At 39.1% G+C, this 60,948-nt stretch overlaps 3 protein-coding genes, 1 long non-coding RNA gene and 1 pseudogene across 4 annotated transcripts; 2 read left to right on the top strand and 3 right to left on the bottom strand.

The window, feature by feature from the left end:
• Window positions 1-275: 275 nt before the first annotated feature.
• On the bottom strand, window positions 276-1,857 carry LOC120631638 (chorion class B protein B.L1-like). Its single transcript, XM_039901294.1, has 2 exons — window positions 1,679-1,857; window positions 276-668 (listed from the first exon to the last, which is right to left on the bottom strand). The coding sequence occupies exons 1-2, from the start codon at window positions 1,688-1,690 to the stop codon at window positions 276-278; spliced, it is 405 nt and encodes a 134-aa protein (XP_039757228.1). The 5' UTR covers window positions 1,691-1,857.
• Window positions 1,858-10,313: 8,456 nt separating this feature from the next.
• On the bottom strand, window positions 10,314-14,020 carry LOC120631802 (annotated as a pseudogene).
• Window positions 14,021-16,499: 2,479 nt separating this feature from the next.
• LOC120631800 (zinc finger protein 572-like) lies at window positions 16,500-21,876 on the top strand (the record flags this gene model as incomplete). Its single annotated transcript, XM_039901480.1, has 5 exons — window positions 16,500-17,013; window positions 17,583-17,913; window positions 19,702-19,850; window positions 20,854-20,937; window positions 21,773-21,876. Coding segments are annotated over exons 1-5 (939 nt in total), but the record flags the coding sequence as incomplete, so codon positions are not given.
• A 65-nt stretch (window positions 21,877-21,941) lies between these two features.
• LOC120631556 lies at window positions 21,942-24,924 on the top strand. Its single transcript, XR_005659061.1, has 2 exons — window positions 21,942-22,026; window positions 24,449-24,924. It is a non-coding gene; the product is annotated as an uncharacterized LOC120631556 (long non-coding RNA).
• Window positions 24,925-29,574: 4,650 nt separating this feature from the next.
• On the bottom strand, window positions 29,575-31,788 carry LOC120631799 (splicing factor, arginine/serine-rich 19-like). Its single transcript, XM_039901479.1, has 2 exons — window positions 30,292-31,788; window positions 29,575-30,198 (listed from the first exon to the last, which is right to left on the bottom strand). The coding sequence occupies exons 1-2, from the start codon at window positions 31,786-31,788 to the stop codon at window positions 29,575-29,577; spliced, it is 2,121 nt and encodes a 706-aa protein (XP_039757413.1).
• Window positions 31,789-60,948: the final 29,160 nt, after the last annotated feature.

Genomic DNA, 60,948 nt, shown 5'->3' with positions numbered 1-60,948 from the left:
GTAATAGTTCTCAGCTATCCTTTATCAGAGGGATATTATACTCTTGAATATGAAATACAACGTAAGTAGCTATGCTATAATGCAAACAATTCGGGGTAAATTTTTTTAGAATTTATTGACCTTAAAGTAACAATACATAACCACCAGCGAGAATACTATTAATTTGGCACTGAAGGACCCACGCCGCAGGCGCGGGTGACGTACTGCATGGAAGGATTCTCCAACTATATATACAGACTCATTATAGACTATAGAACATTGTGTTGCGTGCAAACTCAATGCCAGCCGTGGCCGAGCCCCAGCAGGGGAGCCCCCACCAGGCCGTGGCCGCCGATGAGGCCGTGGCCACCGATGAGCCCGTGCCCGCCGATGAGGCCGTGGTCGAGTATGGGCGCGGCTGCGATGCTATGGCTGATGACGGGCGCGGGGATAGCCACGCTATGGCTGACGATGGGCGCCGCGGCCACGCCGAGTCCGTGTCCGCCGTACAGGCCGAGCCCATGCCCGCCGTACAGCCCGTGGCCGAGTCCGCCGGACCAGCCCAGGCCGCCGTAGCCTAGCCCGCCGTAGCCCAGCCCACCGTAGCCCAGCCCCAACAGGCCGCGCTTCTCGTTCTTTTTCTCTTCGGCGCCGTAGACTGCGGCCGCGGCCAGGAGGAATACGCACAGCTGGAAATCATTGCCAAAAATAAGATACTAAAGAAATAAAAGGAAACAGGAATAAACCCAAGGAGGTTTGATGTCCGACAGGACGTTGGACGTAAAAAATATGCTAACCCAAACAACAAGCTAGCCTTTAACTTTGAAGAAGACACGTAGTGCCGACCACTGTAGGAATACAACGTGGGATACCTGTGTATAATAATGCGATTGTACGCTGTGAAATACGAATATGTACCAACGAATTCTAATTGCACGCTTCACACTTTTAAGTCATATCGTGAGAATTAGTTTGCTGTAAGTATATACAGTAATTGTATATTATATAACGTATCTACGTTCTATCTTTATATGTGTTAGAGGAGGAGGTCTTACGCTATTGATTATATTTACCGATATAACTTGTTGAATATAATCACTTGTAGGTATACTTTTGCTACTCGTATGCAAAAATTAACAAATAATTAATTATTATAATTCACTATTATTCAATAAGTTGTTAAATCTGTCATAATCCATTTATCACTTCACATCTAAATGTAACAGCGCTTACTGTTACTAATGAATAAATATACTCGGAGCCTCTATTCTGATTAATTCATTGTTCATGCAAAAACTTTGTTTTTTGATTAAATTTGCCATTCATCAAATAATATATTTTTTAAAGCTCTGTTGTTATTAATGAATCAAGAATTCATTGTTCTTCTTTTATCTATGCTATTTAATTAGTAACTGTTTTCCTCTAATTGACGCAAAGCCTATTTTAAAAGTATTGAAAAAAATCAGTAAAGGTATTCCCTTTAAGATGTTGAGATGCGTTGAAAAGGATCGAATCCATCCCAGAAACTCCTCAAGCATCAGCTAGTATAAATATCGCAATAAATCAGTTCACCTGGTTAAGACTACGGCGCCACATACAGACACACACAGCAACCAAACTTATAATACCCTTTTTTTAACGTCGGGGGTTAACCGAGTTGCAGATATTTGATATATTTTAAATTAGTATAAATACTTACAATAGCCTTCATTTTATCAAGTTGTGCGTTGGGGGTTCCTGTTAGACTTAGGCAGTGATAGGGCTTTAGTGCTTATATACGTGCCCTACGCGCCCCTCTAGCGCGCGGGGCCCAAGTACTTGCCTGCCAAATGCACTGCCAATTGCTCTGTGAGTCAGCAGGTCGTAGGAAATTGAGGAAATACCATTTCCTGTGGCCTATTGGCTCATATTATTTATTCACGATAGCTATTGTAACATTAAACTAACAGTTTATATATATACTTATTAATTTAGTTATTAGAAAACAATAAAACATGCAGCCGTTTTATCGCTGCTTTTTATGACGCAGTTAAGCTGTGCAATGTCTAATATGCATTGGTAAAAAATAATAAGCGTAAAAAAATATTCAGGAAATTAAATTAATGTTTTAGTGAATAAGAAGCATCCTATATCAAGCGTTACCGGCACGGTGCGATGGCCTTATCAATTAAATCAATTGCGGTCGCTTTATGCCGCAGTAAAACAATATTCGAATGATGGGCTGCTTTCTTTCTAAATGTAGATTTTTATACCTAGAATGTTTTAATTGTTTAATTAAATAAACTTCAATTATCTAAAATACAACTTACAGTTACTGTAGAGCGGATAGATTGTGTGTTTAGTTCTCAAATCAGCATTGGAACAGCGTTTGAGTCAAAGTTCAGTATCTACCTATCCCATGAATGAGAATATTATTAACGTTAATATTTGATAAAGGACAATATAAAGGTTAAAGCTAACTTATTGTTATCTCAGAAGCTATCTCATACAGCGAACAATGGACAAAGCTATGCATGATAAAATTACAGACTTTATAGAAGACACAAAGTAACCGTGAAAGCTGAATGTGTGTGGGTTTCAAGGTCGAAGTAGCGACCCCGAATGGGAAGGCGTATCGTTGGTATACCCCCACTAGCCTGACAAACGACATATTCCTAATCCCGCTGTGGACGTCCATAGGTTAGAATAATGATAATGCTATTTTATCTATGAGTCAGTTTTGTAAAGTTCTCAGTACCAATATTCAGTAGATATAATAGTCGGAAAAGAATAATAGGAGCTTATTTCTTATCACAAAATGAGATAGACTTACTATTACAAAATAAAACTGTGAGTAGCAACGAACGAAGCAATTCGGCTATCTGGTTGCTGATCTTTTAGTGATCTGTGAGCATAGCTTTATCATCAAACCTAAAGGAAGCGAGTCTTTTTAAGCCTAGAGTTATCACTGGCGAATCGCATTCTTGGTATGCAGATTTCTTAATTTTTAAAAGTGCTTTTACAATAGACCTACGACAAATGAATGTTTTTTTTAAATTAAGAATTTAATCATCATTATCATAAATTCAACCGATTGACGCCCATTGCTGGACAAAGGTCTTTGGTGGGAAGTTCCACAATCCTCTGTACTGGAGCGCTTATTTCCAGCGGCTCCCGGAGACTTGCATGGTGTCTTTCCATTTCGTTGCAGGCCGATCTACGCTGCGTTTAACGGTGCGAAGTCGCCATTCAAGCACCAAATTCAAGGACCCCAACGTCCATCGGTTCTCCGAGCTATGTGCTCCGCGCATTGTGACTTCAGCTTCGTGAGTCGCTGAGCTATGTCGTTAACTCTAGTTTTTCTACGGATCTCCTCATTTCTGATTAAATCACGCAGGGGAGTTTATCCTCTCTCTCCAGCGACCGCTGGGTGACTCTGAGCCTTGTTATGAGGCCCATTAAGTACTTAATCGACTTAAACCGTGCCGCAATAACGTCACACTATCCTCAATATCTCTCTCTCGCAAATTTGATTAAAATCTAATTTGTAGATCACATGATGCAGAAAGGTTAAAATTAAGATAACTGGCCGGCCGTGTAGTAAGTACTACGGTTTCCTAAATTCCGTGGAGGTCATATGTTTGGGATAAAGTTAGCCTATGTTACTTTACGTCCTTTCAACTAACTTTAAGCCAAAAATCTAGTTAATTGGCTGCTAAGTTAAGGCGGAAAGGATGAACAAACAAACACACTCACAAATTTATAATATTAGCAAGGAAATAAAGATTTTTTAAGATTGACCAAAAAAAGTGCTGTCCATGACCGGGGCTTACCAACCCTAATTTCCTAAGAAAATGTCCGACCAGGAATCATGTTAACTTCTACACGGATTAGGTAACTCTCTGCTAAGGATATGCCAATATACCCAAGTGATTGGTTGGCCTGTCAAGTATATAATAGTTATTATTTCAGTGCTCTGTCCTTAGACACGGTACAGGCCTTCACTTACGGTCGAACACCTGTGACAGGCCAGTTGCCACACAGTCATTATATGATAACGGCTCCTGTCCCCGCGGCCCGCGAATGCAATCATTATGTAACGCGTTTACAGCAGCTATATACGTTAATGTGTTTATTTACATGTTAGCTATTACCTTTGATAATAATAATAATAACGATAGACAAGTTGTATGAGCCGTACGAGTGGCATGTAAACCCACCGGACAAGTGGTTCCGATTCTTACGGACACCAAACCACAGTTCAGGTATATGCAGCGTTGCGGTTAGTATTGATTTCGTGGAGACATTATGATATTGCAAAACAGACAAAATATAATCTATACCTACTTATAATTAAGCTGTAACTGGAAGATTTCTGTACATTTAATATATTTTGAAAATTTTGACCGGGGAATGCTTTATAATCGACACTGAGTCCAAAACAGATTTTTACATAATTTTTATCTGTCTGTCTGTCTGTCTGTCCGGGCATCACGAGAAAACTACTGAACAGATTCAAATAAAATTTGGTATTGTGGCAGCTGATATTCCGGGTCCACATATAAGCTTTCTTTTTCTTTTTATCCCGATAAACAATAAGCTTCTCCCGGGAAATAGATGAAAATTTTTATCAATTTTACTTCATAGCTCCGTTAAATTTGAACTGATTTTAATAATTTGAAAGTGTATACTATCAAGCATGTATTGTGTAATTTTAATGAAGATCGGATAAATATTTTCGGAGATAAAGGACATAACTATTCACAGATAACGAGTCGCAAAGCATATGGGACAGCGATCGAATGCATCCTACTTTTATTATAAATGCGAAAGTTTGTGAGTATGTATGTTTGGATGGTTTGACATGTTTAAAGTAATCATTATTACCTACAAAAAAGTCTGGGAGGCTAAATGCCTAATTGTTAGGACACAAAAACCGCTTTTTGTTATAATTTGTTAATCAAAACACGGGTACAATCTTAAGATGGTGACGTTCCTATCAGATCCAAATAAATAATAATTACTCTTTAAATTATTCAAATTGGACCTATCGTTTAGACGTTACTACGGGTATAGAAATGCCGATAATATTAAACCCGATAATAACCGTTTTGATGCAGTAGAAATTACGCGGGTCAGCTAGTACTAGTATATAATACTAGTTATTAAAACTCTGTGAACGTTTATCATTAGCGTAGTAGTAGAGCATTTTGTGACAGAGCTCGCCTGCGGCGGTACTACCATCATGTTTATTTGTATCCCTAAGCAGCATTGGTCTGATGGTCGTGTTCTTCTTGTAATTAAGTACAGCTAAGCACCTACGCTTCAGGTTTATGGGCACAGGGCGGCACTTTGTATTACGTGTTCCTTGTATGCCCTGCGAAGTGTAGCTCTGTTTATAGGCGATGGATTTCCAGTTACAGTCCGGAGGGTCATCTGCTTGTCCGTCAATTAAAAAAGTTACGTAGGTAAACAATACAATACAATAGGTGTTATTAAATCCTCGAGTGTACCGTTACGTTCGGAGCTTGATTGCAGTTTTTTTAAGTTACACTAAATAATCTTTCTAGACGTTGGGAAGACAAGCTGAAACTAACAGCTGCTAAACTATGGAGGTGCCACAGGGTGCGCTGGCGAGAGCTGGAGAAGGCCTTTGCCGTGAGGCACACAGATACAAGGGACTTGATTGTATAATACAATGAACTGTAAAAACTCATTTAACTCTTCTCTTAAATAAAAGGTTATTTTATTTTATTTTTATTTTAATAATCTTTCGTAGGGAGCTTAGTTTCACAGCTAACATACCTAAAACATAATATTAAAACTTACAGTCTATCAAATTAAGTATGTATTCTACTTGTGATGCCTATTTATTCTTGCGGCGGCCATCTTGGATATTCAATAGGTACACGTAGTAGTATTGACATCAAAACCAAAGTTGTGTATTTAATTTTAGATCTATCGGTCAATAGGATGGGGGTAACATTTCAGTTACTAGATATGACCCACAGACTCCAGGCTGTTATTATGCAAGCTAAATAAAGCCGTTTAGAATTGACAACGAGGGTTGACTGACGTTCCTTCATACTATCGTCGAGAGCAGAGAGTAGAAAGAGATTCAGATGCCAAGAGCCACTTTGGATCTTTTAGTTATCGTAGTTATTTCTAAGAATTCTTATTACATTTCCACCAATGTTCATTAACACAATTCGCCTTTACTTAATATGCAAACCAACTCGTCAGTGTAGCTATTTAGCGGTTTCGTATGTTTTTAACGTGCTAGTTGTGTAATGTAAATATATACAAATAGAAACTCAGCACTAAAATATAATTTAATGTAAATTTAAAATTTGCAACTGCATTGTACAACAATTAAACTGTTAAATTTGCTACAATAACTTAATAGCTACTTCTGACACAACATTTTATTTTCCACATCTTTACATGTATTAAGTCGCCCCAGCTGTTTGTACGCTTAGTTCTTTTGAAGTACGCAACAGATTTTAATACAGTTTTCAGCAAGCAGATAGAGTGATTCAAGAGAAAGGTTTATATGTAGTATACATGCATGCCAAAGAAAAGCCAAGACATTTCGAAAATTTTGTATTTTGATGTCGATATATTTTTGTTCGCTTACATTGCAAAACCTGGCACAACCTTACGAGATAGATCTAATTTACGTACTACAAAATCGTATATAGAAGTATCATAATCGTAATATTATTAATCATTCCAAACTGCATTACTACATTTGTAACATTGCGTACAAACCTAAGCGGTTCGCCAGTTTGTAGAAAACATAATACATACAACTATTCACCGTTCTTCACCCATCCGTGTTCTCGATGATATAGAGCGGTTTGCCGCACTCTTCACAGAGCCACTCGTGTTCTCTCGGTAGTCCCCAGAGCTCCCCCAGTATTATACATTTTTCAGCACAGCTCGGGTGTGGCACAAACTTCGCGAAGCACAGGTCGAGCAGGTTCCTCTCGTGCTCAATATCCTGGAGTATCCTCAGCGCACGGAGCAGCACCTGGGACCGCAGAGAAGACGGGATGCCCGGAGCGCTGAGCACCACGCTCGTGACATGTGCCAGGGCTATGATCAAGCGATCGAGCGGCACAGATGATATCAAACTCATAGCGAAAGTTTCTTCGCTCCGAGAGTATAGACTGTCCATGACGATGAAGATTTCCTTATTCACTCAGAATATCTCCCTCACAAGTAACTCACTGCATATTTCTTTACGTTTACTTTCATTACCAGTCATCTTGTGACTGTTTTTTTTACTACCTCGTACCTTTTAAATAATTATATAAAGATGAAGAATGAATCCTATTAACGACAAAGTTCTCTAATTATCATTTACTTAAAGACTCGTAATACATATTTTTCAAGAACGAATCTAAATTGACCTTTAATATACATAAATCTGGTAACTAGGTAAGTTATTTAACTGATTACCTACTTAACTAGATAAATCTATTAAATCATTACTGAGATATTGTTTCGCAAAGTAATCACGATCCTTATAATATATACCTATCTAGTTTGTTCAATATGAATAGTAGTGGAAGTGTTTGGACTTAACTTATTGCTTTCCTCCCTTTTGCACAACCATCGTGAGTAAACCTTTTTGCCTGTGAGCTCTACATAATGTTCTGAAGGCGTGTGAAGTCTACCAATCCGCACTTCGCCAGCGTGGTGAACTACGGATTGCTTCTCATCCTGAGAGGAGATCCGTGCCCTGGAGTGGGCCTTTAATGGGTTGATAATGATGGACACCATAAAGCCATGTTTAGTAGATTTACGTTTTGCTTACGCATCTTATTTGAATAGCTACGTACTGCATTCGCTTATCTTAAGTAATGCAGACTTCCAAATAAAAATGACTCTACATTAAGGCTAAATAAAAAAAATTGAATTACAAATATCCGCCGGTAACGGTGGGCTCATTTACATTGACGGAGCATATTTGGTGCAGTTTCCCCATACCTACTTGGGTCAGATTAATTGATTTAAATATATCTGTGTGTTTCCCAATGTAGAGTTGCAAATAAAGTCATGATCTGTTCCATATGTAAATTCATGATCAATTCATATTATGCTTACCTAAGTTTATGAGCGTGATGGGTGATCTAAAAAATCAGTAATTTGATGGGTGTACGATTTTAATAAAGGTAATATTGCAGCCAAGAAGAAAAAAAATTAAGAGAGATAGTAAAGTAGGCTTCTACTTATTGCTATAGGAAGACCAAAATGGAATTTTTTGCACATATTAAACCGGAAGGTTGAGGGAGAAAGAGAGAGCCACGCACAGAAAACTAGGCTACCTGAAATAAATTGAATTTATTATCATCTACCCCGTTCGCAACTTCGAAGAAAAGGTATTCCACGTGCTTCTGCCACAAACTGATATATGAAAGCCAAATACAAACCGATTACCGGCAAACTACAGGTGTTCTCTCAGCATTAGAAAGATTACAGCCCTGGTCCACCACGCTGGCACAGGACCTTGGAGACGTTATAAGGTACTCACAGGCATTGTTTTATTTCAGGCAACTAATAGGCCAATATAAAAATACATCAAATACTATACAATATATGAATATAAATACAACCCTATGAATACAAAAATAAAAAATATAAAAATCTATTCGTTCGTCGCGCTTCCTTAAAGCGGCGGTTAACTATTCCCTCAGGCCAAAGGACAAATCTTTGCACCCGCCCGGTACAAAGACTTCTTTTTCCGTGAGTATAAAAATTATAACTGTAAATAACAAACTATTACTTATTAGGCAAGGATTTGGACCATTTGGAACTAGTGTGCACGTGTGGCCCACGCTCCCATATCCGGCCGAATGCCGGAGGTTGCAATTACATATCTCGTAAATTATATATAAATATATGAAGTAGGCATTTGAAATATTACATTGCCGCTCACGAAGGCCTTGGGATACATTTATAAGCTCTTTTCAACCGACTTAAAATAGAGGAGGTTTTGAATTTATTGTGTTAATTTTTAATACTAAAATATCTGCTGCGACGGATCAAACCGGCTTATATAGGACTTTTAATAAAGCCTTTTTATAAAGGATTTTATATTTAACTATGCCTTATTTATTCATGTTTTTTATACAAGAAAGTTACCTGGTTTCACAGAGGCCCCTGATTATTTAGATTTTGTATCATCGTAAAATTTTACGTGGATCTAAAGAAGATCTTTGGAATTAAATCATCGTCATGATAAACGCATTATGGCATTATCCACCAGGATATTATATCGATAGAAAGCTAAAATCAATCAAAATTAATAGGTACACAAAATGTGCTGGCTCTGTAACAGAATTACTTAAATCTATGTTTGAGTCTGAGAGTCCGAGCCTGCTTCATGCTGCTGAGCAAATGAAATCAGTCGATATTTTTAAGTCTCATGAATAATAATCATAAATTTGATCGACTCATGATTGACTTCAATACAGTGTTGTTGTTTTAGGACTAATGAGGACGAAAAAACAAAGTATAAAAAAGTTATGTTTTTATTTAAAATGTGTTTTTACAATAAATAAACTTAGTGCTATGTTAATAATACATGTAAAATATAAAAATTAGGCAATTTGTACATACGAAATAGACAACACATCTTTTGAACATCACTTTCATACACTTACAAAGGCAGAAAACATATTTACAATATTCTTATAGATACCTTCTTAATTCTATCTTTTGTTTTTAAATAAAATAACACTTGGTCTGAAGTCACTTAAACGTTTTTGAAAATATCATTAAATCGTTTTATTTTTTAAAGTGTTCATACAATTTGGTTCCAACGTGCGATAAAACTTTCATGTCAAATAAAAAAGTTAAACGGACTAGGACCTTGTAAAAAGAGTGTAGACTCAAAAATTGTGGTTCTTTTGATAACCTTCTATCACCTAATAACGGTCTGAGGCACCAAATTAGCACGAAATTTGCAAGTTTTTGTTAATCAAAATCAGCTTATTTATATCTTTAGACGAGGTGGCCATTACGCGTAAATGCAAATAAGCTATCGCTGTATATAGGCGCCGACGGCGTTAAGCTGGCGTCGGTAAAATATCTACACGGTAGGTAAGACTTGCAAGTGACTGAAAAACGCATGCAAAAGTTTTTTTAGGTTGGTGCGAAAATGCTTTAGCGTTAATAATTGTGGTGTCAATGACGCAAGTTCTTATAAAAGGGGCACTATAGTAGGTACTTGCGGGTTGATGTATCTACCGGGCACATGCAATACCTTACTATTTAACATACGTTTGCATGGTAAAATAATGACGCTGTCAGCATTAAATTTAGTACCTATAAAGTTCTAGCCACGACTATTGGAAATGATCGAGCGGCCTGTCAATGGGCGGCTGGAGGCCTAGCGGGATGTGGTTGTGATACTGTTGGTCGCTGTCCTCGGAACTTCGCCCTTCGAGTCCCTGTTGCGGCACTCCATACTCTTGGCCCAAGTGCGCTACATTATAATTGTTCTGGTTAAAATCCTGTCCATTATGTGAATAGTCTTGACCACCGTGTTGCGGAAAATCATGCCCGTGTTGAGCGAAGTCCTGTCCGTGTTGGGCAAAGTCTTGAGCTTGCTGTGCGTAGTCATGAGCTTGCTGAGCGAAGTCCTGAGCATTAGAAAAATCTTGCTGATGCTGCCCAAAATCTTGTCCTTGTTGAGAGTATTCGTTGGGCTGTCCGTACTCCTGTCCGAGTTGTTGAGGCACGCCGTACTCCGCGGCGGGCTGCTGCTGCTGGTTGTGTAAGCTTTGCTCGTACTGCGCCTGCTCCAACTGCTGCTGTATCTGGTGCAGCTGATGTTGGTAGTCATGATATTGGTCCTCTGTGTGATGCTCGTAAACTTGGGTACCCTGCTCCTGAGTGAAATGATGCGTTTGCTGCGGATAGTGCGCTTCGTGAGATGAAGCTAAATCGTGGGGTTGCGCCGGAGCCACTGGCGACCAACCGTCGTGCTCTATAGAGACAGAAGGCTGCGTTGGTTGTGCAGGAATTGCCTGGGGCACGACTTGAGTGGGATGTAGATGGAAACCGGGTTGCGCTAATGTTTCCTGCGTTGGATGCAAATGAACATGAGGCTGAGGAGCTAATTGGGTTGTGTGAAAATGAGCCGGTGATTGTTCGACCACAACATTAGGCGTATGCTGTTCGAGCACTCCGTGTGCGGCTGCAGCTTGGGGCACCAGGTGGTACGGGTGTAGATGTGGGCGTTCGACGAGTACTTGTGGATATGCGGGCACAGCTGGTGCGGCAGGTGGGAAGGGTATAAGTGGAGCTTGGTAGCTATTTAGGAATGGATATCGGGGGTAAGTAGCGAAGACGGAAGTTTGTACCGCTCCTCCAGGACGAATGATATAAGGGAAAGGCTGACTTAAGGGCAGAAGGGGAGCTGGTACGACTGGCGCCGGTGGTATAGGCACTGTAGCAGCGGGTAAAAGTGGTTTCAAATGCAGATGGTGCTGGAGTATTGGCACTGGCGGTGCGGGGAGTGGTACAGGTTGTGTAGGAAACACTAGAACGGGGACATGTGGGGGCGGCGCCGGTGCGGCATTCACTACGGCTACTGTTGGTGGAGGAGCTGGTAGGACAGGGGCAGCATGAGCTACATGTGTAGATGCTGGAACGAAGGGCACAATGGGCCTCGGGGCTACGTGATGATGATGATGATGATGATAATAATGATCTGGTTTAACCGCGTACTTATGGTGAGGAAACTTGAGGCCATAATGCGGATGCGGTAGTCCTGGAACTTTGTGACCAACATGTACTGGATAGTGCGGGCCGTGAGGACCTGTTACGGGTATCTTGACAGCCGCAACCGACGCTGTTGGTGGGTATGTCACCACCAAAGGTTTCACGACCGAATGTGTAACATAGGGTATGTCGTGGCCGAGTTTGAACGGCGGGACGGAAGACAAAATGCCGCGCTTGTGGTGTTTTCCCGCTAAGCGGCCAAGGAGTCTCGTCTTCACTCCTTTGATGTGGGCCACGTCTGCAGCTGCTGCCCACACGCACGCACAAACCACGATCACTATCTGAAACACATTACATGGACACATTTAGCTTAAAAGTATTGTTGCATTTTATAAGTAACCTAAAAGAATTATTAAATTGAACTAACTAAACTAAGTTTATGAGAGATTGATCCCCAATCTTAAATTGTAATTTCATTTAAGATACATTGTGAAGTAATTTAGAGAACAGGGAAAATCAAATTGAGAATCTGGATGGGGCATAAGTTGTTGCACTCTACATAAGTGTAATAGCTATTAAAAAGGTCACTCAAAGGTGACCCAATTTATCTTTCAAAAAAAGGTAAAGAATGTACCACTTTAGAAACAATTCTCATCATTTTATGAAACCTGTTTCTCTACATAATTCGATTCACTTTGATCTTCCACTAACGCAAAAACACTGCACAACACATCACTGCAACACATTGTCACTGCATTCCCGTTAATACTCACATCGGAAAACCGCATATCGTCCAGTCGCCCAGTCGGCGCGACACTTGTCCAAAAACCAGTGTCATCTTCCGCCTACACCCATACTTATAACTTAAAAGAACGACAATTAGTATGTAGCTAACGTACAAGTTTCACTTGATAGTTCCGGACGTAACGAGCCTCCCCCTTGCGGCTTTCAATCGTCCTAAACGAACTACCGCCAAAAGGAATTACCGATTGTTTCTACACTGCATTGGTTACTCTATTGCATTGGGCGAAAGGTTATTTTCGGTCCGTGTGATTGTCCAAAACGCTCACGTAGGGCGCTGGCGTCATTCTTGTAACGTGTACGAATGATCGCATACCAATCAATCAAGAAACGTAATCGAGAGAAAATTGTACCAGTCTGTTCAGGGACGGACTTGGGATTACTGTTTCATTGACTCAACTGTTCTAATGGATATTATAAAATTAAGAGGAGCGGAAGAGATGACAATCTCACCTCTCACGTGACGATAGGATAAGTTAATGTAGTCTTTGGTATTTAAATTACTGTTAGGAATCATAATATGGGAAGTGACCGAGTTGCGACACAAACGTTAATTACATGACTGGTATGACCCATTTTCTTTGTGCTTGTGACACATTATTCGGTCCAGACACTAAACACCTCATAATAATCTCTTCCTAAGTGAGCCGACGTTCTATGCCTTTGCTCAACGAACCGCATTGAAACTGCGTGACGAGTTCAATAGTCAATAGGTATAACGAAACGAAACGAGAAAGAAGTTAGTGGGACAAATGTTTTTTTATTCGGTGATTTAAAGACTTTCAGAAAATGGTCAACAGTGATTGGATGGAAATAAGAACAGTTTGTAAACAGGACACAACTAACTACACAGCTTACAGCACCGACGTAATGTTGCCGGCATGCCGGTTTTTTTACAGGATATTCTAAGGCGAGTGTGCTCAGCGAGACGCCGTGAACGGTGGTTGACATACAGACAACACGCAAGAAGCGCTGTTCATCTACGTTTCTGATATACGGACTGCTAAAGTTAGGAACTCTCTTCCGGCTTCGGTGTTTCTCGATACATACCGCATTCACGGCAAGAGTGAACAGGCATTTTCTAGGCAAGCGCGCCCCAATTTAGACCGCGTAAGCGTATCAAGTATAGAAAGAAAAAAAATACTTATGCCAAACAGTAAGTATAGGGATGCGTGTAGGCTGGTGATGAGGATTTTCGCTATGGGGATAAAAGTAGAAAATTATTATTTTTTTAGTAGTAGTCTTTTAGCGACAGAGCTCGTCCGCCATGCTTATTTCTGCCGCAAAGCAGGTTCGTTGCAATACTGTATGGTCCGTCAACTAATAATACTATAAAAATATTAGTGCAGACGAAGTAGCGGGAACTTTGCGTGAATTATATAAATAGATAAACCACATTACGGCCCCGAGGTGCGCGCGCGCAGGACATTGCTACGCACTGCACGCGGCGGTTACCAAATATACATGCATTACTTTCCTTCGTTTTCGCTATCACCGGCCACCGCGCCGCCCGCGCCGAATCCATTATCTGCTTCAGTTGGACGCTATGTCACAACGCTTCTAATCGCAGCATTATGTAATGTGTGGTGAAAATAGGTTTATGGCAGCCTTATGGAGTCGGTACAGGAGGTAAATCAAAATATGGGTATTTCATCTATTTCACCTACTAATGTATTACTGTAACTGATTTTGTAATAATACCGGTTTAATACCTATATTATTAAGTAGGTACCTACATGTTTTGCAATTCGCTACTGTGGAAGTACAGCTTCCGTTCCTGAAGTTCTTCTTCTTCTTAGTCGCAGCAGTCTTGACAGAATGCTTTACAATCCGTCGCCACTCTTTGAAGTTGTAATACCTACGTGGATATTTTGAGGAATTGCAGAATTTGTATTTATGTATGTTTTTCGGTGTCTGGGTGTTTATCTGTATGCTATGGGTATTTATGTGTATTATATTCATGAAAATATTCAACAGCTATCTTAGTACCCATAACAGAGGCTACGCTTGCTTTGGGGCTGGATGGCGATGTGTGTATTGTCGCTGTAAAAAAAAAATATTTGATTACTAGGAATAGATATGGGGAATAGGTATACTTGCTGATTGTGACTACAAAATAGTGCCTAGTAGTAGAACCTTCTCTGCCTGGTCCGGGCAAGTACTACACCATGCTTATTTCTTCTGTTTAGCAGCATTTTCCTTTGATTTTACTACAAGTTAGCCCACAGGCTTAACACCAGGTGAGACTGCAGTCAAGTCTAGTTAGATAGGGAGATAAGAATTCTATCTCCCGATTATATCCCCTGCCAAGGGATATAATTAACGTGTCCCACTGCTAAATCACTGGAACATGGAAAAGGTGAAGTTTAACCCTGTTTATTATTACACATATATTATTTGGATATTATTTCCACTTGTGCGCCAGTGCTCTGGGAGTTGATAAAGCTGTGGGTATCCTTTCCCCGGGGATATAATTGTCTCCTGCCCATGCTAGCCGTGCTGGTGCTAAGTATGATGCAGTCTAAGATGGTAGCGGGCTAACGTGTTAGGGAGTATGGCACGCCACATCGTTCCGGAACACTATATCGCTGAGCGGCACGTCTTGGTCGGCAGGGTGGTGACCAGACCAGACGAGAGAAATTCAGAAAACTATAATTCCCAAATTGCCCCCGCCTGGAAACGAAACCGGAACCTACAACTTGAAACCACAGCTGCTCTCACCACTTCGCGTTCCTGCGTTTCGGGCTCAAGAGAGTTAGATGATGATGATGATGAGGCCTGAGAGGCCAGACATAGCACGCAAGGTTCTGTACCCAACAGAACCCTCGGTGATAAGTCTGACTTTCCGTTTTTTCACATTCAAATATTTTCGGGAATATTATCGGATGTATTGTTGAAGAATTTTAAGATTATAGCACTTCAAGCCTAGCACTTCAAACTTGTGAGTTGAGAGTGACGAGGCGCTCATGTAAAGCACTCGGCGAGTGACGATGCGGCGAGAACGTACTTTCGAAGATCTAGATTGATAAGGAAAAGTCGCAAGTGATATTCCTCATAATATTTTTATTTTTAGCTAAAAAAAAATCCAGTGTGTAGTATAGTTATGGTTATATACAAACCAAAATAATACTTCACGGGCTTCAAATCAAGTGGCTCCTGTCACTTTACTAGGTAAGATTCGCGTAGCCTAGTTACTATGCTCGTGTTGATCTCTTATTTTCGATAGTGTTGTCGTAAGTAAATACTTGGAATGTATTGAATTCGTTTAAGGAAAAAAATATGCTTCTTTTGATTAATATTTTTACAGGGTGATTCCTTATGAAATATACTTATGAATTCTTCAATATTATTTCGGAATTACGTTACGCGTTGTATATCATCTGCTCCCGCAACATACTATAGAAAGGCTTCTTCCTTTTTTTTCATTACACAACTAGTTAACCCTTGTCAGCAATATCTGTGTATCATCACTTATCAGCAGTGAAGATGCAGTCTAAAATGGTAACGGGCTAACCAGTTAGGGGGTATGGCAGTTATATTAAACCCATAACCCTAATGGGTTTCAACGCAACATCGAAATCGCTTGGCAGAACACTAAATCCTTTAGCACAACTATATTACTGTCGGTAGTGTGGTAATTACATACGGCCGTAGCCTCCCCACCACCGTCCACCTAGAAATAGGTGGGTCTCAACCCACCTATTGTTAATAGGTTTCATAACAGTTGCATATCAGACTATGAAACCATTGCCAGGAAGCCAGAGCTTTACGATTAGCGACATATTAAATAAATGATGTCAACCATTATTAAGTACGCGTTCAATAGGATGATATGCCTAATTTTGCTGTCTGGAGGAGGCTGACTGTAAAACAAACAACCTGGAGAATTTCAAAAAGTTTATTTGTAGAAAAGACTACATATATAATAGTACTTTAGACTACAAGTTGAAATAGGCTAGAACCCGCAGCCATAAAGCTTTTTTAAAAAGAGTTTGACTTTGAAGTTTGAAGTTTGATTATTTATTTACTAGTCTGAACTCTGTGCTTTAATGTTGGATTTTTCAGAGACTTTTTCTCATAATATTTTCCAAGTGCAATGATTAATGAATAATCATTGTTCCTAATATCAGATATTTGATTCAGTTTCCTCATAATACTTTTCCCAAATCATTCTCCAATCGTGGGTATAAAACTACAACACCTATTGTAATTGCCACCTATTCGCCTGGTAAAGTGGGTAACCGATTATGATTGAATTTGAATTTGAAAATAGTCAAAGCATTTGTCGAATTTGCTTTGAAATAAAAAGTGATGTTCGTCCATTGTTTTCAAAAAAAGAGGATCGTTTTATTTATGAGGAACTCGTAAAATATGCTCATTTAAATCTTCACATAAACGATGGGGGGCCAGCGACGATCTGCGGCCAATGCTTTGAAGAGTTAAATGTATTCATGGCATTTTTGGACAAATGTAAAAGGGCCAATGAAATTTTTCTTCAACATATGCAGTGCCAAAATGGTTAGTGTTCTAAAATACTTTACTATGTATTTATAATCTAAAATACTTCCTGTGAATTTAAGACTGGTAGTCTGCAGTAGATGGAAGGTACGGACACAATGGACCATTCATACAAGGCCATTTAATAAGACAAATCTGATAAGTCCTAAGGTCTGAAAAGATTGTACAAGAGGCGGCTCTTAATATTGTACTGCATAGCTTGTAATATGAAATCAAAATTAGCTTTTCCTATCTATTTATTAAAATTTAATTCTATGTCCATGATATCCTTGCATATCTGCTTATAAGATTATTACTACCTTATTTTACGACAGTTTAGGGAATATACAGAAATATTGTATCAAAAATTAGGTTTATCTACCTGCTGAGAAAAATCAAAAACTAACTTTATATGAAAAAATAAATTTGATTTTTAACTGATGTGGCAGAATTGTATTTATTAAAAGTAATATTGAGAGCCATGCAGTATATTTTGTCCTTTTGAAATACTAATGGGCAGAATAAGAATATCATTAAAAGACAACGTAAAAAATACCTTTGTTAAGTAGCCAGTAAACTTTTCATTTCAGATACCAGACATAGTGACAGGGGTCAAAACTTACTGCACGGTGCAAGTCATAGTGATAGAAGTAACATCTTGCTACATAGCAAAAGCCAGATTGACAGTGGTACTAATTTGTCACATGCAAACCATATTGACAGCAGTAGTAACTTGCCACATTGTGCAGATGAAAGGGACACAGAGGATGGTTCAAACAAAAACGAAAACTGTGGACAAGACAATTTGACACACAACCTAAACAATCCTATGTTGAAGGTTGCTCAAAGCAAGCCTGCATCCCATAAATGTCAGATATGCTCCAAAGTATTCACTAGGAAGTTTAACTATAAACAACATCTGTAAGTTTTTTTTAAATAGCAGTTTATTCTTTTTAAAAATGCTTTGCAATATTAAAATGTGTACTGTCTAGTTGTTTCTATCAAATTTTGTGTAGTCCCAGAATTTTTGTGTGTAACCCATTCCGGTCGCACTAAAAGGCACATGAGTCTTGAGGTGACTCAAATCCTCCACGCTGGCCAAGTAACAATTGTGACACTTCACACACCTTTCAGATGAACATGGAGAAATCTCAAGCTTACCAATGTTACTCGTACCTCGTGTTGTTTTCCACATTTTGTTTGTAATGTATGCATAAAAAATTGCCATCCATGGGCTTATTCGAATAAAGAAATATTTGGCTTTGATTTTGAGTTCAAGAGGAATAAAAAAGTAATCAGGCTTCTACTGGTTTGGAACAACTTATTTTTTTGATATTTTATAGTAACTTATCCTTAGTTATAAAATAATACCAATGCAGTAAATGTTACCGCAAACATAGATATAGTGCTGCCAATTTATGTGGACTAAATGTAAAGAAACAAACATCAGGTTGTTTGCCTAGAGGGAGTAAAAAACTTGGTCTTCTATAAAAAGTAAAATAAATGTAACTCAAGTTTTAATAATAATACTAAAAATAAAAATAATAATGATTATTTGCGTTAAACTTGGGTTACATAATTAGTGGTGAATAGGTACTCAATAAAATTGGTCCAAACATGTTTTGCCATAAATTTTTTGCAGTTAATTTGGCAATTTATTTTTATTTAATACTAATTTATTTAGTTTTAGTTTCAATAGTTAAATTAGGTAAATAACAACTTCTTAGTGAACTTTAAAATGTCTACTTATATAAGTCAAATCAAGAAATGTCTGTTTATTAGTCAAAGTGCTGTTTTTGTGTAATTTTTCTAAAATACATACAAAACACTCTAAACTAACTAATGCCCGTTTTCACTATCACAAGGCAATGCCTAAATAAGTAGTAAACTCAAGAAGATTCCCAGTTATACATCAAATGTTCACAAAATAGTTATCACTTCAGTGAAACCTTTTATTTCTATTGACATCGTATACATCTTCTTCTTCTTCTTCTTCTGGGCAGTTTCCGCACGTAAGCGCTTCGCTTGTTGTACGTGAAATTTCCCAATGTTGCTCGCTACTCCAGCCATCCAAGCTCGTTCCAGAATCCCAGCATGCCGCCCAGGTTGCTGAGGATTTCTGGGATAGTGGCTGGTGATCCCAGGTAGATCTCGCGTTGCTTTGTCACGCCCGTGCACTCCAGCATCACGTGCGTAGGTGTTTCATTCTTCTCCATGCATGCTCTGCAAAGAGGACTGTCGGTGACACCTATAATGGAAAGATGTCTGTTTAAGGAGCTATGTCCTGTTATGAGTCCCACCACCTTCCTAAGTTTGCTTCTATCCAGGCGGAGTAGTTTGTTAGTTAGGTGTTGGTTTAGGTTAGGGAAAGCTATTTTGGTTTGTTTACAATCTTTTGCATTGGCCCAAAGTAGGGAATGCTCCCTATGTGTTTGTTCATGTAGCCATGTTTTGTACTCACTGAACGGAATCGGTACGTTATCGTATACATTATATATGACAACTTATATATTATATTCTAATTAGGCGATGTGTTTAGTGTAAACGGTCATAAATCTAAAATAACTGTTCCCGCGGGTTCAGACGAGTTGGACTTTTAGTTTTGTATGCCTATTGTTAAGGCGAAACAACGTCAACATCTACTACTCAAATTCTCAAACACTATGTAATATGTTTCTGCAAAATAAAGAATTTGAAACGCGTCCCCAGCGCGAGGCACCGCGGCGAGCGGCAGCGGGCGGGCGCGCGGGGCGGCGGCGCGCGGTGTTGCGGCGCGCGCAAGGCGTGCCCGGCGCCCGGCTGCGGGAAGAGCTTCACCTCCGTCACCAACCTGCGCACGCACATCAGGACACACAGCGGTGAGTTCAGTGCGCCGCTACACGCCACTCACCCGCTGGTTGCTCATGATGCAGCCAAAGATGGTAGCGGGCTAACTTGCACTTCATACATGCACAAAAGCACTGCTTACCCTATAATTGAAATATAGCTCGTCTAGGAGGAAAATTTTTGCCATTTTATGCAATTTTCCTACTGTATGCATACCCTGGTAAGAATCCCAGTGCACGCCACTGTGGGCTAACCTAACGTCCTAACCTACAGATTTTTCTTTGAATTTATTGTGAACTCGTTTTGGGTTTTTTGGTCTTTTTTGTATTGTGCATGTTGTAGTGTTGGTGTCTTTCTCGTAATGGTTGAGTGTAATTCCTAGTAAGGAGATTGTTAACCTTATTTCCACCATGTTAAGTGAGAGAGAATTTGAACTTTTCCTGGGAAACTGTAAAAACAGAAAGATAAAGCTCAAAAATGGCCTATAACAGGGATCCGTGCTGGCTCCAATTCTCTTTAACATTTATATTCACGACTTATCTCCTAAAACAGCGACTAAGTTTTATGCTGATGACATCTCATTGGTAGCCCAAAGTAAAGATTTTAGTTCTGGAGAAAATATTTTGACTAATGATTTGAAGACTTGCGAACTACTTTCAGCGCGAGTAAGACCGAGGTTTGTTGCTTTCACCTCGACAACCAGTTATCTGGTTATAACCAAAATATTTTGTTTGACAGTGAAAGTGACAATGCATTTCCGAAGTACCTCGAAGTCACTCTTGACAAAACGTTATCATACAAAGAACACTTGAAGAAACTATCCATGAAGGTCGGGTCGAGGAATAGCACTGTGCCTCGTCACTGGTTCGGAAGGCAGATTCTACCCTACTTCTAGCCGGCAACATACAGTTACTCTTCTCCAACATCATTTGACGTTTTAAAACCATTTTTGTATTTGTTGTGAGAGAAAATGCGGAGCGGCTTGCTTTGAAGCAATCTTATCATTAATATCTTGTCAATAAATTAATTTCGCAGGAGAAAGACCATTCAGCTGCGAAGATTGCGGGAAGACGTTCGGGAGCAAGAACACGTTAAGGGATCACATGAAAATACACACAGGTATGCCCTTGGAGACGCTACTCTTATGCCGATTTCCCTGGCGCAGTAGAATACGTTTGAATTATTAGGTTCACTCTACATTCTAGGGCAAAAATAACAATTTAATAAACATCAATAGATGGACGATTTGCACAGTGGGCAGCAATCCTGCTCTCTGAGTCTAAGGCTGTGGGTTCGAGTACCTCAACTGGAAAACGGTTGTGTTATGAACATGAATGTTTTTCAGTGTCGCTGTGTTTATATGTATATTATATGTATATATTATTAATAAAAATAGTCTTGTGTCATCTCGAGCGAGCTTGTGTCCGGACACAAGCCACGCTTACTTTGGGGATAGATGGTTAAGTGTTTATTGTCGTAATATATCTATTTATCTCTTCGTTACAGTGCTGTTATCCCATATCATATCATCTCATATATGCATACTCAAAGATACCAATTTTCAGCAGAACTACTCTAGATTATAACTAACTCAAGAAATCTCATAATATCTAGAATAGTAGTTACATTTGTTTATGACATCACCTTAATAATAGAGCCGATTTAGAAATAAGGCGACCCTGGCCTAGGAATCGAGGTTACCATAAGTTGTAGGCAGAGTATTCTAGTATTATATCATGTTCATCAAAATCTCTGAGGTACATAATAATTGTATTTTTTTTCCTATTAAATTGATTTAACTTTAAGGTATATGAATTCGTTTCCTGGTTGAAGATAATATCTTGTTTGCAACTATACACAATTATGTAAAAGTTGCATAAATAATAATAATCTGTAGATAAAGTGATATAGACATAGACATCCCCGTGCCCACCGCGGCCCGTCGCCGTTGCAGGCGAGAAGCCGTACATGTGCCCCGCGTGCGGCAAGCAGTTCGCCACCAACAAGCTGGCGGCGCACATGCGCACGCACGGCGCGCGCGCGCACGCCTGCCCCGCGTGCGCGCGCCGCTTCTGCGACGCGCGCGCGCTGCGCCTGCACGCGCGCACGCACGCGCCGCCCGCCCGCGCGCACGCGTGCGCCGCGTGCCCCGCGCGCTACTGCCACAAGCAGTCGCTCAACAAGCACCTGCGCAAGCGCCACGGGGTGGTGCGTACCCACTTGCTAGCTGTTACGGCCCTTTTGTTGGTATGCGGATTGCATCCGATCCGAATATCGACGGGGTTTTCAACAGTAATCCCATCACCCGGGCCGCACTCATGCGGGGCGCGTTCAACTTCAGACGCGCTATTGCACGCACGCACTAAATCCGCATGACAGGAAAAGGAGAGGCCGTACCCGCACACCCGCATCTTTCGCTTGGAATTTTGTATATGTGTGCCTAGTTATTCTCTGACCTCTGAACTAGCACTGCAAAAACACACTCACTGGTTCTGTGAAAAACAAAAACCAAAATCATATTCTATCGCTTGGAAACCGTAATTTATTCTTTAAACTAACTCTGTGATAAATTTCATCCAGATCCGTTGATTTAGAAACAAAAATCTATCCAAACTGTCTCATTTATTAACTAGCAGTTGACCGCTGTATTCGTCTTACTTATGTTACTCTCTGTCCTTTCTACTAACTCAAGTAAGGGCAAACAAACACACTTTCGCTTTTATCTTTTTATCTGTTCTTTCAGATTTTTCATTTTTTTATTCAATCTATTCAGTATTGAGGCAAACAAAACAAAAAAATATTGAAACGGTCCTTGACTTTTTGAGTTTTTGCGGGACACGTGAACGGAAATGAACAGCCACAGCATGAACAACTATGCAGGGTGAACTTTAGTCCACCACGCTGGCCTAGTGCAGATTTGTATTATGTAGAACTCTCAGGCATGCAGGTTTCATCACGAGGTTTTCTTTCACCGTTGAAGCAAGTGATATTTTTAATTAAGTACTAAAAATGCACATATCTTAAAAAAGTTAAAGGTGCTGGGATTCGAACTCGGCCCCCCGAAAGTGAGGTCGAGCTCCTACCCAATGCGCTATCACCGCGTGAGGCGCTGTCAGGCCTTACAAAGTAAAGTTTTAACACGATCTTTTAATATTTGATTAAAGAAACATTCTTCTGCATGCATATAAAAATAATTTCTAAATAAATTCTATTAAAGTTACTAAACGTTCAACAAGCTAACCTCGAATAGTTGCAATCATATTATGCAAATGTATACTAGTCTCAGTTTTAATCATAGTCATAATAATAGGTTAGGGAAAAAGTCTTTTCGCATTATAGTATGTATGAATTGGTAATAAAATCTCTTTGGCTATACTATTTGTATCTGGCTGGTTTTGGGATCATTAAAAGATTTCATTTTAAAGAAGATAATTCCAAATTCAAATTAGGAAAATGTGTGATTTTTATTTGTTTTTCGTATTGTGAAGATGAGTGAATCTAATGAAGAAATTCGATACATTTTAAAATTTTACTACGTTAAAGGTAAAAAAAGCAACGCAAGCAGCGAAAAACGCAAAATTTGCGATGTTTATGGACCTAGTGCAGCGTCTGTGAGAGTAGCACGAATTTGGTTTAAGTGTTTTCAATCCGGAAATTTTGATGTCAAAGATGCACCTTACTCTGGTCGCCCTGTTACGGATAAAATTGATGCCATTTTTGAAAAAGTGAAGCAAGATCGGCATATCAGTAGTTACAACGTAGCTGAAGAACTGGGAATTCACCACAAAACAGTTTTGGCGCGTTTGAAAAAAAGTGGGATTGTGTAACGAATTTTTTTCGAATGCGCCAAAGCTGGATATTTGGGTACCTCACGACCTCACTGAAAAAAACCTAATGAACGGTATACTCATTTGTGATTCTTTATTACGAAGTAATGAAACCGAACCATTTTTGAAGAAGCTGATAATTGGTGATGAGAAGTGGATCATGTATGACGAGGCGTGCAAAAAAGGTCGTGGTCAAAGGCCGGTCAGGCTTCACAGACTGGCGACACCCGGGTTAACTCGCAACAAGGTGATGCTGTGTGGTGGGATTGGAAGGGCATTATTCATTATGAGCTGTCACCACCAGGCAGGCAGGACCATCGATTCTGAACTCTACTGTGAACAACTGATGAGATTAAAGCTTTGAGAGGATGCGGCCGGAATTAATCAACGGAAGGGTGGTTTTTCATCATGATAACGCTAGACCTCACACATCTTTTGCCACTCAGCAAAAATTAAGAGAGTTTGGCTGGGAGCTGTTTAAGCATCTCTTCAGAATTCTTGAGGCAGTGTCAGGTTAACATCACGAGAGGACTGCCAAAACTACTTGTTGCGGTTTTTGATCAGAAGCTCCAACATTTCTATAGCAATAGGATTATGTACCTACCTACATACTCTAGTAAAAATTTTTCCCCAACCTAATATTATTATACGATTCACAATATCCATTATACAATTAAATGCCTGACCTGCCTGACCTGGGTAAATATAATATTTTATCCCATTTATCCCACACTTTTGTTGTATCTTGTGATAGTTTTTATTTATCTTTTCCTGATTTACATAATATTCTTTTATTTTTTCAGAAAACATCATAAGAAATTGGGAGGAAAGAAATTTTGTGAAGTGGGTTAAAATATATACTTGTTGAAAAACACACTATGAACTATATGAACCTTTACTATAGCTTAAGTCGATATTGAATGTTTTGCAACTGTCTTACAGTGCCGTGCATTTCATATATGCACAAATGCACTGCCTACCCTTAAAATTTTATAAAACTCAAACAGGAAGAGGACTTTTTCATTTAATACCGTTTTGCATCTTTATTCCTACGCTGGTCAATACTCTTGGGCACGCCACTGCTGTCTTAGTTTGTTCATAATCATCATTACTTCAACCGTATGACATCCACTGCTGGTCGTAAGTCTTTTGTACGCAAGCAGTTTGTTTCACTCAACTCAACTCGCTTGGACTTTGAAAGTTGTTGATGTTTCAAACACGAGTTTAACTGATCTATCTAGTCATGATGTATCAAAGAATAAAGTTAATTTTAAACTCACTGTAGTTTTCTTGTTCTTTTTCTTTATGGTTATCATTGACGGACCAAGCAGATAGCCTACGTGATGGTAAGTGGAAAATCATTGCTTAGAAACAGAGCAGCAACTCACAGGGCTTGCAAGGAGCACGACTTGCAACATCCCGCCTTGATCTATCAATTTCAGGCCCTGATGTTACGCCTCATATGCTTGTTATTATACCGGCAACGCCCTTCAGACGGCACAGCATTGCAACAATGCTGCTCAGCGGCAGAAGCATAGCGATAGTACTTCCCCCTGATGACACCATACATATTTTAAAAATGTTTAAATTAATATTTGATACTATGAAAAATAGATGCAGGTACCTTCTCTGTCAAGCGGCGTAGCCCTTGAACCGTAACGGCCGCGTTAAACCTTAAAGTCAGAAGTCATCGTCCCACAAACAAGCTACGCTTACTTTGGGGCTAGATGGCGATGTGTGTATTGTCGTAGTATATTTATTTTTTTACATAAGAAAATATACATAACTCTAAACACTGACATGTAAATAATGTTGGTTAAAGAAGTTAGAGAGGCTGTATTATTATAACGTATGTACCTATTGCGGTGCGGTGACGGCAGATAAGTACAGTTGTCGCCACTCCTCCTCTTCCCGTGAATGTCGTCGGGGCAGCAGCATCCTTTGTGCCATAACTACCGTTTACTGCGATCACAAACCCTCCTGTTGGTAGAGCAGTGGACTTTGAAAGGATGTTTGATGATACTCTTTTAGATAAATACTATTGTTATAGCGCTCTTGTATATATTGTACTAGTCTTATACGGCAACAGTAGCGTTTACATCAATGAGTTGGTGAAGCTTCACCTGTAGTAGGGCCTACGCTAATCAATAAATTAATAATTCTAAACAAAGATGTAATTTCGAACAAAACACTCATCAAACAGCTGGGTATTAAAGGCCTTTGTGATCGACAATATTAAATTACTTGAAACACGCCCAAACTAGATAATACTAACTGCTACACGCTCCGTTAATAGATTTAACCTGTACTGGCTTTGGTTTGATATGTTATCACTGGGGAAGCTCCAAAAGCTGTATTTCTACCTCACAACAAAATTGCACTAAGTTTAATGGCCGTATAAGCAATGAGATTGGTAAGTCTAGCAACAAGAAGGAAATCAGTGGTTTAAACAAGAAATAGGCAACCCTGGCAACTTGTAACGACCGTGTTTGTTATGAAAGTTGTGTGATCGACGAAATTTAATTAATTAAAACACGCCCGAACTAGATCATAATAACTGCTACACTCGCTTTCATCATCATATCAACGCACGCACTGAGAAGGGCTTAAGGCCGTAGTCCACCACGCTGGCCAGTAGGTCGGTGGACACTAACACCTTTGAGAACAGTATGTAAACTCTCAAGCATGCAGGTTTCCTCACAATGTTTTCCTTCACCGTTCAAGCAAGTGATATTTTAATTACTTAAAACGCACTTAACTTAGAAAAGTTAGAGGTGCGTGCTGGGATTCGAACTCGGCCCCCGAAAGTGAAGTCGAGCTCCTACGCACTGAGCTATCACCGCTTCTCACTCGTATCAAAAATAATTTTTTTTACTGGTTTTATGGACGTTTTTTATGGACGTTTCTATAGGGTGGTTTTTTACCTGACTTTAAGAAGGTTTAACGCGGAAACCTATTTCGGTGTTTAATAAAAACTATAAATTTAACTATAAAGAAGATTGATCACGCGAGGCGAGACTTATTTAAACGGAAATTTCCTCTGTAAGGATCTTTTTTCGTTAAATATCTTTTATCTTTTGTCTTATCTATATCTATACTTATAATAAAACTGTATCAGGAAGATTTCTTTACATTTAATATATTTTGAAAATTTTGGTCGGGGGATGCTTTATAATCGGTACTGAGTCCAAAACGGATTTTTATTTAATTTTTGTCTGTCAGTCTATCTGTTTCTCTTATTGTCTGTCTGTCTGCCTGTCTGCCTGTCTGTCTGTCTGTCTGTCTGGGCATCACGTGAAAACTACTAAAATGGATGAAATAACATTTGGTATAGTGGTAGCTGATATTCCGGGTCAACATAAAGGATACTCTTTATATAGATTATTATACAAAATAAAGCATATATTTATATATATAAATATTTGCATTGTTTATTTTATTGCTTCATGTACACTCATAAGAGACATGACGCCGTGCCGGGGCATTGCAATTAAATTTGTCGAAATTATTTTTATTACTTTACTGAATTTAAATTATTAGATTCAAATTAAATTTTTATTATTGCAATTGATTAAAATATGTCAACTTAGAAGAAAAAAAAACAAATTATTAGAATTTGTCAACTTAATACATAACAATAATTTCGATTTACAATAATTATAGAATTAGGATTTAATGTCATACTGTTATTAATAATTGATAATTAATAATTAACATATCATGTAATTGAGGTCTTATCATATTTAAATAGGTCGTCTACGCCATAAAAACAATTTTGAATGAGCCAATGTTTCAGATTTTGCTTAAATACCATTTCTTTCCTTTCTTCTGTAATATACTTACTTTCGGATTTTGTTGTAAATCATAGACCTAAAATAAGGACCTCGGCCAGACATTTTCAATTTATATTGTGGTAGTATCAGTCTGTGTCGGTGACGTAATTGACAACATATATGAAAACAGATCCCTAGAGATTAGTAAAATACAAACTATTATGTCTTCGTGATGAAGGTACGTACCATAGAGCATGTATAGAGTCATATATGAATATGTTTGCCAACATAGAAATTATCTGCGGTCAAGGTCTGACCGCTGCAAATCGATGGTCGTCCGCAATAATTTAACAACATTTCAAACGATATCAGGCCTTTCCACTATCATAATAAATGCAATAGTTTCATGATTCTTTTCTAAGTGACCTATGCCAGCCTTGAGGTTAATAGAAAATGGCACATTGAATTTATCCAGTTGACCGAGACAATTTCCTTTTTTTATAGATATGTATCGAACTAATTCTTAAAAACTTACACCTTAGAATGTAAATAAGAAGTTGCTCAGTAGGTAATTCAATTTGTAAACAAATAAGGGCAGTGCCGATACATTGACGAAAACAGCTACAATGTTTAATAAATAAATAAATAAATAAATATACTACGACAATACACACATCGCCACCTAGCCCCAAAGTAAGCGTAGCTTGTGTTATGGGTACTAAGATGACTGATGAATATTTTTATGAATTATATATACATAAATACTTAGAAAATACATATAAACACCCAGACACTGAAAAACACTTAATGCTCATCACACAAACATTTTCCAGTTGTGGGAATCGAACCCACGGCCTTGAACTCAGAAAGCAGGGTCGCTGCCCACTGCGCCAGTCGGCCGTCAATACTTGGTGACTTCATTATGTAGTAGGAAAATTATTTCTACGGACGAAACTAAACATGCTGTTCTGAGTTCGTTGACTAAATGTCTTCAATTGGTAACCCCATGCAACATCTAACCCATGTAACGGTAATTCCGGTACTGCATATTTGCTTTGAAATCTTACGCGAGGGCCATTGTATAGTTTTTCTTCCTTTTATGTAAAATTATTGCACTCGGTGTGCAACGAAGAATTTCATACAACAATAAAGATCCAGAGTTGTGTGTTGCATAAAAATTATATCACAATTCGTCCGTTGACTCGACAATCGCTTTACCTAAGTGTTTGAAATTCGTTATTACCTTTGAAGCCTTTGTTATACCTATCTGTTGTCACACACAACTTGAATAGCTTTCCTTGTGTAACTGTTATATTATACGAGTAGTGTTATGTAAAGATCATTAGTAAACAGATTATTAATTTTCAGTTGCACATGGCTTCGGGCTAGGGTGCTTTTTAGGGCAAGTTGTAATTTCTTTTTAGATTGTTCTTTGTTTAGCTTTGCTTGTATTCTGTTGTTGGGAAATTGTTTATGCAATAATAATTGTAAAGAAGTTTGAATTGAATACAATTCGCCACGCTCTTATTTGAGTGAGTTTTTTAAGACGAACGACCTTGAGACATCGATTGAGCTCTAGATATCTAAAGGTAATCCAAGTTTAACGAAAGTCTTAATAACAGTTAAAAAATAAATGGTCACATGACATAGTTAAATTTATTTTCTTAATTGTATTCCAGTTTAAGGTCTTTACGACCCGAAAGCTCAATGGCTTTCATGTAGCACGCGGCCGAGGTGGTAATGCACCTCCGCCGCTGAGAGGGCGGTTCGTTTGTCATAAGGTATTGTCGCGGAGGCAACGACCGCAGCCGCTCTGTTTTCTATTTCATCTGGTGGACCTTCACCCACTAAACCGACCGCGGCGTCGCCTTGTGGAAATCGAATTTCACGCCTCGACGACTGATTCGACTACAATGCGAATAATGAAATAGATTTGACGAAACGCTTTATTAGGAAACTTAAATACAATTTTCTTAACACTAAGTATAAAAATAATAAAGATCAGAATATACATGTTTACAAACTTATATAGAACATCACAGGTCGCTTTCGATTTCAGCAAACGTCCGACGCGGGTCGTCCGCGGGGGCGCGTCACGAGCCGGCTGCGAAGCCGACAATTGTTTAATAAATAACTATGAGTATGGCGGGGGCGCGTCAGGCTTGCTTGGGCGTCTTCCTGCGCACGGCGCGCACGAGCGGCTGCTTGTCGGCCACCTGCACGGTGTGCGCGCGCACGAAGTTGTTCTTGAAGCGGGTCTCTCGCACGCGCGCGTTGGGCCCGAGCCGGTCGCTGCGCTCGGTCTCGTCGGCGCGCTCCTTCTCCCCCGAGCGTTCGGCGTCGGCGGCGCGCTCGTTCTCATCCAGCGGCTCCGCTTCGCTCACTCTCTCGGAGTCGTCAGCTCTCTCCGACTCGTCCGCTCCGTCCTTGTCCTCGGAGTGTTTCTTGCCGCCAGCCTTCGTTTTGCTCTTTATCCGCTCCGGGTCCTCGCGGATCCTCTCATGGTCGTCCAGGAAGTGTCCGTCCCCGGCCTGCGCCTGCTCCAAGCGAGCCAGGTCAGCGTCCACGGTCGGTGGCGGAATGGTCAGCCCGCGGAAATACTCCTCCTCCTCGGAGATGGGAATTCTTTTGCCGTAGTAATCGAAGTCCCCCGCTGTGTATTGCTGTTTGTGTACCGACCGGATCCTCCGTTTATTTTTGCGTCGCCGCTTACGCTTTGGTTGTTCCGTCTGATAAGTTTGTTCACTGTTTTCCGATTCGGCGTCGGAAGCGTGATTGTACTGGCTGGATGATCGACCAGGATACGGACTGAACCCGGTGTAATATCCGGTTCCGTCGGATCCTGGATAAGTGTAATCGTAAGGCTTATAGACGCTCTCCTCCTCGTGATCGGACCGCTCCGGCGCCTCCGTCTGCTGTGGTCGTTCGCGGTGTAACTTTCTCGGTCGTTTCTCTTTGTAAATGGGAGGCACTCGGACCGTTATCGTGTCTATCAGATTGGGATTCTTCTCGCTGGGTGGCAACACGCGTGGTTTTAGTTGTCGTCGGGGGTTCTGCGTGCTGGTCGTCCCCTCTTCTTCCTCCTCGAGTGCCGGCCGGGGTTGAGACTGTGCGTCGGACGCCGGTCCCTGCGTCAGGGCCTCGTGAGTTACGTAGTTTTGGCCGCTCTGGTCACTTCGGTCGCGCAGCTCATTAGCGAGATCTCGATCTCCGAAGTGTACGGAGCGGTAGTCGTTAAACGCCGGTTCTTTTTTCTTTTTATTTTTCTTCTGGTTCCAGAACTGATCGACGGCGGTGCCGAACTCCCGCATAGTCTTGCTGCGTTCGCTGGAGTCTTGAACGTAGTCGTAGTCGTCGTCCTGCGCCGGGGCCCGCTCCAGCTCCTGGCGCCGCTCCGGCTGCTCGGCCGGCTCGTCGTACACCAGGTAGTCGTTGTCGGGTCGATGCTGGACGACGTTTTTGGCATCGATGGTTTGGATCTTTTGAGTGACTCCGTTTTGCACCACGTAGGCGTCCAAGTAGACTCGCGGGTTGCGCGGCGGCTCGGGGGGCAACTGCGCCGCCTGCGGCCGGATGGCGACCGCGGCGGCGGCGGGAGCCTCTTGCTGCTGCGGGTCCTCCTGCTGCGCGGCCGACTGCTCGGGCGCGGGCTCGGCGTCGGGCGGCGCGGCGGCCGGGTTTCTATTAAAATTGAAGTCTAAGCGGAAATTGGATGAGATCGTCTCCAGATTCGAGTCCGCTTTGGGCGGAGCGGGACCGCATGGCGCCGCGGTGGTGGGGTTGGCACGACCGCTGCCGCACGGCGCAGGCGGCTGGGGTTTCGGCTTGGGCTTCGGGCGCGGTTTTGGCTTGGGTTTCGGGGCCGCTCTGGGCTTCGGACAAGGGGGAGGGGCCGCCTTGGGTTTGGGCGGCGGCGGGGGAGGGGGTGCCTGGCAGGGCTGCGGCGCGGCGGCGCGGCCGCAGGGCGCGGGTGCGGGTGGCGCGGCTTGCGGCACGGGCAGCAGCGGCACGAAGGCGAAGGGTATCTGCAGCGGCGCGTCTTGGCGAGGCGCGGCTTGCAGCGGCGCGTCGATGCCGGGCACGGGCGCCAGCGGCGGCGGGAACTGCACCTGCGGCGGCCGGCGCGCCACGTTGTAGCCCAGCACGTCGGCCAGGCCGCGGAACACGATGTCGCCGAAGGTGCGCTTCTTGCGCCGCACGGGCTCGCCCTGCGTGCCGTTGGGGGCGAGGGCCAGCTCGTCGGCCTCGGCGATGGCCTCGTGCGCGGCCGCGGCGACGGCGCGCGTCTGGTTGGCGGAGTCGGCGATGACGAACACGTCTGCGGCGCGCGCGGCGGCGACCAGCAGCAGCAGCAGCGGGGCGCGCGGCATGGCGCGGGCTCGGGGCGCTAGTGTCGCGCGGCTCGGCGCGCGCGCACTTTTGTCGCGGCGGCCGTTGCCTCACCGTCACGCGTCGCCGCCCGCGCTCCCTCCATCCCATTCGATAACACGACATAATCGATCCCCAACCCGAGAGTAATCAGGACTAAGCAGGAAGATAGGTACCCACTTAGGTAGATACTTCACCATCGAAACACTATAAATACTTATTCGTTGGTGTGGAGCTAATGTTAAATAGGACCTGAAAATATTCCTTCTTCATTTGGGTTATGTCCTGACTCAATGTAAACCGAGATACCTACCTATCAAGATAGTTTTCGTTCAGTGGAAGGGGAAGTCTTAATTCAAAATTGTGTTTCAATAGTAAGTTTATGCAATGAAATTGGAATACCTACTAAATCTTCCAAATGATCATGGCAAGAAGTGGGTTGTCGGATTGTAGACGTTCCCATGTACAACTGAAGCTATGCCGATCACATGGTGCTTTTGTATCCCACGACTGGTAAATTCAGAGGGCTACTTAAAACTTGCGAAACTCTTGAACGAGCATAGTTTTAAAAACTTGGAGCATTATGTTACGGAGGACCTTAAAAATCATGAAGACATAATGCGAGAAATAATACCATTGAAGTGCAATATGAAGTAGGTACATAGAAATCCTTCGGAATTGCACAGATTACGTTATGAGAAAAGTTCTGCCAAATCTCCTACTTATCTGTGTTTCAACTATTCCAAAGGCCTATGGGTTTACTAAGGGTGACGTATAACAATGTCTTCAGGATGCTTTTGTTTTGGCTGAGATGTGTCGACGTTTTCAAAAGAGCTAAACGATGAACTTTACGTCATCATGTGTAAATGACATGACATCGTCGCTACCTAATGACAAGACTGCGCCTTAGCTCCAAAGGTATCCTGACCATATAATATAGATAATATGAAAATTTATTAAATCTTGTTAAATGCATCACCAACAAATATAATGAGCATGATGAGCCTCAGCTGCCCAAATCAATAATTTATTATATAAGTTTGAGTATGAACTTGCCGGCTTCATTACATTATAATGTTATTATTCGACTATTGCGTGTTTCTCGAACATAGTTTCTCGAAATACCCTATTCGTGTAAAACATTAATCGTAAGGGCGAATCAGTAGATGAGTATATAATTGCAACCTTCTCAAATCAGGAATTCTCTAAGTACTTTTTCTTTCTCACAACTTTTATCGCGGACGGGTTAAAAAATGCTCCCAGACAAAGATTTTTGGAGTCGAACCGGAAAGGTATCCCTCACTGTCCTCCTACGATACCGCTGCGTCAGGAAGGACAACGTTTATATGTACACTACATACCTATAGTTTTTAAGCTTTAAGAACCGAACTTTCACGCATTTTAAAACACAAAGTCAACAATCACGGTCACAGCTGACCTCAAAGTTTGATATGGCAAATTACAGAGTTGAGTAATAATTAAGAATTTAGGCAAGCAAGGTTAGGGCATCGGCCACGCCTAGTCGGCGCCTGCTTCTAGAACAAGTCAACATGACAACAAGCCACTACTTCTAAACAAGTGTCATCACCTCGGTCATTTGACGTAAACTGATAACATTTTTTTGGGAATTTAAATATCTAACAAAGCTTTTTAGAAATTACTTGGTAAAAGGCTAGACGTTGCGGTTCTCAAGTTGATTTAGAAAACTTGAAAATTGTACATACATTCACTCACAAACACACATTCAGGTATACTTACCTTGTTACTATACCTTAATCACCTAATTTCCAAGAATGAAAAGTAACATGTACCTAAGTCATGATGGCTTCCCATAACATAATACCTAAATGTAAGAAACATGAACCGATCATTTCAGGGATATTAAGTAAATGCCTACTACGAAATTAATGGAAACCGAAAAAATGAAAACCTACCCGAAGCCGCGCGTAATCGCATAACAATAGACACAGTTCCAACAAATAATTCATGTGTTCGTCAGTAAATAGTAAGATATGTGTGTCAACATGTAAGTATTAATACGCATTCAAAGTTAAACAAAGTAGGTAGGCAAGGCAATTGTAATTTATTTACGACTAGTTTACGTAATAGTAGGTCGTACCAGGTTTTTAACATCATCATGATATCAAGCGATTGACGCCACTGCTTGGTATAGGGCTTTTGTCGGGATTTCCGAAATCTACGGTCCTGGGCCTGTTTCCATCGACTCGCTCGATGTCGTCTGTGCACCATTTTGGAGGTCTAGGTCGACCAACGCTGCGTTAACGGTTGCGGGGTCACTATTCCAGCACATTAGGACCAAAAAGCCCATCGGTCCTTGGAGTTTTATATCTATTGTCAGTTCAATTTCGCGACCCGTTGGGCGTTGACTTATGTCGACTCCTGTAATTCCATTAATAGCAAATGTTGGAAATTGTTAAATACAAAAGTTTATTTTGAGGGATCAATAATTTTACGGCTGTATTTTTGTCGATGTTTTCCCCGATACGATTTCATTTTAAGCCCTGAATGTCCATTGCTACAAATGCTACCAGCTAACCTAAAATGTAACTACATTGATTAATATAAAGATAAAATTTGTGTCAAACGCCTGCTGTAAAATTATGATATTAACACATACTACACTTTGCTATAACAATATTTACGAAAATGTCTGCTGTTAAAATATCATTTAGGTATTTAGGTTGGTAGGTCCGTGACCATTAAAATTGTTAGGTTGGCCTCACAATTACAATGGTCACGGACGTTTTAGTCTTCTATGCTTAAATACGGTCAAAAAATTAAAGTTTGAACACTCAATAATTTGGTGTGGAGTATAAGGATTGAAGAAATTATAAATTACACTATACATCTTCTTCTGCTTTTCGCGGAATATAGCATATTAGGCTTAATTTTCATGATATATCATGGATTTCCGCAAAATAACGCCTGCTTCTATCCAATATCCAATACTGAATAATTTCATTCAAGTATTGTTTAAAATGATGTATTCCATCGTCTTTTTTACTGCAGAAAGAGAATGTTATTCAAATTCTCTCTCCCTACCATGTTATTGAAATCCTACGCGTACAGTGACAGCATTCAGGCGGTGGGCAATGTATAAAAAAAAACCCAGTATCCTTTCTATCCTTACTAATGCGAAAGTATGTTTAGTGTGTCCTTCCTTTACGCCCTAACTGAGCACCCAGTCAACCATTAATTTTTGGCATAGTTCTTCTTTTTATCCACGAAAAAAACAATTCGCATATAAGTAATTAGTAAAACAAAAAACCTAATTAACGCGGACGCAGGCAATATCGACATAGTTTACTAAGATGCTATAAGCCGGTTTGTCAGATATTCCCACCCAGAAGTACTGTTTGTACTTCGTATATGGGTAAGGATTCGTATGGTACCGTTGCGTAGATTTTGTGAAGACATAACAAAGGTTAACGCTAACAGCCGTAGCCGTGACACGACACACGACATACGCCACACGCCGTTCTCCAGTTTCCGGCACCACAAGCTGCGCACGCGCCGCGCCGGCTGCATGGCAGTGCACTCCACGTGGCAGCGAGTAGAGTGACTATGTTTTCACCTCTTCAGAATGCCTATAACTTCGAACTTTACTTTTCCCCAATTTATTTAGAAAAAAGATAAGAATAATATTTGCACATACTCGTGATGATTTAACCCAATGATTTAATATTTTACTATTGTGATTTTCACTATTATTATATATATTACTATAACTTTTTAAAATTTTGCAATATTTATTACTAGCTATCGCCTGAGATTTCGTCCGTGTTTGTTTTAGTTTCAAAAAAAAAACCCTGAATAAAAGAACCCTGTATTCACGGGATAAAGTAATATGTACCTATCCGATTATAGCTAAGCATAAGAGTTCTTTTGGATCTATGATGGAAAAGTTATTGGAAAAGTTTAATAACAACTAACTTCAAAACTACATTTGTTAACCACGGGCTGACCCACGCAACTTTGTCTGTGGTTGCTGCGTGTAGTATTCGTGTGGCCGTTTTCACTAACTTCGAATAAGGTAAAACCATTTTCAAAATCGGTTTAGAGGATCAAGAGACTCCCCCTACATCCTCACAAACTATACCTTTTTAAGATATTATTATGGATAATGTTCAAATATATAGTACCTAAGTACATTGAGAGCAAGTATTAGAGTGAGCCTTGTTTATTGTATCCATTCTAATGATGTAAATGGGAAACTGTGTTTGTTTGTTACCTTTGTTCGACCCAAAAGTTAAACCAATCTCCATCCATGGATCCAAAACTTGCATCCTGGAAATTGACATAGAATCCTTTTTTTTCGGAAAAGCTCAGGTGAAACTTTCCCTCGGGACTTCAAAGCTAAATCGATTTTGGAAAATTTAATCCTCGTAAAACGTACAGTAGCCGCGGATTTTTATTAAACTTTAACAAACACAGACGATTTCGCGGGCAACAGCTATGAATAAATATATTAATGTTGCATAGTGACATATTTTTAATGGAGAAAGGATCTTTAGGATTCGTAGCAGGTTATGCAAATTGTCACTAGTTTTTAATTTCCTTTCCGCTTGATTTGCCTCGGCTTGATAACCGCGTGGCATGATACAGCTTTTTAATAGCGATAGGTTTCGATTGGGCTAGTTTTTTTGTTGATGACAGGACCACGGTATAACGGTATGTGACAAATGCAATGATCTAGCTAACCTGAAAGGTGGAATGACCGTTTTATAGAGTCCTAAGTATAAAAGAAATAATGGATATTACCATCATTCTACTTAGTCGAATGAAGTAAAATGAGATATTTTTATTTTTCCATCATCGGTAGTCGATTTATTCTGTCTGAACTTTGTGAATGCTGAATGCTCAAAACGTGTTCAGTTTACTATAAAAATAACAATTTCGCTTAGTTACATATGCATAGCCAACATAAGAAAATCGCATTGCAAGAGAAAAAAGCCATAGAGGGGAACACTTACTTTATTGTATTTGAGTCGATGCAAAAATAATATAGAATTTTCTTGTGCTGGATAAATTAAATGCACGTTATCAATATCGCACAACAAACTAATTTTGAACGGAATTAGCACTCGCAGGTGGAGAACTTGGCAAGGGCCAATGAGTGAATATTAATCTTTGCTACTTTGTATCGCGGCAACATAATATTATAGTCTCGCAAGAAAACATAAATAATTCCACATGAAAAGTACTTATTTTATGAACATATGAATATTTTTCTTGAGAAAGGTTATAGAAACGATTAGGTATCTACACGCGAAAGTTCTGCTTATTGGTAACATTGATTTAATATGTTACCGTCATCGATATAAATTGTCCTTGATATAATTGAAGTCGTTTGCTATAGTATCTGTTAGTTCACTGGTTGGCTATAATTTATGTACTACAATCTACATATAAAAAATATTATAGTAAAAATTATACCTAACTACAGTTTCGTATATAATTTTGTAACGTATTCGGAAAACCATGGTCCTACTACAAGTTAGTTCGTCAGTTACATTTAGTCTCAAATTATGGACCCTCGCGCCAGCTGACGTCGTGTGGTCACGTTATAGCGCCTTCTGTCCTTCCGTTTGATGAACATAATTCTTATTCAATCCCCTTACTGTCAAAACTGTCTTAAAAATAAAACCTCGCCACAATCAATGTTTTAGTTCATTCATTTAAAAACCGATTGTGGCTAGTCTTTATGCATAATATAATAGGTATAAGGTAATTTTACTCTCACAGTAACCACTGATACCGGTTTGGTTAAGAATTAAGCATACATGACTAATCTCCTATGTTTACTACCCATTAGTTGGTCTTGATTCATAAAAATATGAAGAGAAAATGGTAGATATAATTATCCCATGGGGCACATGTTAGCTTGCTTCCATTGTCAATAAAAAAACATAGCACTCACGTCAGTCTGCACACAACACATTAATATCAGCTTTTTCGTGAGGATAAGACGAACAAATATTATCTCATAAAAATAGGAAGAGAAAATGGTAGCAGTAATTATCTCATGGGGCACATGTTAGCTTGCTTCCATTGTCAATAAAAAAACATATAGCACTCACGTCAGTCTGCACACAACACATTAATATCAGCTTCTTCGTGACGATAGGACGAACAAATATTATCTCCTAAAAATAGGAAGAGAAAATGGTAGACATGATTATCTCATGGGGCCCATGTTAGGTTGCATCCATTGTCTATGAAAAAAAGATATAGCACTCACGTCCTTGATAAATCCTTTATAAACTTCGAGTTCTTAGTTCAATGTTTGGTATAAATGATTAGGTAATAGGTACGTAGGTTCCTACAGATGACAATTATTATTGTAGCCGTGACAAGCGGAGGTACCGGGCTATTGAAACGTTTTGAAGTTCCCACCACACTATTGCATTGGATTTTACTTTAAGGTAAAAACAATTATCGCGGGATACGATTGTTCACTGCTCATTGAGCAGATTCGGTTCACAGCGGTATGGGAAATTTACCCTGCGGCGGAACACTGGCGGCAGATATGCCTACCACTTCATGTCATCAGTTAACCCCGAAATTTTTCGCTATCACCGCTCGAAATGATCACCGTTTGGAGCAGTGATAGCTTAGTTGTTAGGTTAGGCTTTACAGACTTAGGCGTTACTTTCAGGGGCTGACTTCGAATCCCAGCACGAAACTCTAACTTTTCTCTTAATGTCCTCAAAAGTCTGTTGAGTCCACCTATCCGCACTGGGCCAGCGTGGTGTACCTACTACAGCCTAAACCCTCCTCATTGTGGATGGACACCCGTGACCTGTAGTAGGCAGGTAATGGTTTGATCATTTAGTTACGCGTCAATCCAAGTTTATATTGGAATATGAACTCGGTCAGCTGACTTTCTACATAATCTGTCTGTATCTCGAAAATCAAACACTTCCTTTCTCCCAATCGAGTAGCATTCATATGTCTATCAGTTTGGCAGATCCCTCATTTAATCCGCCGGTGTAATCCTTTGCTTTAGCTAAAGATTACGTTGGCAACACCACGTTTACTAGTTTAGTGAGACAATCCAGAATTTCAAGTTTGACATCATGCTTTAGTTACTTACCTCTATTTGACATAGTCTCAATCGCAGGCCACAAAAACTAGACCTACTTTCAATGAACTTAGATGTTTGTAGAATGCAACTCGACCGGATCTTTGTGTGCCAAATAAATCTTATATATATTTCGTACACTTCAAGGCTAATAACCCTAGGTTACGAATAAGTTTAAAAACGAAAACACTTGAAAATACACCTGCTTACGCACTTAATTTTTTCATAACATAGGTATACTCGCAAAGTTGATATCCAAACTAGTAGATAAATTTAATATGGCCTCTTTTGTTGTTAAAAGTATACTTCTTAAATAGGAAGAGAATTAGATTAAAACTTTAGGCCTTTAGGTTTGCACTTCGCTATTGTCACGGTTTGACGTCAAGAAAGCTGAATCCAATCGATCTACTGTCAAACATGTGACACTGCTTTGTTTTAATTTCATTTTAGATGAAGAGAACCAGAAATAACTACAATGATGACTTGAGTTGGTACAACAGTGTAAGATTTTTGTGATAAAAACTTTGAATATCGACTGTGCATTAGATAAACCTAGCGTGTAGACATTTCATTTTCCTTTTTATTTTAATTAATTAGCTGAAGTTCAGTTGCCTAGCCCTCCTAAGCGGTTATAGGTCCCATACATAAATACACTACCTCTTAAGGGCTTCAAAAGTTAGCTAGAAAAGTGGCTAGTCGGACAGAAAAAAAAAAAGACGGGTTGCACTCCGGGAGTGCCGGCAGAAGTGAAAACTTGATTATTAATTAACGTTGAGCATGTTTGATATTTTGGAATGGTTAGGAAATAATTTTGCACCAATTGCTTTATCAGTATAAAAGTACTATCATTTATGTGGTAGAATACAATATTCATTTATTGCGCTATCGTACACAAACATGACAATTTTATTACATTAAAAATTTAACACTTTAAAACTATTACAATTATTTTACATTAAAAAGTTTATCTCTCCGAAAAATCAACTTTCATCCATAATTTCAACGACTTTTTCACCATCATCATTACCAGAACTATCATCGCCAATCTCTAAAACTGATACGATAGGTTTATGGTAGCTGAAGTAAGAAACGAACAGTTTTGATTCGAACCTATTTAAATGTCTAATAAAGACCGCATCAATAGTAGTTTTGACAAATCCGTCTTACGCTTTTTCGATCAGGTCACGTGTCCTGACGCGAGTTTAAGATTTTATACCCATTACAGAAAAAGTGCTCAACGCCGCTAAAGAAGTTTTCACTTCAAAAACCGAAAGGAGATTCCGATCTACAACCGTTACAGAACAAAGTTATAAAATAATTATTTATTGATTCATCACAAAACTTCAATCGATTATAAAATGAAACCGTGGCGAGATCTGGGCGTAGCGATGACTCAGTCTGCACACAACACATTAATATCAGCTTCTTCGTGACGCTCTGTTTTACCAGCTGAAGCATCTGTTGAAGGCAAATAGAAACCTGCGTGACTCATGGTAAATACTGTTATTGTTATGCAATTACACGAGAACCGAAATAAGACTTGTGTATGTATCATCTGTATGTTCCTACTACGCAAAAGTAGCGTACCTATAAAATAAATATACTACGACAATATTTACATCGCCATCTAGTCCCAAAGTAACCGTAGCTTGTGTTATGGTTACTAAGTTAACTAATATATAATTTTATGAATACTTAATATACATTAATACTTATAATATATATAGATAAACACCCAGACACTGAACCAGTTGTGGGAATCGGACCCACGGCCTTGGACTTAGAAAGCAGGGTGGCTGCCCACTGCGCTAATCGGCCGTGATATATCTATAGATACATTATTCATATCTTTAATGCTCTGCCCGTTTTACTGAAAATTGTAATAATGCAAAGAAATAATAAAACAAACAAAAACAAAATACAATGTATGAAATTTATAAACTAAAATCAAAAATGCGCCGAGGCGGTCTTGAGGCGATCTGGAACATTCAAGATTAGAGAAAACAAGATAGTGCAATAGGTCAACAGGTCTTAACATAAACTACGTAAACTTTATATATATTTATTTTTATTTTATTTATTTATTTATTAGCTTTTCAAGGGAAACAAACAGTATAATTATACATAAAAGTAATGCCGTATTTTTGTATCACATAGACCAATAAAGTTTCCACAACTTGGTTATACATATAACACGATAACATGCTAACAACTCATATAAAATATTTATTTTTTTATTTGAAAGAGCTCAAGCAGGGCTAACACAGGTAGGAGACAAAAATAATACAAATATATAGGGGATACAATTAACTTTCCACCTGCTAAAACACGGGAACATGGAAAAGGAGAAGTTTACTCCCGTTTGTTACACATATATTATTTGGATATTAATCCCACTTGTGCGCCAGTGCTCTGAGAGTTGATAAAGTTGTGGGAGAAGATTCATTTTATATCCTTTCCCCGGGGAGATAATTGTCTCCTTCCCATGCTAGCCGTGCAGACAGATAACGTCGACTTCGTACCAAGTCAAAATATTTAGCTACTAATGCAAAGCATAGGGTATAGCTGTGAAGCCTAGGTGAACAGTGTAAGCAAAGGGTACGAAAGGGCTTTTTTTTAAAGCCAATTCATTGATTCTTTTTCCGAATACAAAGTTTTCTACACTTCAGGGTTCAAGGATAAATACTTGAACATAGGCAACAAAAAACAGCTACGCTTTCGCGCTAAGCATACTACGATGGGTATAAAGATTCACACCGGCAGATTCACCAACAGAATACGTGTATTCTGCAAACCGCTGCTCAGTATTTAACTCGTGACTCTCGCTCTACCCTTCAATTATCTTTCTTTGCTCCACTGTATTCATAACAATAGAACACACCTATTTAAGTCGTAATTAAACCTAACCTACTTGTTGTACTGCTATCGGCCGTTCAGTTCGATCTCGTTATCTCGGCCGGTTTTCCCCGAGGTTGGAGAGGTCAGATGGCTATCGGTCCTTTTAGAAATTGTAGGTATCTGTTTAGTGCCCAAACCATTCAGCTTTCTCATGGAGCTGATTAAAATGGCTATTTTATCTTGATTGTGAATTTATGAAACTTAATATTAACAAGGTTTTCTTAATATTAAGTTGGTAATTGTTTTCTGAAGTACGTGAAATGACATAAAATGAGCCAAATGTCTACGCCGGCCGAATGTCAGTGGCTGCAATGCTTGTCACCTGTCCTCTTCATACAAACTTTGCTAACCTACCTAGTAACTTAGTTGTACCTACAATTACTGCCGCTGTCAAATTATGTGTTTCATATTCATTCCTCTACAAGTTAACCCTTGACTGCAATCTCTCTTGGTTGTAAGTGATGATGCAGTCTAAGATGGTAGTGGGCATCTGTTAGTGAGTATGGTTGTCATACCCCTAAAAGGTTTCTACGCGATATCGCACCGGAAAACTAAATCGCTTAGCGGCACGTCTATGTCGGTAGGGTGATAACTAGCCGCCACCACCCGGCCCAGACCAGAGGAAATTCAGAAATTATAAATTCCCGAATTGCTCCTGCCGGGAATCGAACCCGGGACCTCCTATATAACCAATATAAAATGGCAATATAACCAGAGTTATCAATTTCATATACGTTTGCCCTTTATGCAGTTAACGATTATGACCAACTGTACTCCGATCAAACGCCACCGATTAACCTGCGCTGTCGCAGCCCTCTTTTTAACGGTCAAGCGCCTACTAAAATGCGCATAAAAAGGTTACGCATGCAGGTCAATCAGTTCCAATGAGGCGCGCTGATAAAGATCGTCCACGTTGTATTGACAGGCGCCGCGATGTGGGCCGCCTCTCCGCCACGACGCATGCGCATTGAGATCGATTAGCCATTGATAATGGCCATACTCGGACACTTTTTATGTGCAGTACGGATCTAACAACCGTTCACACTTTTGCGCAGTGTGTGCGAGCGTTTTATGCGCGTTTAAATGACGCTATAGGCTTACATCTGGAGACGTGTACCTAGTGTCATCATCTATCTATTGTAACGGGTCTCCTCTCACAATGAAAATAGTTTAGGCCTTCGTCGAACACGTAGGCCATGTACGGATCGATACGCTCCACAACTTTTTGAGGACATTATGGAGAACTTTTTGACATGCAGATTGGCTTTCTATGTTTCCTTCACCACAAGCGAGTTATATTTAATTCCTTAAAACACACTTAACTACAAAGGATAGAGGTGTGTGTCTAGGATCGAACTGTATCTCCCGAAAGTTTGAAGACTTACCCACTAGGCAAGTTAAGAGCTGAAATGTGGTAATTAACAAACTAATATGGATAATCCTGGCGTTTTATAAAATTTATTTTCATTATTATTGCATACATACAACTTATCCCCGAAAGGAAACGAGAGCATCGAAGCAACTATGGGTGTTGCTCTCCGCTGCGCCTCGCTAAATGTTTGCCGGACCTATCGATGAACTATCTATCGAATATCGATTAACCTATCGAAAAAGGGCTGGACAAGTTTACGGCCTCGTTAGTGACTGCACTTAAATTTAGGCTATCCGCATATAGTTACAGAGTATTATTTTACGACAATAGACAAGAAGGGGGTGATGCAATCAATCGTATTTTTTACAATAATAACATTTTCCTCAAATTTTTCTGTGTCGATTTTTATACGGTTTTATGCATTGTATTTGCATCTCATAGCTACTGGTTATTCGATATAAGTTAAAGAATTTTTATACTGTTAGACTTTATGCGCCTTTAAATAGTAATCAGTTTTACAGAGTTGTTCGTTACAATGGTAGTTTAGTACTACCCGTATCCGTGATGCCTATATAATCTCACGCCATTAAAACGCTGATGTTTAGTTTTCAAGTGTGAAAGACCCTTAACGCTACCGCGGCTCAAGGCCACCTTGATTGTAGCGTTTTTGTCCACCTTGCTGCCTTTATATAGCATGATCAGAGATTTACAATTGAGATCAAATAATAGCGAATGACAGTCAACACCCACTGCTTCATCGATATCGAGTTGTCGTCTGTTCGTCCATGAAATAATTATTTACCCACCAACAGTTGCACTTAACTTCTTTAGAATTAAATATTTAATTTCCTTTCACCTGGTAGCCCAGTATTTTCTTGGATAGAAGCAGGCGTTACTTTGCGGAAATACATAATATATTATGAAAATTAAGCTCAATTTGCTATACTCCTTGAACAGCAGGAGAATCTGTATGGTGTAATTTATAATTTCTTCAATATGTATTCTCCATACCACACAGATCCTCGGCAATGTACCCTCTACGCACGTTTCGCTCCGAAACCGGAGCATCTTCGGGAGATTTTATTTTATTTATTTGGGACAGAAAACAATTAAATATTACAACAATAGCTCTTTAATTTAACAAAAATAAAAAAATGTGGTTAATATGTAAACCACAAGGTGTAAGTGAGATGTAGGTGTTGTAGGTGAGATGTTGACTTTACAATGTAAAACAATTAACAATTATTCATTGTAAAGTCAACACCTCCCGAGGATGCTCCGATTTCAGAGCGAAACGTGCGTAGAGGGTACATTGCCGAGGATCTGTGTGGTGTGGAGTATACGGATTGAAGAAAATATAAATTACACCATACAGATTCTCTTGCTGTTCGCGGAGTACCTATAGCAAATAAAGATTAGTTTTCATAATACAGTATTTTCTTTCCTGCAATGCATACCTAATAGACGAAGTTCAAAAGATACAAGGTAAGGAATACAAGTGAAACTCCCGAACACCCCTGACAAAAAAAAACCGACGAACTTTTTCTGTTAAAGTAGGGCACACGTAACGAAGTACCTATTTAGTTAGAATTAAGAAACTACAGTTATTTTGAGCAGTTAGTGACTTACTGCTAAAAATATCTTTTGGTTTCATGTTGGATTTTTCGTTTTTCGGATGGCAGCTTATCCACCTTAAGGGTTGTAACAACGTCACCGGGTATTGTCAACAAGCGTGAAAGCTTGCTAGGAGCTGAGTCCAGGACTCAACGACACCGATGGGAATCAAAGTTTCCCTCATTCCATCGGGTGACGACGAGCCCTGGGCCATCCCTAAGGCTCCTGCCTTGTGAGACTCGAACCTCGATTTAAGGTGTATGTTCAGTGCGGGCTTTTGGACCAGAGGTTTAATCTGAACGTGGATAACTCCAACGAAAAACTTTAGAGATCGGGGACCTTGACTTCGCAGCCGAAGACACTTTGTAGAGTTTGTATGTGGTATACATTTTTTTTTAAACATTACACAACACACTTTTCAATATATTTTAGCTTTATTAAAATTCGGACTTTGTGAAACAGTGATTTTTTATTATCCTATCTACTTATTTCTGTATGCACGACGCGCTTGCCACCAAACGGTAGTAAATTCGCGAGTGGTACAAAATAAAGGCTTCGCCAATACAAGATGCTGATCACGGAAGAGTTGGGTGCAGTTATGTAAAACCGAGTGAAGGAAGAATTCGGTTAAGATCACATACCGGCCACGGCACTGTCACGTAACGTTGTAACGTTAACTTAGTTGTGTCTGTAAACAGCGCCGCCTTGTTCCTCTCACTGTTTACAGAAGAAATAACTACATAAGTTACCAAAGCAATAACTTGAAACTTGTACTTAATCGTTGAACCAGTTGTTATTTTAAGGATATAGTAAGTGGTTTTCAAGTATAAGGGTATTTTTTCACAATCTATTTATTTAAGTAATAAAAACACAGTATATATATATATAATTAAAATTCATTTATTGCATATTATAGGTCAGGTTAGATATAATTACATATTATGAAGTCCTAATGTGCTAACCTCTTTGGGCGTGCAACAATTACAAACTATCATTATAAGACCGAAGATAATTATTTGAAAGTATAAGTTGTTATAAAATTCATTAATATTATTAAATGTATCGTTAACTAAAAATTAATAACATTCTTTTTTTTAATAATTTTAATTAACTAAAGATAAGTAGATAGTTTAGTTTTAAGATTTTGAGCTTGACTTCTTCTCAGGATGTGTATTTGATTTACTTCTCTCAATTGAAATAAAGAGGCTGCACACACAATATACCCATATAAAGAAATATTACAAAGTAAATAAATAACTATATTAATTATATATTAGTAAATAAATAACTATATTATTATATTAATAATAGTAATTCCGGTTATTGAGTCGGAACCTCTCAGCAGGTGCGATTCCTTACGTCGGCGCCCGACGCGCTTTCCCGCGGCGGCGTGGCGGGTCGTAGCGAATTGCCAATCGATTAGCAACTAAAGCCTCAACCCATTACTGAGTCTGCGAAACAACCTTGATGGATTATACAAGCCGCGCCAAGCAATTAGGTGTAATTTCTAGAAATAACAATGTCATAACTAATGACTTGAAGATAACTTTTCACGTAAGGGGAATGATGTAAGAAGCGCATCGGTATGTACGAACTTTTTAATTAAAAACCCAACCATCGTCACTATCAACCCAATACAGGCCCACTTGGGTGCACAGGGATTTTGAGTAGGGTATGCATAAAGAAGGAAGATGGCATAAAATGGAAAAAAATCTTCTCCTTTATGAGGAATGCAAAACTTTAGGGTAGGCAGTGCTTTTCTGCATGTTTGAAGTGCACGCCACTGGGCCCACTACAGCAAAGTCAAAAAGCCAAACTCAAATATTTCTTTATTCAAATAGGCACATAGATGGCACGTGGCCCTCTTCTGCAGCACGAAAATAGTGCCAACATCAGCAGCATTACCCCATAGTAAAATTCCATATGACATAATGCTGTGAAAGTAGTTAAAATAGACTAGCCTAGCAGTTTCTATGTCCGTTATGTGGCGTATCTTCTTCACTGCATAGGCGGCTGAACTAAGCCTGTTCGATAAATTATTTACATGAAGGCCCCATTGAAGTTTAGCATCTAACGTTATTCCTAGAAAAACTGCCGTACCCACCAGATTCAATTCCTCATTATTAAGTAGTAAAGTGTTTTTTACATGTTTAACTTTTTGGTAATGCGAATTAAACAGCAGCACACGTCGACTCTCGGAGTAATAATGGTTTAGGCCGTAGTCCACCCCGCTAACCAAGCGCGGATTGGTCACGCCTTTGAAAACTTTATGGAGAACACTCAGAGGTATGCGGGTTTACTCACGATGTTTTTCATTCCCCATGAAACAAGTGATTATATCTTCTTTGCCCTAGTCTTATCCCATCATTTGGGGTCGGCTCTCCTCGTCTTTCTGCGCCAGGACTCTCTGTCTTGGGTTGTCACGTCAATCAGATTTGCGTGTTTAATATCCTTGGCCACCGTCGTCCACCACGTGGAAGCAAGGCGTCCTCTTTTTCTTCTATGTTCAGGGAGTGCCAAGGCTTTTCGAGGTGCGCATCGAAAAATCACAATTTGTTGTTGCACTTAATTATATGCGGTATATATTGTTATTGACTTCGAGTTCTTTCATAAATAATTTTTCCAATTAAATTATTTAAATCTGCATTGAGATCTATGTATTATTTATTGTCTATTTTTCTTTCGGTCACCGAAAATTTCAACACGAAGTAAACAAATGGCATCAACTTGTTATTAATTAAGAAAAAAAAATGCAACTTACAGCGGGACTGCATCTCGTTGAAGTCTTTAACAGCAACCTACACGTTTACTGCAATGTCAATAATATTTTCAACTAAAGTATTCAATAATGTCCGCGGGCTGTTGGGATATCTTATAGGTATATATTTTCTATACTGGATAGGCTTACGCTAGACGACTATCATTTGTATAAGTGTTTTAAATTTACAAAATTAATTTCGCAACTACTTTCAGAGTCATGCGACATTATTTTGCGTATTCGTGAAAGTTTTATGACGAAAGCGAGAGTGTCGCCGACATAATCACGGAAGCTTTACTATAAAAACACAATTCGAAATAAAACACGTGACGTTAAATATTTCCGGTTTTAAGTAAAGTAAAACTTAAGTAACTAGTAGTGAAAAAACTCCTCTTAGCGAACTCGTGCTAGGGTCTTGAATTTGAGCAAGCCCGGTTTCCTAAAGGACTAATTTGACTCGTCATGGCTTTTAAAAGTTACCGTTCTTGTTGTGCTAAATGACAAACAACATCAACTTATCTTTGAAAAACACTACGATTAGAAAACGATTAGGAGTTTAAATTATCCCATATCAGGTTAGCCCACTACAATCTTAGACTACATCATCTCTTACCACCAGGTGAGATTGCAGACAAGGATTAATTTGGAGAGTTTTTTTTTTATTATGATAAAACCTGTATCCATCAGCGGACATAGATGCTTTTAAGGGATTTTCGATTATGTTCCTGTGTCCAACGGCTCCCTATAGCTGGTTTGATATCGTCTCTTCGCCTTGCGGGGAGTTTACCAACGCTGGGTGTTCCGGCGGGGGGCGATTTCTGCACTTTGGAACCAACCCCAAATTTTTGAACTCCGGGCTGCTACTGACAATTACTAGGCGGTAAAAAAACCACAACGCCGACGAGGCAGGTGAGTTACTACATACAGTTGCTTTAGCCTAGGAAATTTCCAGCGGAAAATAGTTGTTTTTAATGCCGTTCAGTTTCAATGGCGTTCACTTTTGTTTATTATCTTTTGTAACACGCTTCTGTTGTAACGCATCTTTGTGCGCGGCAGCTGGTGGTAAGCAATGCAAAGTTGCAGACAATCATCTGCGACATCGGTTGCTCATACAATATTGGATTGCATTACTAACTTTAGTAATTTCAGTTTAGTAATATTAGTGCGCGCTATTTGTCATTGTAATTTACGAAATGCGTTCTTCACGTAACTCTCGCTCGCACAAAGAACATACAACGATTGAAAGTTTCTTACGAACTATGCCTTCACGATAGTTATATAATTTAGTTGTACAGAAAAGTTGTAGAGTTTAATAATGCCTACAAAACTGATACTAGGTACGGTCAGCTAGTTTAACACTAATATATAAGAAGAGTTTGTTTTTTTGTTTGTTTACTTGAACGCGATGATCTGAGGAACTAGTGGTCCGAGGCAAGTAGCCTGTTTATCGAGAAAGGCTTATATATCACGCTAAGATCAACAGGAGCATAGCAACAATGCAGAATGTTTTTTTTCCTTTTTAGAGCTTCCGCTGCGTGTGCTGCGTAAACGCTTAAAGTTTCGATAAAATTATGTAAGACAAAGTTGTTCCTCTTTAAAAGTTCTAAAAAAAGTTTGCCACGGAATATGCCTATCTTTTTAGGTTGATTTATACGCGGACGAAGTCGCGAGGGACAGCTAGTAATAAATAATGGTCACACCAAGCGACCCCGACTTGAACCCGCTCAAAGCTCAATCTACACAATATTAGAGATTTTAATTATTTTATGAATGGAAAATTTTTCATGACACTCACTAATCAATCTGGCTTGATACAATAGTCAGTTCGTGAGTGCACTAATTGCGCGCGCGCACGCATCTGCAACGCCAGTAGGAGGAATCTCGTGCTGATTATTGCGTCACAGATTAACGCAAGTCGTTCTATGAATTACTTCACCTGGAAGCAAAAAATGCTGAATTAAAACGCGACGCGATTGATTAATACATGTTATTAGATGTACATATTTTGCCACAAAATAAGTACCTACTTAAGTGTATCTTATGCTTAAAGCACTACTCAATTAGTTTTAATTGTAAATCGTCTGCGAAATGTACAGAAGTCATTTGTGGGATTGAGTATACGCTTTTATAATATGATTCCTAAGGTGATTTTGGACCTACCAATCCATAAGTATAAAAAATATGTTAAAACACATTTACTACAGCGAGGTTAAAATTGATGAATTTCTTAATGACAAGGTTTCTTGGAACCATCCAGCTCCACTTTCATCTCTTACAAGATAGAAAAATTAATGTTAAAATGTAAAATGTAAATTGTTGATGACTGAAAAGAGCAACTGCTGAGTTTCTTGCCGGCCTCTTCTCGGTAGAATCCGCCTTCCGAACCGGTGGTAGAGTCACTACAAACAGACAGACTTGACGTTTCAAAAGTGCTTATATTAGGCCTACTTGAAATTAATGAATTTTGAATTATTGTTTTTTTTTTTAATTATGACGTTTAAGAAAGGTTAAAAAGAAACGTAGCTCATTTTGGTGAAGCCCATTGTTAGTTGCGCATCAGTCTGATTGTTTAACGAATAAATGCTGTAGGCATCCTGGCGTTTAGCTTAGGCAGGCATTTAATGGTCAATTATTTTTGGTGATATTCTTAACTTGATTACCATTTCAGTTAAAATTTGAATTATGAGTAACGTAAATTTATAGTTTCAGCTTTCGCTATATAGAGTCAGAAATACTGATCCAACGGTGCCAAGCTAATCTACTGCGTGAAAAATTTAGCCCACAGCGTCTGTTGATAAAATAACTGTTTTTATTTCATTCCACTACAAGTTAGCCCTCGACTGCAATCTCACCTGGTAAGTGATGATGCAGTCTAAGATGGTAGCGGGCTAACCTGCTAGGGAATATGGTAGTCATACACCTAATCCGTTTTAACGCATCATCGCACCGCAACACTAAATCGCTTAGCGGCACGCCTTTTCGGTAGGGTGGTAACTAAGGCCAAAGCCTCCCACCAGACCAGACCATAGAAATTCAGAAATTATAAATTCCCAAATTGCTCCTGCCGGAATAGAACCCGGGACCTCTTACTTAAATTTACAGCGTTTACCGTTACGCCTGAGAGCTCGTCAAAACTTGTAACAAAATGTTGACTCGTCAATATTGTGGACGAATGGTGCATCCCATAATAACGCGCTGTATTAATTATTGTTATAATTTCTCATCTAATCTAATCTTTATAAAGTCACACATGTAAAAACACAAATAGTGGATACAAAGCGACGTGAGAAAATTTCTCTATAATGTATAGGTTGGAGCGTAGGTACAGGTAAATAGACAAGGTGTAATAAAGCTGTTCTTAATGTATTACTTTCCTCGAAAGATGAATGATGGCGCTATGCGATGGCTCCATTTCATTTCACCGAGCGAGGTCGAAGCGGTGAGTAATGGTGGGAAGGGCGGATTGTTCAGAAGCTGCCAACTATGTCAGTATATGTAGTCTAGTCTACGTCATTTCAAAGCCAATTTAAAACATTCAGGGCTAAAAACCTGCGCTCAAAAGCACGCATAAATTAAAATGAGTTTTAGATTCTATTGTTCGGGTCGTGCATGGCGCGGGTCGCCTCTTGTAATGAAAAAGGTTTAGGTCATAATCCACTATGCTGGCCAAGTATTGATTAGTAGATTTCACAAACCTTCGAGAACATTCTTCAGAATTCTCATCATACAAGTTTTGTTACGCTATTTTCTTGACCGCAAGTCACAATAAAATCTGAAAAGTTAGAGGTGCATCCCGGGGACCGAACTCGGTTACTCCGGAAAGGAGGCCGAAGTGTTAACCACTAGGCTATATATAGACAACCATTTTCCTGTAAAACTCCTAGCCAGATTTTTATTTGCTGTTTTGATTGCACACACATTCATGCTTTCTAGATAAGTTTGAAGTAAGAAGTAATTTTGTTTGGAGGTTTTAAATTTTTATTTACCGTTACTCAGATTTTATTCGATTTTTAAATTTTATGGACAACTTCGAAATGCACAAAGTCACTAACTTGGCGTTAACAAATAAGATATAGAACTGTTATCAAAATGTATACTTTGGACTTATCTTGTTAAGATAGTTAAAGTAGCAGTAATTCTCTATGAGATTAATCAACAATGTCGAACTAATTTCTAAAAATCTCCTTTTCCTCCGTAAACGTTCAAATAAGATTTAGTGTTTTTTAGAAAATATATTATTATTACTATTATTTAACTCTTTATATATACACCACTATGAAGTGGGGAAATAAAGAATAATAGAAATATAAAGACGGAAGTAGAATACAAAAGGCAGCCTTGTCGCTTAGTAGCGAGCTATGCCAGGCAACATTAGGATCAGTACATCATGAGAAAATTTATATTTAATAACCTTCTATTGAGCCCGTAAGCCTATTAATAAAAGCCTCCTACCTATTAATCTCCTAACAATTCAATACAAAAAATTTGATCAGTCCATGACTACGATATGTTTTTTGTAGTATAAAGTACTCTTACTTTTAGTAGTACGTGTGAACATTTGTGATTGTGGTTATTATTTGTTACCGGAAACTGGAGATCGTTTCGTTGTGGGTGAAGGTCTCTAGCAGCGGCACCTACCTTGGAGCAAACAATAGCTATCTATACTGTTTACCTGCTTATCTCGTGAGCGAGGGTATCCGGCCGGATCGAGTTTAAGGATATAACATTTTATATTCAAGTTATCTAATCGTCTATGAAAAGAAACTACGTTCGAACTTTATTGTACAAGTAACAGAGTGATATTGTAAACAAAACACTAAATATAACACACAGGTGCAATGGGCGGCCTCATCGCTAAAAAGCGATCTCTGCCAGGCAACCCCACAAAGGAAAGGGAAAAAAACTTAGACTTCATCAGACATCTTAGATTCGTTGGTCCAAAATTCAAAATTCATTAATTTAAAGTAGGCCCAGTTTATAAGCACTTTTGAAACATCAAGTCAGTCTTTTTGTAGTGACTTTACCACTCCACTTGTACAGTGCTTATGATATTCGACAGGTTGATACTCGTATCTTGGGGATGTCACTAAAAAAGTTCAAAGTTTGTATTAAGCGAAAGCTTATAAAAAAGTCCTATTATATTAAAAGGATTACGTAAACGACCAGGTTGCTTCATAAATATTTTCTAATGACAATGTGAGCTGATGATAACAAAAAGAACACCCGGCTAAGTTTGTTGTGGGCTTCTTCTTAGACCAGGGCGCGATTGGAACTCTCGTAGCTTTAGGTTTAAGTTTATGATTGCAGTTATCGCCCTCACTGCTCACTGCTATGTACACATTTTGTATATAATCATCGCATCAAAAGTGCCATCTATGTGCCTATTTGAATAAAGAAATATTTGACTTTGACTTGAATTTGACTTTGACTGAGGAGGCTTCATCCGTGGCTAGTTACCACCCTACCGACAAAGACGCGCCGCTAAGCGATTTATCGTTCGGTAAGTTGTCGCGTAGAAACCGATTTGGGGTATAAGTTTAATATAATTGCAGGTTGGCCCGTTAGCATCTCAACCTGCATGCAAGCAGGTGAGATTGCACTCAAGGGTTGACTTGTATGTCTACAATAAAATAAAAAGTGAGTTTTCCGGGTCAGCCCAAAATTATTCTAGGGTTCTTATTTTCTTTTGCGATTCTTATTTTATTTCTATTTCTCTTCGGTTATTATCTCTTGCCTGCGACTTCATATAGCTTCTATCCTTCCCCCGCCTGTTAAAAAAAAAATCCAAGCAAGAAGAGTTTTGCAGTTAAGCCATTGTTTTGGCAATATTTAGTTTTTTAGATCCCTCTGTAACAGTTTTCGCTTTATTTCTGTGGTCTTTATTTTTTTTTTTAAGATTTAATATGGTTGCGCCTATAATAGGTAACAAACAAACAGATAGTCTTTTGCATCTATCATTTTAGAATGGATTTCCGGTAGTGCGCAGGCCTTTAGCTCGTTTTTAAAATTTAAATACTAGGAGATGACAAGTCATCGCTATAGAAATAGGAACGCGAGTAGTGCCATTACATACCAACTCATCAATAACCTTTTACTTTTACTGAGTCGTTACCCCTCCCCCTCATTCGCCCTCCCCCCGCGCGCGTCTCACGCGCATTTGATAATAATGATTTGGCAACACGCGATGATTGATGTTTTTATCTAGACGTGAATGCTCTGTTGCCAAACCTAGGTAGAATTCGCTTTGAGCGAACAAAGCGAGCGCAACCCTGCTTTGATAAAGTAACGATGGAGTGCCAAGTCGGATTTACTCCTGATATAAATACTTAAACGAGCAGCTAGATATATTATATTAATACTATGATAGGTACTTGAAACAATAATGAATCCTTATAAGATATATCCAATAAAAAAATCATTTTACTTGTACATAGATACGTATGTAAACACAATGATGGCGACAATTTGACTATTTTAACCTTTCAGAAAATATTTCCTTTTCGGGTAAATTTTGAACATTACTTGCAGTTTTCTTATAAGAATCACGTGTTTTTCAACAAACTCGTTGAAAGCAATGACCTAAACTACTTTTATTAAAAAGTGTATTTTTAATATAATAATTATGTTCCGCCTCACTAGACACGATTTTTTCTAAACTGTGCAAATTGCCGTGTGCCCAATTTGTAATTTAACAAAAATTTTCAATTTATTGCAACAGAAAAGTGTGTTTAAATAAGTTGCTAGAAAAATAAGAAGAGGTTTTCTTTTGTTATTTTTAAAATATACTTACTCATTAAGAGTAACGAAAAGATTTTTCAGGAGTAAGTATTGAACTTTACAGAACAGACGACATGAAGTAAATTACAGGAAGTCGGTGGACTTCTCGTCGGTTGGACAACTACGGAACTTATAACTAAATTTAAACTCAACTCTGTAATTTATAACTTAATTTAAACAATAAAACTTGAGTTCATTTAAATTAAAATACGCATTCTAAAATCAGAATAATTTTATTGAATCCATCGAGTGTATAGATTGCGGCAAGCTTTTCTACCACGAGATTGCTCACTTGCTCATATTCGAATTCTGAATTTTTATGTTGTGAGAGATCGGTGGTTTAATTAGACTACTATTTTTATCGCCCGTTATATCGACCGCAAGTTTCGTTCGACGCGTTAGTGATACCGTCTTGGCTAACGCAAAACTGTAACGGCGCGGCGCCAACCACGCGACTGCAATAAGGAATTATGAAATTCATATATATTACAGATATATAAGATATTTCTTAATTAATGGCTACTAGACAAATACAATTGTGTTAGACGATTTTTAAAAAATATTTAGTGATTATGAACTTTGAACATCTTTAGGTAGGTATTCCATAACATCACTGCATCGAATTAGGGGCATTGTTCCGTATCGCAAAGAAAGGTTAAGCAGTCTTTTAGATAGAGCGGAGTTTGAGGAGCATACAGGATAGAATATAGTAAAGAAAGACCATGGAAATAACGACTTGGTCGAATTTATACAGACCAATTAAAATCCTTACATTTTGCATGTTTCTATCTGCTGTGGCCGCGCTTAGCGCGCAGCTAGCAATGTAGTAAGTGACAAAAACTATCGATTGTAAAATATATATTAATATCAATAAAACATAAAAATAACAAACAAATTTCTAAAACTAATTGTATAAATTAGTGAATGTGATCGCTTACATTGGGCCTCATAGAAGGCTCAGAGTCCCCGGCGACCGGAATTAGCTATGATAGGAGTATCGCTACGTGATTAAATCAGAATCGTAGAAGAATTAGAGTTGTCGATATAACTCAACCAGTCGCGAAGCTGAAATGGCAATTGGCGGGGCGTATAGCTCGGAGAAACGATGGACGTTGATGCCACACCAGTAAACGCAGCGATGGTCGCTGAGATCCGCTGGAAACAAGCGGCCCAGAACTGTAGCTTTTGGAACTTCCTACCAAGGACGTATGTCCAGTTGTGTACATCAATCGGTTGATGATGTCCACCAAAAATATCGAAGTATCGATATATCGACAATTTATCTGCAAGTCTAGGCGGAGAGACGCCATTGAGACGTCTGCGGTCGCCTGACTGACACGCGATGGCGGCGTGTCCGCGCTGAGTCAGTTAGTGCACTACTGTAAATTGGTTATGTTAAAATCTAACGGCTTCACTTTACGAGTCTGTGGGATAATTACGAGTAGGCTGTAACTACTATGACAATCTCCTTGCACATGATGTCGCCTGTAACTCGAAAGTACCGTATTCGTTTGTTTGTAATTTTCATAGTAATAATTTACTGACAAAGCATATCATCAGATGGCTCATCGTCATCATCGTAACTTGACATCGACTGACTGATTGTCCACATACATGTATTTTGTAGGGAGTTCACAAAATCCTCGGTCCTAAGCCGCTTGATTTCAGCGGCTCCCAGCGACTCGCTTGATGTCGTCCGCCCACCAAGTTGGGGACCGACCACCGCTGCGTTGACCGGATGGTTAATGGAATTGCTGTGATTCTGTCTGAAAGGCGTGGTTGCTAATGTATTACGGGCGCATTAGGCTTAACACCTACGCCCCAGGTTACTGGACACACGGTGGCACTTTGTGGAACGCTTTACTTGCATACATTTAGGTATACTTGAAGGGTGCTAAAATCCTGTTACAAAAAACTAACTAATAAATAAATAAATATGCTAAGACAATACACACGTCGCCATTTAGCCACAAAGTAAGCGTAGCTTGTGTTTTGGGTACTAAGATGAATGATGAATATTTTTATGAATAGCATACATAAATACTTATAATATAAATACTCGGCTAGAACTATTGATTACCTAACGCTTTGGTACATATAATTTTTCGTCTTTAATTTTTGTGTTCGTATTATTTGTGTTATTGCGAATTTTTAGATTAATTCTTACAAATGTTAAAACATAGAGATGGGGACGTTTCAAATAGCGAGTCCCGTTCCATCCCTATATAATATTGTGAAAATAAAAGTGCTTAAAAGATGAAAAGCAGAAAACTACCATTTTAGACTGCAGCATCACCAGTCTAACTCTTAGTTGAATAAAATAAAATCGGGGACAGGTCAAAAAAGAAGCCCACAACAAAATTTAACCGGATAACGCAATTCTACATTTGTTAATTTTTAAAGAGCTTAAAACAAGTAGGCTAATACGATTTTCAATTATTGGATTAAGTAAATAAAACGTTGGACCATTAATGGCGTCGTTTGTAAATTCAAATTAACGTTATACGCAAGAACTATAATGTATTTATCATGTTACACTCAGAGTCCACGTAATCTAGCTAATGAGGACAGTGCAACGGTTGATGTGATAATATAAAATCCATATCCATACTTTGCATTATAAATGAGGTGCAATCGGTATATTATGTTCGGTTGTATTGCTAAGCGGTGATAGCGTAGTGGCTAGGAGTTTGACTTCACTTTCGGGGGGCCGAGTTCAAATCCCAGCACACAACTGTAACTTTGATAAGTTAATATGCTTTTTAAGTAATTAAAGATATCACTTGCTTTGACGGTAAAGGAAAAACACTGTGATGAAACCTGCATGGCTAAGAGTTCTTTATAATGCTCTCAAATGTGTGAGAATGCTATCAATCAGCACGTGGACAGCTTAGGTTTGGCTCTTCCTGAATGGTGCCCTATATTTTGTAGTGGCTTTGTAACTGGCTAACGGTGATTACTTACTTTATATTATAAATGTGATGCCTTTGTTTCTTGTTTTTGTTTGCGTTTCAACCGCTCGAACAGATCTTTGACTTTGAAATAACATCCTTAAAATGGGTATACTCGTAGGTCATGAATAAATAGTTATCTTTAGGAACTACTCGACTAAAAAACACTAATACTAGACTTCCGAAATAGCCGATGTAAATCCTTTATTCTAAGTATAATTTTCTTTTATTGCGTTTAGGAATTCTTCAAGCACAAAGATCCATGGAAGCACACCACCGACTCCGCTTTCATCTACACTCAAGAATCAAGATAGCATAATGAAGATGTTGTTTAATTGTAAATCATCGACCATTACAGATTGCTTTTATAAAATGATTTAAAATAGCATGCAGCACACTCGTAGGTAGGCAATTTTTTGCATATTTTGTAAGTGTTTCTTATGACTGAGAAATGTCAGTCGTCACCTAAGCCTGCCAACCACTGTAAGAAATTAATAACTCAAGACTAAGAGTTAATTTTTGTTTAGGTATATATAGTACAGAGTCCATGAAAATTAAAAGTTAAGGAAGTTTCTACTGAGCACTTTTTCACTGATAGATTTGTTGTTTATTTCTCTTTTTATCATATTTTCTTGTTTTATATAGAAAAAGTATAATTTGGTCTGAAAGTCTGGATATTAATGCTTTAAATTGTCATTTCAGTAATGTTATGACCAATTCTAATCTTAAATCTGAAACTTTGACCTCCATTAGCACAATCGGCTGTAATCGACGACCTTCTTGATAAACTGGAGCGACTGCAAAATTTGTGTATCAGATTTATATTTGGCCTCCGGAAATTTGATCACATCTCAGTGTATCGGAACAAACTAAAATGGCTTCCTATAAGGCATCGGCGTAATCTGCATGTATTATCTATCCTCTACTCTACTCTAAAGAAAGATTCAATTTTCTTGGCCCGTGCACATCCCAAGGCTCTCAACGATCCACCCGAGAAAATGTGCTTAGAATGGTGAAGTGTAACTCTCGCAGTTATTCAGAGTCCTTTACAATAAAAGTGGCAATGCTGTGGAATGAACTCCCTAATGACATTCGGGGCTCTAAATCCCTTGGGATTTTTAAAAGTAGTGTAAGGTATTTGTCACTATAAACATGTTAAAATTATATGTATATGTGTGTGTATTTATGTATATAATATATATATATAATATATATATATACCAGGCTACCTAAACTATACCTACCTAAATAAATATATAATAAATATATATAATAATTAATAGTTTAGGTAGCCTGGAAGAGATCAATGTTAATGATAAGGCCGCCTTTTGCATATAATTTATGTTAATGTAAGTGTTCCAGTGTGTTTTTCCTTTATATGCAATAAAGTTGTTTAAATAAATAAAATAAAAATTTAGATGCATTACTTTTTAATTTCCTATTTAGAACGAAAAGTAGCCATTAAACTCCTCAAGAATATTTCTCGACGGAAAATATGTCAAAGTGACCTCTGACGTAGTTTTTTAGCTATTTATGAAAATTTTGAGATAACCTAAAAAAAGCTTTAAATTTAGTTACACTAAAATAATTTAGAAGACTCAAAATTGCTAAAATGGTAAGAGTGTGAATGGGAAAGTACAGGGAACAGTCACGCGTTAGTTTACAACGTTTTAAAGTCGAATCCAGCAGGACACGCTTTTATTAAGGCCGATGATGTTTAGTTAGAGTACAGGTTCGTGCCGTGTAGTGACGGCAGATCAGAATACAGTTGCCATCCCCCTACTCATCCCGCGAAAGTCGTACGAGGCGATTAAGGGCATATAACGGAGAACGGACAGCAGCATCCTCCGTTCTACTACTACCGTCTACTGCGGTCACCAATTTGTCGGCTCACGTTACGAGAGGCCTTTAGGTCAGCAGTGGACTTTTAAAGACGATAATGACAGTCTCGTTATTAGGTGAACTGGTAGAACACGTCGCACACGGATATGCTGCAGAGCACAAAGACCCAAATAAGAGGCACTACTCCGAGTCCGTGCGACGAAGTGTGTAAACACGGAGATTACAAACCGTCTCCATTACACCGACATGGCGACACACCGTTTGCACTCGATATTAATAGTCAATATTATCCAAAATCCGCAGATGAATGATTGGATGTAATCGTGCTATATTTTTTTTACAAGGATAAATAATTAATTAAAGCCTTTATTTTCAACTTGAAAACATTCATATTCATATACATAACAATTTTCAGTCGTAAATAATAATCAATAAATGTATTTTCCATGTCAAAAATTTACTATAATTCGCCATACTTACTAACTTAGGGCGTTACAAAACTCAAGAAGACGACTAAATAAACCGGAACCTGCATAAGCAGATAAAAGTTCTCATCCCGAAAACAGTATCTGATTATAAATAAGTAGTTGGGGTATTGGTCCGAGAAGAAGATCATCATAAAACTCAGCTTAATATTATTATTTAACTCAGCAGCTACAAATTTTACTGAAAACGATTCCCATCCAGCTAAATTCCTCTATACACAGAGCCTCAATGAGAACATTTAAATCAAAGTTTTCATGAATGCTGGCAATGAAAACGCGCTCTCACACATGGGAATCCAATTACACGGGCGGGCCAAAGCGGATTGTCTGAAGCGGTTGTAAAGCGATTATACGCGGCCGCTCACCAAATAACACATACGCGGCGTCTTACTGCTGTTATTAAGGCATTGTGTTCTGTTATTGCTTAGTACCTATGTCTTACTAAGTAAAATTTTAAAAAAGGTTCGCTTCTAAGTAATTAAAATATCACTTGCTACAACCTTCATGCCTGAGAGTCCTACATAATGTTCTCAAAGGTGTGTGGAGTCCACCAAGCACAGGTCAGCGTGGTGGACTACGGCCTTAACCCCTTCTCATTGTGGGTGGAGAGCCGTGCTCTGTAGTGGACTGGTAATTTGTGATGTGATGATCATGATGATGATGATGACAAGTTGACTGAGATCTCATCTGGTGGTAAGTCATGATGTAGTCAAACATAGTATCGGGCTAACCTGTCAGGCAGTACGGCAGATGTTCCAAATCGGTGTCTACACGAAATCGTACCGTGAAACCGTTAATCACTTAGCGGCACGTCTTTGTCGGTAGGGTGGTAAGTAGCCACGATAAGAGCCTCTCACCAGAGCAGACTATAGAAATATTCTCCAAATTTATAAATTCCCGAATTGCCGGGATTCGAATCCGGGTCCTGCAACGCGCCTACCAATGCACCAGGGAGTTCATCAAACGTTACAATAACGAAATCGATTGGTCTGCAATTTGAAATCGAAAAACGTCGTGACTTGAATAATAATAATAATAATCATTTATATATAGGTATGAGAATTTTTCGTTACAGAAATTAGAATGACAAATGTAAAAAAATCGGGGTCCAGGATTATATTAATAATGTGCAATAAATTACAGCGCACATATATATTTGGTTGATACGCAGTAAAGCAAATGAGATTATATTTTTAGTTGCTTCACAGGAGAGTAACGTTCACAATAATCCCGAGTGCGATTCCCAGTTTAGACTTTGGCGTGAATTCAGTGTATTGTGACATTTGAAAGGTGCTATCAATTGAAGAGTGACCAAACACTGCATAGTATTTCCTACTTAATACCACATTTATTAAGCCCC

The sequence above is a fragment of the Pararge aegeria genome, chromosome 18 (genome assembly GCF_905163445.1).
Source record: "Pararge aegeria chromosome 18, ilParAegt1.1, whole genome shotgun sequence".
In the NCBI taxonomy this organism is placed as follows: Eukaryota; Metazoa; Arthropoda; class Insecta; order Lepidoptera; family Nymphalidae; genus Pararge; species Pararge aegeria.
The sequence above is the reverse complement of the archived record's forward strand: the minus strand, read 5'-3'. Positions and strand labels throughout refer to the sequence as shown.

Excerpts from the sequence above, each read along its gene's own strand:
- LOC120631799 (XM_039901479.1), bottom strand. The coding sequence starts at position 31,788 with ATGCCGCGCGCCCCGCTGCTGCTGCTGCTGGTCGCCGCCGCGCGCGCC. Across the intron at positions 30,199-30,291 it reads CCGATCACGAGGAGGAGAGC|TACAATCACGCTTCCGACGC; the intron begins GTCTATAAGCCT and ends TCATCCAGCCAG.